Consider the following 59,890-nt stretch of genomic DNA (forward strand, 5'->3'; position numbering starts at 1 on the left):
CCCCCAAAGGAGAGAAAAATAAAATACTTCCAGCTGTTTCATGCGCCCCTCTTGCTTAATACCTTCTTTCCCGCTATTTAGTAACGTACAAAAAGCGCGTTGCCACGTCGGTAATTACGTTTATGCGTTAGCCTGCTGCTAACCTCTTCATTTAATGAGTGAAATGAATAAAAATATCATTCTCACACCTTAAACATATGTCTCCAGTTTTCTCAATAAGTAGGCCTGTTTCTTTTTTTGTTTGTTTCTTTTACGAGTGAACATTATGCGACCAACCTAACAGCAATATGTCCTGGAAGTGAAAAGAAATCCCGAAACGCAGCATTTGATTTGCACTGTGACCTACTTTTGCGTTACTGCCTATTACCTTGTGACTTGATTGGTAGTTTGTTGCCTGCTGGCAGAGTAGTGCATCGGTGAATCGATAAATGAGTTACTGGAATAGAACCTTCAAGTGCAACACAAGATCAAGCTTGCAAACCTGAGACTCCCGTCTTTACTGAACTCCCTGGCCGCAAAAAGGTGAAGCCTAATTCAGAGGGAATTTCAATGCAAGTAGAAGAAAAACGTCTTCATAGGCATGGCTTTCTTGGGGGATCATATGCTAGGGAACAGTTACATCACTCATTCGGTATTGCCAAATATTTTTTGAAGCAGTTGCCATCTCTGCTCCTATAGTGATTGTGCGGGAAGTATTTTCACTCCGTTTTTACTTATTTTGTTTTCTAGCACTTAGCGCGGCAACAAAGCAGGAAACGTCGCTACGATTTGTTACATGTGGAAACGTACACATGCGGACCTACGTACGTTGTGGGAATTCAACATTCCCCTCACTCGCACGACGCGGCGAACACCCTCTCTCTCTGTCTCTTTCTCTTTCACGGGGAGCCCTCATCTTTCCCCAGGACCAATCTCGCAGGAAATTAGCAGGAAGGACACACAAGTAAAACATACATACTGGAACGAAACGTTTCAAGAAAAAATAATAAAATACCGAATACAAAGCCTTGTTAATTATGGCACTTAAATTTGAACAAGAAGATCAAATGATATCAATGACACATATAAACTAAGTACCAACGCCAGGTAACACAGAGTGAGATCAATGCAAAAATTTTAAGCTATTAGACAGGGCAAGACGCAATACAGGGTTTAATTTATAAAGGGTTAAAGACTGCATTTAGAACAAAGTAAAGCAAAAGGCAAACGGTTAGCCAACATTGTACACTGAGCACTAGAAACCCTTGTAACTTAAAAAGATGTCGAACGCTTTAATTTCAATACAATACAAAAAATAGAAAATCTCTTGAGTTTTTTTTTTTCATTACAGACGCTACAAAGTAGTCATGACAACTGCGATGCTGGTAATTCATTTTCTACAAGTGTTATGAAGTTGTTCAGTGAATTAGTGCTTGTAATTGAAGGACTGCGTTGGTTTCATTCTCTAGTTACATATGAAAAATATGATTATTCAACACAATCTGTATTGTATGAGTACCGGCAGAGCATGTGCTGGTGCTTAAAATAATTAAACAGCGGTTTAATTTTTCTTCGTGTCATCCACTTCGCGTTTTTTTTTTTTTTTTGTTCACGGCTGCGCAGCAGGGTGTTAGCGCACGAACTATCACGGCACCGCCAGAGTATACCGTTAAGGTACGGCTGCACGGTCTTCTAGCAAAAGAAAAAAAAAAAAACTGGCTGTGGTTGAGCCTCGGGTAAACCTAGTCTGAAGCGATAGCGCCGGCCGAGGCGCGCTTTACAGAAACTTAGCCATGAGCAGTTGGAGGCGAAACTGGCTCACACAGAGCTCCCCCTTCAGTGCCAGCTGATCGCTCAGGCCTGGAGGGTCGTATTTGCCAATGGTTTCCCGGACCTGAGTGAACCACCCGCGTAATTACTTTATATAAATAAAGTTTATTTTTCTCTATCTCCCCTCTCTCTCTCTCTCTCTCTCTCTCTCTCTCTCTCTCTCTCTCTATATATATATATATATATATATATATATATATATATATATATATATATATATATATATATATATATATATATATATATATATATATTGTAAGATGGGTGTTAATTGAGGTACTCGGAGTGGGCAGATCAGCGGCGAACACAGCGACAGCGAACACAGTCAGGTCCAACACGCGCAGCAATCACGACAATGCCACTGACTGGAATGTTCCTCGTGCACTTCTTCCTCTTCACAATTACCCGCGGGATGAAGAGGAGACATCCTGGCGACTTACGGCGCGAGCAAGACGGCAGGGTCGTAATAGTATGTATATTCTATATTTACAGAATATATATACTATTATTACATATACTATATATATATATATATATATATATATATATATATATATATATATATATATATATATATATATATATATATATATATATATATATATATACGAAGGAAAGAAGCCAACAGTCGGCGAGGCCAAGGAAAGCGTTGGGGATGGTACTTTTTTTTTTAATGTTTACTTGGATAAGCACAGAAATTAGTAATGTAATCTGTTTAGGAGAAAGATAATTAGACACAAAGTAGAATAAAAAAAAACGTGCCGATGGTGGGATCCGAACCCACGACCTCCGAATAACGCGTCCGGTGCTCTTCCAACTGAGCTACATCGGCCGCTGTCCCCCCTGCTACTTTCTTGGGTATTTATATTGTCTGTATACGAACCTTGAGAGTGAACAATACAGACAACATAAATACCCAAGAAAGTAGCAGGAGGGACAGCGGCCGATGTAGCTCAGTTGGTAGAGCACCGGACGCGTTATTCGGAGGTCGTGGGTTCGGATCCCACCATCGGCACGTTGTTTTTTCTTCTACTTTGTGTCCAATTATCTTTCTCCTAAACAGATTACATTACTAATTTCTGTGATTATCCAAGTAAACATTAAAAAAAAAAAAGACATAAAAGTACCATCCCCAACGCTTTCCTTGGCCTCGCCGACTGTTGGCTTCTTTCCTTCGGGTATTATAACGAGCACCCTCATTTCCCCTTGATTGATCTGCTTATATATATATATATATATATATATATATATATATATATATATATATATGTGTGTGTGTGTGTATATATGTATATGTATATATGTATATAATAGTATATATATTGATATTCACGTCAACGATCATGTGCATCGCCACGCGGCTGCTCATGCGTGCAGCTAGTTCCACATCAGTTAATTTTTATCCGTTTACCTTGCCCCAGACCTTGACTTTTGCATATACCTTGATTTTTTGGTGGGAACATAGTTACCCAAAGTGGTTGTGGGTAACTATTTTACCAATTCCAATTTCACCTCGAAGCTGCTTGAACGTCATCGGAAGCACACGGTGACCTTGGCTTTACCTTGCGTATTAAAGTTATCGCTTAAAGATTTCGAACAGTCTCCTTTTAAAACCTTGCCACTTCAACAAACGTTTGAATCTCTTCAAGTTGAATACGTTTGCGCTTACTAGCGCTTAGATCTCAATAGCCCTGCAGGATTGCTACATATCGGCTTGATACTAACCGCTACCCTCGTGGCCCCGGTTGGTCTCGGGCGATCAGAAAGGATCGATGATACCATATTTAGACATTAGGGCCCGTATTCCGAGTTTGCGTTGTTATCGAAAGTGTCGTTATCTCCCCGACCTCGAGTCACCTGATTGGTGGGAACGCCGGAACATGATGTTGCTACTTCTTCCGGTTCCGTAGTGGCACCACCCGGTTCCGGTGTTTCGACCAATCAGATGACTCGAGGGCACGTGAGATCGTGACACTTCGATAACGACGCAAATTCGGAATACAGGCCTAGGTCTCCTTTATATATCAAGAGGTGTTAACGTAATGGCCCCACCATGGCTAGGAAGAATTAACTTTATCGCAGTCGGCATGTTAACTGTTGCAATACAATTTAGGGCAAACCACAGTGAGGACCTAATGGTTTGAGCAGTTTTTGCTCGTCTTCTGTCGGTGATGCAGGATTAGACCTCCAGTGCTGCCAGATACCTGCCGGTGAATAAAAAAAATACAGACGGTTTAACTCGGGTAACCACGGCATATTGTGCGACAGCAGGGCGTTTTGACAAGATTGTGTTTGCTGTGTTTCGGTTATTAAACGTTATTTTGCGGTGTCAGTTAGGCGGCTATGCTCAGACTACGCATTCCATGTTTTCTGCAGCACTAAAAGTTCTGCAAGGACTGCAGAATCTGCAATAAAGAAATGCGAAAGCCTGAGCGTTGCTGCTGCTACGGTACATCGCGCGCCCCTTGTCGACCGCAACCAGCGTTCGTTGAACACATCAGATTTCACCGGCGTTCTAGAATTGGTTTACAGGAAAGGAAAGGCGCGATATCTGTCACACTTGTTTCTGTGTACACCTGAAGTTCCTCCGAAAGGTCAAATGTCAAATCGGCTTCAGCCATCGGGTTTGTGCGAGAATGAGGGCAATAGTACTGTAGCACTAAAACAACAAGCTTTTCGTTGGCCTGGTGGCGTAGCAAACTGCTAAACACCTCTGCAAATAAAATGCGTGTAAAATGGATATTTCACCACACCATAAGAAGAGATATAAGCACCATGTGTTATAACCTTCAGTGGCCAAACCTATACTTTTCAACAAACTCTCTTATGATCATCATCGTCATCACTGCACTGCATGTTCACATTTCATTTGAAGCATATGCAAGAGCGAATTAGTCTTTTGCGAGGCTTTATTATATCTAACGGCTTAAACTGCAGCTGTGAGGGAAATAAGCAATTGACGCAACACAGTTATTGCTTTCCCAGACCGTTTCGCGAAGTTTGCTATTAAACCCAGGCACTCTGGCACAGTATAGCCGGACATCTTAACCACGGCGCCACCACGGCGGGCCCCACTTGCAGAAAACAATTTTTATTTTCAATAAGTGCACAGCAGTCGGTTCATCAACCAGCATTTATAACCCAGAGCTTCGATTTTCCAGATTAGTGTTCGAACTTCAATTGCACATTGAGACGAAAGCGATACTCAGTTGGTATAAACTACGGACCAGAATTTGTGTAAACAACCAAATTTATGCGCAGAGTTTTCAGCGTGAACCTGTTGTGACAAAGAAAGTTCTCTAATAACGCCGAAAATTTCGGTAGGTAAATCAGAAAACGTATAGTACAAACCTATGACTACAAAAAAGTAGAATTGAAAACACTACCAATCTACAAAAACTACTACAGAAATGAAAAAAAAAAAAAAACCTGGCTATATAACAAATATTCAATAATTTGTCATATTTTGGCAGATTCCGAAGTTTTTTTTACTTTTTCACTTGGATTCATTTGGTGTAAAGCAAGGATAGCCTTTATTCAAGATTAACTGCGCAGCCACGCAGCTTGTTCAGTTTATTTCTTTCCACTGGAGCAGATCGATGTCACCAAGTTGGGAGCAAGTAGTCAACTCGTTCCTGCACCGGGAAACAGAATAACACAGAAAAAATTACGAGGGACTTTAGCGACTGAAGTAGCGAAAGGTGAAACCCTAAGTACAGCGTTGTACTACGCAACTGACACTAATTAGTAATTAATTATTTACTAATTATTTAATTAGTCTTTAAGCAGGTAAATAATAATTATGTAAATATTAGTTAATGACTAAATTACTTAATTAGTAATTGGCCATTGATTGACATATAGCCATATAAGGCATGCATTCGCGCATACTGTGATGGTGCTCTGTGATTGGTCGAGACCTCTATGACGTCATCTCGCCTCGGCGAATCAGAGCCGCCGCAAAAGCGGAACACATTTTGTCCACGACAGCATGAGCATTACTGGCTTTCGCCTTAAAATACTTTCCGGAGAAGGAGAGGATTGACGACGGTGCGAGCTAACTATAGCTCGGCTTTGGAAACACCAGCACGAACGTTTAGCGCTCGGTGATTTTCCTCCTAACACATTCCGCGGTTTAGCCGGAAAATAGATCATTTGAAATGCCAAATGCACAAAATCGAACCCACCCTCTTCGCTTGTGCCTCCACAGTTGCCTCTATTCACGGCTTTTGCAGAACAGGTGATGCAAATCAAACAGCTTAAAAAGCAGGGAAACCTTTTCAAGACAGTGAACTACGAGGCAAATACTGTGAACATAACAACTGTCATAACGCTCCTAGTATAATATCAATGTTTTTCTTGAGCGATGTACATTCCATTGCTGGGTTGAAGATAAAACTGTTCTGAATAAGCGCGGTTTCATATTCTCAACATTAGTGTCTTGATATACTGGATGCCTTAAAATGCCACAGTACAAAACACGACAGAATTATGTGCACGATAGGCACAAAGAAGTTTAATATTTATTATCGAGTAATTTCCTTCTACTGCTCTCTCTACGGTTGTGTCACACATTGTGTGTTGTGGCGTTGGTTTTTACACTTGAGAATGTGCACTCAGCCTGCGCATGATTACCTCGTAATTAGCAAAAGTGAGGATTTCTTGTCCTTTAGTAAATTTACTCTGCAATGGTTACAGTATACACCGACGCTGGCGAGGTTTCGACCATGCAGCTACTCAACGGTGAATGCACTAAAGTCATATAGTGCTAAAGCTAACCCGTGTAGTTCACCTCCTGCCTATTTTGTTGGATTTCTTGTATTCGCTTGCACTCTTGTTAAAATAGATCATTTATCTCGCACATTATTCAGCCCAATGACTGCTCCGAGGTGCTACACTGCTTTTAGCTACACTGCTTTTAGAAGATACGTTGCTGAGCAACCGGCTGCGCGGCAAAGAATTTGGCAGCCAGTAAAACAATGGCATGAAAACTCATAGCGCTTTGCGTATATTGCTTCGTTGTAATTTTTCTCCTGCCATCCGCATTCATTGTAACGGGTTTCGCAGCTAATCTCTCATTTCATGCCTTGTGTGCGAGCTTACTTACCCATTCCCTGGTAAAAGAAGCACTCTGGGTTGAATGCTGCGAATGATGTCGGTGTTTTTGCACATTATCTGAGCAAGCGATGTCTTCCGTATTGTCTCCAGTTGCTCTGCAAAAGAAAACAAATACCGAGAACTCATTCCAGGAGCGTTTTTTGTAAGAGGCACACTGGAGACGTGAGTTTTTCTGCGTATATGCTCATGCTTCTCCGGAAGTGTACACATAGTTATATCCCAAGAAACTGCACTTAAAATTTCCCGCCACTACCTATATTTAAAGTCCTGGCGTTTACAACGGAGAGCACTTCGTCGGCACAACTTTAAAGACCAAGCCGGAAAAACGTCTGCTGAAGCAAGCCGCTTACTTGCCGTATCGGTGGATGGGGGAGACACCTATATTTTAAATTTTTAACCAATTCTCTCTTATCAAAAAGCACATTTCACTGAATGTAGCGTGCTAATTCTAATTAGAAATCGGTAATCTCTTTAAGCAGGCCAGATTCACGCACAGTCCACTTTAAAGGTACAGCTGGTGATCACCTCCCAAATTGTTTTCTCCAGAAAACACTTTATATAATGACCAGTCTCTCTCACATGTAGACGGTTCTATCGCAGGATCACAGAACTCTGCTGTTCAATACGTCCCAGCAGAGCGTCGAACCACAATTTTTTTTAGGTTCAGTTCAGGTTAAGGCTCATGCCTTTTGAGTACGGGTTCGGTTTCGGCTCAGGAGACCCATCCGCTCGGTTCGAACCGGTTCGACTCTGCCCGAACGGATTCAAAAGGGTTCAAAGGGGTTCAAAAAAAACTTCGCCTCTATTTTCTTTCCACCGCTTTTTTAATACTGAGTTTCTTTTGTTCCTGTATATAATAAAAGCAGAAAATTTATATAGTAGTCCGTCTATTGTTTTTGTCTTAAGATGTGACGGGCTCCACTTCGTTAGACCTCAGAAAAATGTTTAAAGAAATTGAAAGGGAAATAATGTTTTCTGCTGCGCTTTTCAGGCACACAAAATTTTGCATCAGTTGTATTTTAGAACGAAACCTCTACGACTACATGCACAATGTTTCGTCCGACTTCCGCTAAAGAATTTTGAAAGCAGATTAAGGTCAAACGAAGCACACACCAAAAGATTAACGATGTATATATCTTATGTGTGACTATATATCGCACTGCACGAGAACGCCTTTGCAGTGCGCGTTGTAGTTCAGTCGTTCAGTCGTGTCCGACTCTTCGTGACCCTATGGACCATGTCACGCCACGCTTTCCGGTCTCTCACTATCTTCAAAACATCACATAACTTCATCTGTAGCGCCTCGAGGATGCCATCTAACCATCGCGTTCACTGCCTACCCCTTCTCCGGTGACCCTCAACCTTTCCCAACATCATATCTTTCTCGACTCCTCTCTTCTCATCAGATGACCAAAGTAGCTGAGCTTTACCTTTAGAATTATACCCTCCAATGAACAGTCAGGGTTTATGGCCAACAATATCGACTGATTTGATCTTCTGGCCGTCCAAGGAACTCTCAAGAGTTTCCGCGAGCACCACAATTCGAACGAGTCAATTCTTCGGCGGTCAGCCTTCCTCACAGTCCAACTCTCGTGTACATACATCACAACTGAAAAGACCATAGCACGAGTTATACGGATCTTGGTAGGCAGACTAATGTCTCTGCTCTTTACTAGGCGGTCAAGGCTAACCATTGCTCTCTTTCCCAGAAGCAGGCGTCTCCTAATTTCATGGCTGCAGTCTCCTTCCAGTGTAATCTTGGAGCCCAAGAAGAGAAACTCTGTCACAGCTTCCACTTCTTGTCCCTTGATGCTCCAGGACTTGATAGGGTAAGACGCCATGATCTTTGTCTTTTTAATGTTCAGTTTAAGCCCGAACTTCTCACCCCCTTCTTGTATGCGCATCAGAAGTCTCTTGAGTTCCACTTCACTTTCTCCCATTAAAGTGGTATCGTCCGCATATCTGAGGTTGTTGATACGTTTTCCAGCAATCTTCACTCCAGCTGAAGACTCGTCCAGACCGGCCTTCTTCATGATGCACTCAGCATATAGGTTAAATAGGCAGAGCGACTGTATGCAGCCTTGTCTCACTCATTTCTCAATCGGAAACCAATCAGTAAGACCATGCCCAGTACTGACTTTGGCCTCTTGCCCTTCATACAGGTTCCTGAGGAGACAGATGAGATGGATTGGAACTCCCATCTCTTGGCGAGCTTGCCACAATCTGCTGTGATCTACGCAGTCAAACGCTTTCGCATAATCAATAAAGCAGAAGTAGATGGGTTTCAGGAACTCTCTTGCTTTTTCCATGATCCAGCGAAGGTTGGCAATCTGGTCTCTAGTTCCTCTGCCCTTGCGAAACCCAGCTTGCACGTCCGGAAGCTCCCGATCCACATACTGCTGCAGCCTACCTTGGAGTATTTTCAACATCACCTTGCTAGCATGCAAAATAAGCGCGATCGTGCGGTAGTTGGAACAATCTTTGGTACTGCCTTTCTTTGGGATGGGGATGTAAACTGACCTCCTCCAATTCTGTGGCCACTGCAGGGTTGTCCAAATTTGCTGCCATAATGTATACATAACGTTAACAGCGTCTTCATGGTTGAGGTTTTGAAGCAACTCAGCTGGAATGCCATCAATTCCACTAGCTTTGTTCTTAGCAAGGCTGGCTAAGGCCCATTCAACTTCTCTCTTCAGGATGGCCGTCTCGAGATCAGTAATCACAACCGTCTTATATTGGGTTTGCACATCCGGGTCCTTCTTGTACAGTTCTTCTGTGTATTCCTACTACCTCTTCTTTATCTCTGAGGCTTCAGTGAGGTCCCTGCCTCGTTTGTCCTTTATCACGCCCAGCTTAGCACAGAAGCTTCCTTTGATACCTTTGATTGTCTTATACAGAGCTCTTGTGTTCCTCAATTGGCTGTTGTCCTCAACTGTTTGGCACTGTATCTTTCTCTTTCCCCCATAATTTTTGCCATCCTCCTTTCCTCAGCTATTTGCAAAGCCTCTTCAGGTAACCAGTTTGCTTTCTTGCATTTCTTTTGCTTTGGAACTACCTTAGTAGCAACTTCTTGTATTATATCACGAACATCAGTCCACATCTCTTCAGGCTCTCTGTATTCTAGATCTAATTCTTGAAATCGATTCCTTACTTCCACAGCATATTCTGATGGAATTTGATCCAGATTACACCTGAAAGGCTTTCTAGTTTTCTGCGTTCTCCTCAATCGAAGCCTAAATTTGGCAACAAGAAGCTGGTGATCGGTGCCACAATCGGCCCCAGGCCTTGTTTTTACAAGCACTGCTTGTATAGCGCTTCTCCATCTCTGCCGGCAAAGAATATAATCAATCTGATTCCTGTACAGACAGTCCGGTGAAATCCATGTGTACAGACGCTTCTTGTGCTGTTGAAAATGAGTATTCGCTATGGTCAGGTTGTTTTCTTGACAAAACTCTACTAGCCTCTGCCCAGCTTCATTTGGCTCACCAAGACCGAACTTGCCTGTAATTCCGGATATTTCTTTACTCCCCACCTTAGCAGTCCAGTCGTTTATGAGAAAAAGGACGTCTGATGATGGAGTGCGGTCTAAAAAGCATTGCAGGTCAGCATAAAATCTCTCAACGTCAGCTTCTTCAGCACTAGTGGGTGGTGCATAGACTTGGATAACTGTTATGTTGAAAGGGTGACCTTGGATCCGAAGTGAAATCAGTCGGTCGTTTTGGGGTTGTACCCTAGCACTGCTTTGCCCATTCTTTTGTTTGCTATGAAAGCGACCCCGTTCCTTCTCCTGGATTCGTGCTTACAATAAAAGACATAATGGTCGCCGGTATTAAATTCTCCCATTCCGGTCCACTTGAGCTCGTTGATACCCAAGATAACAATGTTCAATCTCTCCATTTCTCGCTTGACGACATCCAGTTTACCTTGCGTCATATATCTTGCATTCCATGCTGCTATGTGATAAATCTCCTTGCAGCATCGGACTTTCCGTTCGCTTCCCGACACATCCAAAACTGAGCGTCCTTTTGGGTTTAGCCCAGCCGCTTCATTCGTCCTGGAGCTACTAGGAATCGCCTTTGTTCATCCCCAGTAACATGTGGGACGCCTTCCAACCTGGGGGGCTCATCTTCCGGCGTCATATCATTAATGGTATTGTGACTGGCCATAGGGTTTTCTTGCAGGAAATACTGGAGTGGGTTGCCATTACCTTCTCCAGTGAATCACATTTTGTCAGAACTCTCTGTCGTGACCTGTCTATCTCGGGTGGCCCTACACAGCAGAGCTCACGACTTCATCGAGTTTCGCAAGCCCCTCCGCCACGACAAGGCAGTGATCCATGAAGGGTGATCAAAGCACACACCAAGCAGTGATCCAAGCAGTGATCCAAGCAGTGATCCAAGCACACACCACAAGATTAACGATGTATATATGTTATGTGTGACTATATATCGCATTGCACGAGGAGGCCTTTGCAGTGCGCGTTACTATGGAGGTAAAATGCAAAGACACCCGTGTGTTGCGGCTCTAAATGTGTGAGAAAAGTCGTCTTCGCCACGTATAAAGGTTGGAGTAATTATCGTATTTGCCGTAGAACCGGATTAATTGCCTCACGCCTGTTGCCGTGACGCGATCCGACCACTGTCTTTTTGCGCGACATGGGTGTCTGCATACGCGCTATATATCTTTTTCGAGAACCACTTTGAAGCTAGACTTTTACGTTTAGTGGCATAATTTACAAGCATGATATGACATAACGGCTGCCCGCAAATATTTTATTGTGTTTATTATGTGCTTAGTAAAGGCTGTACACGTTTTAATATTTCAAAACAGAAAGAGCGAACGAAGAGGACATTGTCGAGGGTTGTTGAAGTCATCCGGGTTCGATGATAAGACAGCATACATTAGTCCAGAAAATGCTCTCTAAACATTGACTTGTGTAGATGGCACAGCAAGCGCTACTATATAGCTAGTGAATACAGTTCTGGGTGCCGCAACGTCTCCCAAATTTCAAAACACTCGAGTATTTGCTTATTCTAAGCATCTTTTCAAATGCATTGGGCAGGCTCTGTACTTCTTTAATTTTGAGATAACTGCCGCTGTCTTCAAGTCCTTGCAGGCAGTCTTCTCTTCCCATTAGGAACGCTTCAAGCTTATCTTCAGCTTTCAATCTCTTAGGGAGAGATTCTGCTGTCGCCTGCAGCGGTACTTAATCGCTGCCGGCGATCCTAAGACGCCGTTTGCATATGGTTATCAAATGCTGTTTTGCTCGACACCTTTCCTCGCTGGTCAACGTAATGTGATACCGAGAATCTCACGCCGCAGCTTGAGGTAACAGCGCGGAACACAGGACGGGAGCACAAGATTAGAGGACGACACAACGAGCGCTGACCTCTAATCTTGTGCTCCCGTCCTGTGTTCCGCGCTGTTACCTCAAGATGCATAAAGAACATGCCCAAGCTGCTATTCTAGCTCACGCCGCAGGTCACCGATTACACAATTACTACTATTCCCGCCTCTGTTTTCTTCGTTAAAGGGAAGCTGAAGCACTTTTCGAAAAAATTGAGTTTTCGGCAGCATTTAGTTGTTTTTGGTCCACTGAACAAGAACATCGCATTAAAAAATGGCTTAAATAAACGCAAACAGCAGTTTTTTAGAAGAAAACGCGCGCCAGCGCCTCAGGGCGCCGAGCGAACGCCACTGTCGCCTGTGAGTGGCCGGGACCGTCGTGACGTCATCTTCGGGTGTCCCGCGGGTCTCCGGCCTGCACCGACGGCGTTGCTGCGTAGTGCGTTGCTAGCGCGTTGCTTCAGTTGGCTGGAAGGCCTAGTCTTGAAAATTATGGATAGTGCGGGCAGTAGTGAACAGTTTGGACTCTCGCCATATATGTTCGAGCCATCAGCGGCTGCAGAAAACGGCGGAACCAACGACGCCGCGGAGTGCGCCGATGGAAAAAGTGACGCCGCGACACTTTCACGGGTTGGAAATCTCCTCTGGTACGTATGTTTTGCGTAGGTGCTTGTTTTTACATATCTTTGCGAGGTAGATGTGCAAGTGGTAATAAAGTAAATCACGTCGAAACGCTCCCAGTCGCAGGTCTCCCCGTTTGGCTTGGCCTGCTTTTGAAGGGTTTTGTCCCGACCTCCCTCGTCACCGCGCAACCCGTAGACCAGGTAACTCATTAGTTAAGTTTACACTCAATAGTGCACTTACAGCTTTCAGTACCACCGTTCTATACTGTCTTAGGTATTCACATCAGTGATGATGGATAAAGCGCTGAAATGCATTCCTTTTTTCGACACCGTAGTTGTACGGGCCGAAACGACAACACACCACATAAAGATTGTGATTGATACTACTACCAGTAATTTCACTCAGTTCCTACCTCCGCACAGCGTTCACATTTGAACCTTGCAGCTTCACACCTGGCATAGTTTAAGTTGCTAAGGGAAATAAAACAAGCAGACATCGCTAGGGACAAAACGGGGAGGAAACAAAGGGAGAAAACGCCCTGTCCTGTCTTTGTTGCTGTTATGTTGTCTCTGTTACGCTTAAACAAGTTTACAAGGGGAAATCGACTTATGAAATATATTTGTGCTATGTTCAGATACAACTTAAGTACAGGCCGCTAAATTGCTCCCCAAGGCGCCTTCCCACCATCAGCTTCGGCTTATCATTCTGAAATGTCGGTTAACCGAATTGCATCTGCTGGTGTCGCATCGCATACGGCTGCTGCTTTGCACGTGCTATGTGACTCATTTATAACGTCGTCGAACGATAAGAAAATGAAACGATTTGCGTGGAATGTTTTTAACAGAGCTGTCATTTCGTTCTTGAATCGTACATAGCTATAATTTGATCTAAATATTTAACTCAAGTTACGAATTATATGTCCTTCTTTCACTTCCTAAGAAGGCTCTCGAATGAGACAACTTTCTCCATGAGCGACGCCATTGCGCAGTGCAGCGGCCACCCCTGTTTGGGATGAAACGATAGACCCACACCATATTGGTGCTATGCATGTGGCAATGACTGTTCCTTCATTCTTTTCATCTTTTTGTAATACGCGATTTTTCAATATGGTTGTGATCTTTGTGGTGTTCAGTGATGCCTAGGAAACTAGCGAGAAGAGCGCTGGATAAGCAGCGGTAAAGGAAAAAATAACAAAGTTGCCAGCGAAAGATGGTCGGTGCCGCACCGCAGTTCGGGTCGAAACGGTTCTTCCGATCTTTTTCCGGTTCGGGTTCAGTTCCAAGATGGCCGAAAAAAAAAAAAAAAAAAAAAAAAACCCGAGGTCGGTTCGTTTCCAGTTCCGGGCGAAAATTCGGGTTTTGTTCCGGTTTCGGTTTCTGTACGACTTCATGCGTTCTAGCGAACTGGACACGTGTGAGCAGTCCAAACTGGTCTATCGCCGGCGCAATTTCTCTAATGTCCGGTAGAAGATCGCGGTCTTATGAGAACCGCTGCACTTGTGTAACTATCAAGCACCTAGATTTCTAAAACCCCTCAGCTGCGTCAGTATGAGATCAGTACTGAGTGTTTGAATACAAATACATACCTTCGTCCAACATTTTTATGCGTCGAAAGCTGTTGCAAGTGAGCATAATCTAAATTTTGAACTGATCATGCGTCTGAAAGTGGTCCTAATAGGAGTATTTTTGCATGAAAACAAATATCTTACAGGGAAAAATTTACGCAAGATTCCCTCCTTAGAGAACAGCGTCCTCTTTGCAGGATGTCTCAGTCATTTTTCTGAAATACATAAATACGAATGACGTACAAGTAGGCAGGAGAGTAGACACATTCAAGGATGCATTATGAGGGCATGGTGTGGAGTCTGCTTCCTCTCATTATGGCTCTAAGGATGGATGGAAAGTTACTAAGCTGCTGCATCATCCGCTGTGTTGGGCTCACGTTGTTAGTACATGATGACGCGAATGTTACGTCACCACTGTCTCATCTATCGCCGAGACAAAATCAGTCGACCTAACTCGGGAAAGCGTACCATCTTTTTGAAAAGTAATGGACATCCGCCGGTGAATGTGAGGAACATGCCAGGTCCCGCATAGGAGGCCGGGTGACTGGCCAAGCTTACTCGGCCAAGACTATGGCAGTCTATGGAACCAACGAGGCATCGTGCTAGTCACATTTGGAGTTTACTTACGAGGTGTGAAAGAGCCTGCTACTCCACCATGCTCGTAGAAGAACCTGTCGCCGAACTTGAGACCTCTGAACATGGGACCAATCATGCAGGCGAAGGTCGGCCCCACCATGGACGAGGGCAGCGTGCGTTCTGCGAGGCCCGCCGAGAAAAGGTCTATGTCCTTGACGTCCCTGGGCGACATGCGTGAGCACATTAGCGTTCAGGACTCTAATGATACTTGGAAGAAAGAGATGGACAGGTTGCTGAAACTAAAAAGAGAAAAACCATTTTGCAAAAAAATAACAAAAAAAGCAACATGTTCAATGTTTCTCTCCACCGTGTACGCCGCAAAAGGGGGCAGCGTTGCAATGCTGATTGCTGAGCTCTTACCCGTCGATATTTCGGTCCAAAAACTAAGAAAACCCAAACAAGCATACGTTGACGCGAGAGCGCACCTTGCAACATTAGAGGAGCAGACAAAACTTTTTAACGAACCGATATCCTTTGAGATGCTGTTATATGCGCGTGTTAGTCAAGTTTAGTTATTTTCGGCTGGTAAAGCGTTTTTGCTAAACTATGTTAAATCTGTCCACGACCAGCGCACGAAAGCATGCGCCGCCGCTGCCGTTTCTGTCCCGTTATCGCAAAACTCAAAGCGATTATAATGCGCTTCACTGCCTTCTCCGAACAAAAGCTTCCTAGCCGCCACCGTATTCATCTCGCCTCTCCCGCAGCCGCGCGCATGACTGCGACCGTCTCCCGAGACTCCAATGCTAACACGGGGGCCAGTTGGTTGATAATAATGGGGAATACTGCGCTACTTGCTAAACAGGGGACAGGTGAATGGCAACACACGAATGAAGCGCTTCATTCATGTGTTGTCCTTCACCTGTCCCCTGTCTAGCAAGTAGCGCAGTATTCCCCATCCCGAGCCTCACCTTGAATGTTTCTAGTGCTTGTCTAGCAAATGACTCGTGAGTGCTTAAACGTAAACATACACAATTTAGTATTTATTGTGTGAGCCCTAATCTTCCGCAAAATGGCGAATGCGCCCTCAGCGTGTTTGTTTACATAGTTTTTGTATACATGTACGCTGGTCGTGTAGCTGCTTGTTTTCCTTTTTCTAACACGTTTAAGCTGCATACAAGCGCAGCTGTTCAGGCCGTTAACGCATCGGGCGTCAAGTTCTCGATCTGACCGAAGCTGATCGGGCGTCCGTCCGCTGAACAGTCCCGTCGGCGTCGCGGGGTCGAAAACTTCACTCTACGGCGATAGGCGACCGTTGGTCGTGCTGGCGTCATCGCCGGTGTAATGCGACAGGTCAGCGCGTCGTTAGGCTAAGGAACCTAACCGCGCGGCCCACTTACCGTGACCATGCCTTAACTAAGCCGAAGAAAACATAACTTACTCGATATAATTTTTGTGCAGTAGCATGAATGTTCATCAAGTGCTTCTGCATGAGGGACGTCCACTGTGTCAATCATCCACGAAAGAAAGAGTCGTGTGCTTTGATATTGCAGCCTGTATTGCAGACGTCGCTTCGCCATCTATTCTCTTGTGAAATCACACGTGCATTTCAAAATGTCTGTCGTTCTCGGTGGGAGGAGTTTCCTGATTTCTATTTCTACCTTTTTTATATGCGGCCGCGCGCTAGGCACTAAAACTTTGCGATTAGAATCACACACTTGTACATTATTCAGTTCAGTTCAGTTCAGTCGTTCAGTCGTGTCCGACTCTTCGTGACCCTATGGACCATGTCACGCCACGCTTTCCGGTCTCTCACTATCTTCCTAACATCACATAACTTCATCTGCAGCGCCTCGAGGATGCCATCTAACCATCGCGCTCGCTGCCTACCCCTTCTCCGGCGACCCTGAACCTTTCCCAACATCAAATCTTTCTCCAGCGACTCCTCTCTTCTCATCAGATGACCAAAGTAGCTGAACTTTAACTTTAGAATTTGACCCTCCAATGAGCAGTAAGGGTTTACGGTCGACAATATCGACTGATTTGATCTTCTGGCCGTCCAAGGAACTCTCAAGATTCAAGTATAAAACCGCAATACATCGATGACCCCATCATCACCCTTTTAAGAGGCCCCACTTACTCGTAAAGAGAGGCGAAAATCTTCACTGCGTCCTCGGGAATGAGTTGTTTAAGGTCATCGAATGTCTCTATCTGCAATCTCGGCATGCAGTGAGTGACGTAGTCGACGTAGGCACGCAGTCCGTTGTCCCGGCCACGCTGTATGTCGAAGGCGAGGAGGTCCAAGCCAAAGGGCTGTGAGCCTCCTGCCAGCCGAAAAGCGTGTCTGGTCAGGTCGTGGGTGATGTATCTGCACGGCCACACAGAGAAATGTGTATTTTTACAATGACTGCAGTATACGTGGCTCTCCTAATAAATGAAGCGGCATGAACCTTCGGATGCTAACTCTTATTCGTTGACCTACCATCCATGTATGTTGGCAGGTCGCCATATTCAATTTTCTTGTTGAAATACATTATTTGCGTGCGCTCAATGCTAAGGGTGTAATTTAATTAGCCTCCACCCAAGAGCGGCGATGCGGCTATATAAAAAAGCCCCAAAGCTTGTACAAAATCTTCGTAATCGAAGAAACATTCGCGTTTAGTGTTTTAACTCAACTTACCGAAGTGGTGCTCGCTTCTGCATGACGTCACACCTCATATCTAGACAGCTACGTACTTTGTAGACTGGCTAACAGGAGGAAATTGACCGAAGAAAAGGGAAAGAAAATATTAATCCGGAAAAAAATATGGGACTCTGCTTAAGTCTGCTTAGAGCGCAAATGGCGAAAGCCACTTTACTGGACTGTTTTCTGTAATGCACCGTCATTCGTCTTAAACCAGCTGAAGAACGCAACACAGAAAAGAAAAGAGCACAATTAGATCAGGCTGGATTAAGTAGTGAAGTTTTATTGAAAGAAAAAAAGCAAACAAAGCCTGGCAGTAAGATGTACGTGCACGAAACCCAAAGCGGTGAAAGGGCAGAATCAACTGAAAATCATGGTCGTATTATCGAGTTATCTAAAAAAGCAAATTCCTTACTATGAAGATTCACCGATAGCTTCCACAGACGCGTCCTTAGCATCAGCGATGTAATATCAAAAAACAGCGCGGCTACTTGGGACAAACAGAGAGGAGAATAACGGACAAGCGCTGACTAACAACTGAAATTTATTCGAAAAAGGCACAGGTAATATACACTTTTTTCTCAAGAACCAGGACGCATGCGCTCCCAAACAAGCATCAGTCTAATCATGGCACTACAGGGACTGCCCTTTAAATAATGATCCGAGATATCCTGATAAAAAACTATGCACACCTCTTTTTAACAACACTAATATGTAATCTACAGGCATAAGGATCAACTAACCAGGGAGTTATCGGAAGCCTATCACATCCATAGAAAAGGGGATAGTTGCGTAAGCACGCCATCGGTGCTTCTGCATGACACTGAGATTGTATATTTGGATTGCCATGATTAGACTGATGCTTGTTTGGGAGCGCATGCGCCCTGGTTCTTGAGAAAAAAGTGTATATTACCTGTGCCTTTTTCGAATAAATTTCAGTTGTGAGTCAGCGCTTGTCCGTTATTCTCCGCTCTGTTTGTCCCAAGTAGCCGCGCTGTTTTTTGATCTTGCAATGCACCAACTAGCTCAGATTTCCGTTCTTCTGCAGCGATGTAATAAGCCTCAACAGTCTCCCGAGAAATTTGTTTACCATTTTCATAAACTATGTCGTACCGTCATTGTGATCGCCTACCATCATAATCACTAACTGCAGCGTCGTTATCAATGCTACAATAATCGTTATCAATATTACAAAATGCATCATCATTATCATAACTCTACCATCCTCCCGCTACACAAGGAGAATTAAGGGCCCGGCGTGGAGTAATGGGATGGGTTGTGGTTCGGTTCGCAGTGAAGGCAGATTGTTTTTTTTTTAAGCTTCAGTTTGTGCCTACCCTTCCTACGGAGATTTCCTGTGGCATTTCAGTCGACTCCACCCGTGAGCTAAGAAATGTTTTGGCCTTAATTATCAATACCAAGGTATAGTCCCTGTGGCTGCAGTGCTGTATATGAAGGTCGTGTGCACACAGAAGGAAATACTGAGGAAAGTACCTGTAACTTATAACTACGCGATGCACGTAGTCGTGGCAAAAGTATATACAATGAAATACGTAGTCGTCTTCATCGCTTGTTTGTTCCAAAAAATCGCAGAAAGCCTCAATTTGTTTTTTTAGATACCAGCAAACTGCTGTTCCTACATCAAATCATCAAAGTGCCTCTGAAGTTTTTTTCTTCTTTTTTTTTTCCTGCCAATCAAGAAGAAGTCGGCGCAAAAATACGGACGAAAGACAAAGAGCAGAAGGACATATAAGACAGTCAGGAGCGCTGCACACCTATCTTACAAAATACATAGCATCGCCTACGTTGACTGCACTACAGAAGTGGTATACTGCCTCCCCCTCTCATGTGGGGCATTTTTATGGCGGCTGTACTGGCCGCTGCATTAATGATCGGCTACGGGAGCATGCCAAAAATGTACAAAATAATGACTATAATGTGAATCTATTCTGACACCTTGCTTCGTTGGCAGCACATGTAGGGCAATGTTTGAGAAGGTAACAATTCTGGGCTATAGTGGTAATATTAAGGCTCCTGCTAGAGGCCGATCATATCAGAACGTTATTCGATCGTGGTGTAAGTGATACGTGTTTACATTTGCATTCTGCTGAGTGTGTTCTTTTTTAGATCGGTTTTCTCAATAACCTGCTGAATTACATCAGTTTTGCATCTGTATTCACTTTGCGCATGTTCTCCAGTCCCTTCTTATTTGCCATGTACACATCTTGGATAAACAGTTCGTAGTAAAGCACTCGTGACTGTCCTATGTGTCCTTCTTGTCTTTCGTCCGTATTTTTGCGCTGACTCCTTCGCATTATGAATCACCACCTAGCCCGGCATCTTACTCTCCTGAACTGCCAATTAGGATTTACTTAGTGGCTTATCGATGAAGGCAAATAAATATGCAGTGGCAAACACCTGCTCATCACTGCGGTTTAAGCTACAGCGCTTCGTGTCTGCCAACTAGAAGATCAGTAGGAAGGGAGAGAAGAATTTGGTAGATGTTTCGGATATTCATTTAAAAACCCCTGGAGCTCTCGCTTCTGTTTGTCCCACGTGCTCGGGATCATTAAAGAATTGCATTTCGACAGACTAGTTTGCGCTGCATCTTTAAGCACAATACATCAACCGCCAGATTTTCTGTGCGAGACAAGACACATCCCAAAGAATTCCTTTGTACTAGTCCACATTCATCTTCTCTTTAGTCTAGTCTTTAGTCTTCGCTTTAGGTTCTCACGCCGGGAAAATTGGTATGAGACCGGAATATGCTAGTTAATAACATCGCGAAAATGCCGTTTTTATTTTTATTTTTTTGCGACCTTTCCATGCTGCAAAACAATAGTCCAGCTACATTCCGTTTATGAACAGATATTGCCTACTGTAAAAATAACTGAAGTCTTCTTTCTCTTTTTAATAAAGTGGGAGCAACTATCACGATATTTCGGTCACTTTCGCCCTATCGCGCTCTATTTATGCATTCGCGAGGCCCCTTCGTGATTGCTATCGCTAAGCAACCAACCTTACGTAACTGCAGCAGAACTAAGACAGAGAAGCCTACCTGTCAGCCTTCTGGGTCGGTTTGGCCAGCCTGTGAGAGGCGATGGCGTCGATGACTTCCGCTTTGTGGAATGAGAATGGTTCGAACCAGTTGTAGCGAAGTGGGTAGCTCAGTTTTTCACCGTTTGATAGGACAAGGCTGAAAAATGTAGTATTGTTGACGTTAGAACAGCAACAATCACAACTACACCTCTCATTAATGCAGTCCGTGAGACTAAAGGCTCAATATTATGGTTTGAGTGTGATCTCCTAAAGGTGTTAGGCGCCCCGCGAACTTCGCTTTCAGAACTGACTCTTAACAAAGAAATCATCCTCTCCTAGGCCGTCTTTCACCGAGTCGCAGCCGTGATCTGGGCATACAACTGGACGCCCGCTTCTCTTTCACCTTCATGCCTTCGTTTGAGATATTTTCAGCTCCTTTATATGTTTGTTTGTTTGTTTTCAGTAACCAACAATTAAAATATACGCGCTTTGGCTATTTCAACTACCTACAATTCGCGATTCAGTTTCACCCATATATATATGCTCTTTCTACCACCCGACACAAGCTTGAGCAATCACTGCACGACTGATAACTTTTTTCTTGTTGCTGCGGAACGAAACGAGTGCGCCAAGAGAAGTTATTTGTGTTTGTAAAAATTCTGAGAACATGTGCGCGTTTATACGTGCCAGTCCATACCGTATATCATGTAATAGTTGCGCTTTGCAACCTCGTCCTTTGGTTTGGCAAGATTGCTTCTCTAATTCACTTATTTTCTAGCTCGGACAGGCACTGCTCGCATTGAATTGCGACGCCATGTACTCTACAGTGAACAGTGGTAGACCAGAACAGATATAATTTAAAAGCAGCGAGGACGTTCTTGCTACCTACTAGAGGCAGTCCACTGTCAGCGCCAAGGGACGAGAACACGAACGAAGGACAGGAGGCACTGTGCTACTGGCTGTTCATGCTTTATAGGACTGCCCCTTGATTTTTTATGTGTATTTACAGCAAGTGTTAACACAAAGAAATGCAACACGCCTATTGGTCGACGGCGTCATTCAGTCTCAGCTGTGTTGCATACAATTTAATTCCTTTTTGTGTGTGTGTGAGCTATATTGAGAGCTATGTGACAAACGTGCTATTGAAACGGTCAATTATGAAGACTATCTGTTATTTCCTTTTCAAGGTGGGGCCTACATTTGTGAAAACTGCCGTGTTTTAGAACGCACATGTGGCCGTTATGGGCTTCGCGATTGTGGTCAACCTAATCATCTGTGGCGACACTTGACTGGACTACCACCACATATCTCCTACCTAGGCCACCTGCGAAATGGATTTGTCTGATTGGAGTATCCCGCTGCGCTTAGTCTCGTTTCTTTCCATCTCAATCTCAAAACATGCGAAAAGTAGCAGGACCCCTGCAAACATTGTCTAGCATTAAAAACGTATTGAATTGCATCGTTTTCGAGACAGCCAGCGAACACAACCTTGAATCTGACACTGATTGTTGCGTAATTCGGAGGAGTAGCACAGGTTATTCGGCGCGTATGCAATAAACGTTGTGGTTCACAACCTTTCTCCGTCTTTCAGGTGCTCAAATAACTCCCTTTAATTAAAAATCAAGGCATGTGCATACTATTACATTTTCAGGTGTCGCCGCAATAAAAAAATACTATTGAATCACACTCTTTTCGGACAAAGCACAGAACACATCTTGAATCTGGCGCTGATTGGTTCAAACCTCCGAGTTAGTAGAGCGACTGATCATAAAGCCATCATCGGATCATACGCAGAAACTAATGAGGGTGTGAGACTACAACGCCACCTGCGGAATTCAAACTGGAAGGGAATAGGATTGGGTGCTTGTCCTGTCTCGTCGTCGTTCCCGTCTTTTTTATTGCGAAAGCAATACTACTCTAGGTTTCGAGCCTCCAGCGTGGCGCGGCCGCACCCACGTGACGCTGTGACGTCACACCCCACGTGACACTAGGGTGAGAGCTGGTCTACCAATTCAAGCGGTCGGCGTGGCGCGCTAGAAGCGCAGCTGGTGCTCACGTGATACGTGACGTCAGGCACGTTCATCACAGCTGGTGCTCACGTGATAGGTGACGTCAGACACGTTCATCGCAGCTGGTGCTCACGTGATACGTGACGTCAGACACGTTCAATCGGCTTGGTTATAGCGGGGCTTTATATGTGGGCTGGCAGGAGCTGCCAACTTGGGTCTCTCGTTTCTAAAGGGAAAGTAATGTCAGAATCAGCCTGCTAGGACCCTGGCATTCACGTTACCCCTATAGGCCACTAAGGCATGTTCATACGGCTTGGTTAAAGCGGGGCTTTATATGTGGGCTGAGGAAGAAGAAAAAGAGAAGAAGAAGAACGCTCCGTCACCCGCAGCTAATGCTTTCGCTCAATATTTGGTTCTGCAGCGTTGAACCCTTGTAATTTTTTTTTCTGCGCTACGCTTTTTTTTTTTCAGTTACGAATTGAAGCCAACTTCTCAGCGCTGCTAGAACACGTTTATAACGGAGACAAAAGTGAGCTGTCGTTATGAGTGATTGATTTCCCAGCTCAAAGAAAGCGTTATGTCTACTAAACCACAGATACTAAATTGCCGCACGTCGTTATTATAAGTGCAAGATGCCGGGCTAGTTGGTACTGCATAATGAACAAGATGTGACTGCATGACTAACAAGTTGTTAGTCAGCGCCTGTGTCTTTGTCTCCCTTCCTTCGTGTTTCGTCCCGTTCCTTGCGCTGTTTTATTTCATTATGTCGTTATCATGGCTAGTGAGGTGTTGCAATTCCGATCTCTTACGTCTCATTGTCCGCATTTATAAGCGAGTGTCCAAGTCGAAATGCAGCCGAAGTGAACTCGTTGACCACAGTAGCGTCAATAGTGGCGTCGTACTTCGTGTAGCCCATACGCAGAGGCCGCAGACTGTAGCGCACCATTTCCTCGGGACCAATAACTTCAGGGAGTAGCTCGTTGTAAGCAGTATGTTGCAGGCGTGCGTCCACAATACGCCTGCGACGTGCGTAACAAAGTAATCAGAGATTGATTGGATATTAGCTATGGTGAAATTGTTTCAGCTAGCATAATCCATACCAGTTTTAAGTACTGTCGTCGAACATGCAGCGTATTTGACGTGAACTTAAGGAGGAGTAATTCGAGCTGGGAGATAGCTCGGCTGTCTTTGTAAGTTATGATGTTGATGATGCTGACGGCGAACGTCGGCAGCGACAAGGCCAGGCCTACTGCAGAACGAACGGTCTTTAATTGCGCCTATCTAGCGGCAACCATCATCTCCCTCTCATTCTGAACCCATGCCAGTCTTGTATCAACAGCAGGGCCTCTGAAACCGTGCTGATCGCAGGCCGGTAAGACACCAGATAATTGTAAAATGCTTGCTTTACTCTTGCATGTCTTGCGCATAAATGTGTTCAGTAACTAATATACAGGCTGGTAAGGGTCAATAGGATAGGTCGCAACATTTTAGTTGCGAAGGAATCCCTCAAGCGCCTTGCAGCTGCATGCATTCTAACTTCCTGTCCAGACGTTTTTTTTACATAAAATCGTCGAAACCTTCACACTTAGTAGGAGATGCTGTTCTTACTCAGGGTTTCATTGAATTCGAATTCACGTTGACAGTCGTCTTACTTGGAAACCTGGAAGAGGCGCTCGTCGCTCCAGTGAGGGTTGATCTGCGCCAACTTCCTGGCAATCCTGTTGTGCTCTCGGAACCAAATTGTGTGCATGAGTAGAAGCCCCATGTTCTGGTTGAGCCTGCGGTCACCTGGTAACATGCAAGTAGAATACAAATTGCGTAATGAAATAAAAACAAAAAACGACGTACGCACCTTGTTCACCTAACACATTTGCCATCTCAAAAACAATTTCTTTGTCGTTTTATCTAATGTTACCAGCGTCGTACCATCTGTTCTTGATACAAACCTGCTGTAACTAGGATTTCGCTTACCACCTTCAAAGCAAAGACGACCTTCTCCCTTTTTACTACACTGGTCTATGTCAGGCCTTGAGCTTGTGGGTAACAGCCTTGAGCCGTTGGCAACCTGTTCCTTCAAGAGCCCTGGAAAATAACAGTAACATAATGAGCAATTCCGAGGCAAGAACAGAAGGAAGACAGAGAGAGCAAGTTTTATCTGCTAGGTATCTCCATTTCCGCTCATATGTCAAGAAAAACATAGTTATATACTCCGGTGATAAAACAAAATGCGAACAGCGTGGCGCTGAGGCTTTTCGAGCTTAGAATATTTTGTCGCAGTTCAACCTGAGTGGTAACAATAAACTATACTCTTCCATAATGGGGCTATGGATGACTCTGGCTTGTTTTTGTTATCATATGCGATCAAAAGAAATTTAAACAGCACAGAGCAAGGCGCCACGCTATTGTCATTTTTAACACCCTGCACGTGTAGGGTAGCCACGTGGGCATCGCCTAATTAATCTCCCTGCCTTTCTATTTTTGCTCTCTCTCTCTCTCTCTCTCTCTCTCTCTCTCTCTCTCTCTCTCTCTCTCTCTCGCTTATGACCCTGCAAACTACCTTTCCGTGCATATAAAGGTCGTCGCCTTCATAGCTAGGACTCATGGTGAGTCCTCTAAGCTCTGAGGCCGGTCGAGGTGACAGTTCTTAGCTTCCCAAAAATTGGAACGGTATAGGTGAGGAATAAACATCACAGTCAGACTGCAAGCTTTTGTTAGGGACCTATTTTTTGCGTGGGTTGCGCATTCTGTTGACATTGCGTAAACATAATTAGAATTCTTTGTACCTTTTTCAAAATTTCGAATGCTTCTCGTTTGGTCTTCGCTCACTCCGTAGATTAGTGAGCCGTCAATAAACGACGTCACGAAATTGGACTGGTTCCGGGGACCTGCAACAGAAGGATGATGGTCAGCCAAATATGAGTCAAATTTTAACCCAAGTTTAATTTTTTTTCTTTTCAATCTCAACCTACAAAGACGAAGAAATTTCGTTCAAGCCAGTCCCCATCCAACCTTAAGCCCGAATACGTACCACACTAGTGATACGATATGGGACATGCAATTTTCGCTCAAGGTGACAATTGACTTTTACGCATATATGCGCTCTGAAAATTAAAAATTGAATGACGCATCTTTAAGAAACGTGATCAGAAAATGTATGTGTGTAATCACGACTGCGAAGTGATCTTTGACAGAATGTTATTGTTGTTGTAGTGGTTTTATTATATATACAAGAGGAAGGAAAATATGTTTGCCAGCCCCGGTATCTGCTATCTGGAGCACCTGAACTGGGGCGGCGTAAATAAAGGGATAGAGAGGAAGGGGTAGAGGAACTCAAAGGGGTGAGCGATAGGGAGAAAGGACAGGGTAGGACTGATATTGCAGCCACCTCAAAACGCATTGATACCTAGAGGAGGAAACAAACACAACGTTAGACCTTTCAATAGCGCTTTGCTAATCTTCCTCTCTCAATCTCGTTGTTTTTCAAGCGCGTTGAAGCTTGCGTTGTTGTATTTCAAGATATAACGTCCTGTCCCTTCCAGTGACGTCACAACGTGGTACTAGAAATAAAGATTCAAAATTGTGAGAATGTTTAGTCACCTACAGAATGAAATTCGACAGCCTTAGAAGCAATGTTGCTGCTGTAGGTTTCCTCCATAGCAGCCCGACGTATTCTTTATCGTTATTTATTGTTTAGTTTTTATTTTTAGCACTCATAATTTTGCGCAGTCTTAAACCGCTGTCACACACTGCATCTACAATCTCCGCCATACCACGTGGTCTCATGACACCATACATCCCGACGAACAGTCAGCCCAAGGCCATGACGCCAACTGCCTCATATCTGTGACATTACCAATTAGGTGATGTAAATGGGTATTCACACTCCAAACATAACACAAAAATCGATCCCCGTTCAGTCATACCACCTCCCATCTGCCGGAGATCCTGTCAGATCGGCCAACCGCTCCTGATTGATCGAGATGGAGATCGCCAATCAACAAGCTCTCGGGCGTGTGTTAATGTCACATACTCGTCACGACCCTCTTGACCTGGTATAGCACATGCCAGTTGAGGTACGTCACGTGACCTCGTAACTTCACACATCCTCGCCAACAAATAAGATGACTGTAATCTCAACTGCCAATTCTGGTACAAAATTCTCCGATTCGTCGACAGACTGAGGGCCTCTCGTTGTCCCGTTACGCCATTCACTCAGTTGATCACCAACCAAGCAACGCTCAGCGATCAGACACATGACCATCTAACGTAGTTTATGACAGTTGATTGGCCGAGATGTTAGCTGACGATGTCACACTGTCACTTGACCCCTCTTCAATCGGGATACATTCCGGCTTACCCCGGATTGCGGTCTTCCAATAATATCGTAGCTGGAAGGACTGTGCTTTAAGTGGCGTCGAAGAGTTAGTGAAGTGTACATCTGCGTTAGTTAATCTATTGTTGAACACGAAGCGCGTAGGAAACGCAAAGGCAAATGGTCGCTCTTACAAGCTTTGCATGCATTGCTATTTGCCTGGCAGATTAGTGTGAGCTTAGTTCTGACATCACACTATATAGAAATAACTGAGCTATTCATGGCATTAGCGCCTACTTAAATTAGAATTATACACATGCTTTGAAGCCCAAACTATGGCTACTATCCCAATGCTAAGAATTGAGAAACAAGGTTGTTTTTGTTTGAAAACACTGAATAAAACTGCGTCAAGTTATTGTTTTGAGTATAATGTTTGCTTTAGTATCGGTTTAGAGCTTTAAAGTCTCAAAGCGACTCTGTCTATTGAGGCGCCGTCGAGGAAGGCTCCGGAAATTTCCACCACCTGGGTTTTTTTTAGCATGCACTGAAGTCGCACAGGACATGGGTGACTTGCTTTTCGCCTCCACCGAAAAACGGCTGCCGCAGCCGGGATTCGATCCCGCCTCCTTGGTCACCGCATGCGAGCACCTTAAGCACTCGTCCTCGGGGTGGCATTGAGTAGGAAGTGTTCTGTGGATTTTTTTTAGTGACCAATTTATTCCGAGAAGCTTTCAGTTGACATTATACCGCCAGGCAACTGACGCATCTGATGCCCTTACCGAAAAAGTCCAGTTGCACATCATCATCAGATAAAAGGCGGCGAAGCATAAACTTTTCGATGTGATCAAACGTCGCTTAGACGCGTATATTTTGTTCTCTGAACTGGGTGCCGTGGGCGACACCTGTAGTTCACTTTTCTGTCTTTCCCAGCTGATAAAAGTCCACTGTTCGCTACATTGGGAAGCGATTCTGTATCCGCCCATGGTCCGCTTCCAATTAGCGCTCATCACTACCCTTCATCAAAGGCTTTTCTTTCTTAGACGTTATAACTGCATTTAGATTCGCCCTTCTCAAGTTCAATTAAATGCTTTAATAAACCTTCAGCCACCCGGCGCATATTTGGCATGCATCTCACCTAGCCGACAACTCAGGCACGGAGCCGATCGTCTGAACTTCATGCAGCGGAACTTGTATTTCGAGTAGAACGGGTCTTCAGCGGGAACGTCGATCGGGAGGCACTCTGGGTCCGAGAGTAGGTCCGCTTGAGTACAGCAGTTGTACGTGTCGCGGCCTGCAGGAAACGAGGCTGTGTTATACCTGCAACGCGATGACGTTCATAGTTATTCAGTAGTCGCCCCCCCCCCCCCCCTCCAACCCCCCTCACGAAAAAAAAAAATATCGTTAATGTAAATTTCACCGCTAACACGTTCCTTTCGGTTCATATTATTTACCGCAGTTGCAGTCGCCTTTTGCCTTTTGCGTGGTCAGCAAATTATACCGTTGAAAGTCGAGCTAGTTGGTCAGCATTGTCCTTGTTTTTGTGTATGTGTGTATTGTGTGCTTCTCCTGTGTGTCGTCGCCTACTCTGCTGCGTGGTGCAGCAAATTATGTCCAGCCTTTTCGTTACCCTCCAAACTGGCTACCCATAGCTGAATGTTAGGCAAATATACCCAGGTAAATTTAACCAAGCTTTAATAAAGGCCGCATCGCCATAGCCCAGTGAACCTAACTCGTGGCTGTTGAGAGTAGTGTGGCCTAGTCTACAGTATTTTTTTGCTGCTAAATGTTAGCTGCTCAATAGCTAAATCTAACTATTGTCTTCTGGAACGAAGAGTCAGTTCAAATGCTGTAGACCCTCTCGAACAGCCTGATTTAAATATTTCTACCGCTCGCGCAAATTTATTTATCGGACCTAATAAAATGCAACATTACCAGAAAGCCCTTTCATATCTCTCGCCCAGTGCACACGCTAAGCCCCATCGGGAAAAGGGCTGTATAGAATAGCAAATTTTATTCTCTAAAACCCGTTTCGGGACGCTGAATCTGCATTACTTTTTGATGTGGATGTTTTTATTGCGCGGGTTATTGTTTCAATCCGGCAAAACAAATCCTTTTAGCGGAACAGTGCATCGATGCAAACATTTGAGTAAGCTGATTTTCAAGGGGATCTTTAACCTCTGCATTAACTTTCATTTCATTTTATTACCTTAAAGACCCCTCGCGGGGTATTACATAAGAGGTGGGATGAGCAGAAAAGGTGCAAGACAATGCAATATGTGATCATGTACAAAAAATGTTGTTTAGATTGCTAGCAAACGATAAAGGGCAGGTGATGTCGACGATATGCTGGGGAAGGCCGTTCCAATCTTTAGCTGCACGTGGGAAGGAGGAGGCTTAAAAAGTAACAGTTCGGGCACGTGGGCGAAACACTTGAAGCGTGGGGCAAGTGCGGTGGGAAATGTAAGATGCTGGCGTGATGTAGGGGGCACGGTTAAGTGATGAATGAAAGAACTTGTGGTACAGTGATAGCATTCCTATGCGACGACGAATGGAAAGAGGCGATAGTGCTGATCTAGCTTTTAGGGCTGAAACACTGACGTCGTACGAGTAAGAAGAATGAATGAACCTTGTAGCGAGGTTTTGAACGGCTTCTAGATCGTTTATGAGGTTAATATGATGCGGGTACCATATGGCTGATGCATATTCAAGTTTAGGTCTAATGAGTAACTTTTAGGCGAGCAATTTCACGTGATGCGAGGTGAGGCGAAGGTGACGTTTAATAAATCCCAGAGTTTTGTTAGCAGATGATATCACGTTAGCAACATGTGCATTCCATGTTAGGTCATTAGAATGTGACGCCTAAGTACTTAAAAGATGATACAGATTACGCAATTTTTATTCCTGAAGCGATAAGAATGATAAATGATTAGTTTTAACAAATTATCCATGCATCTATCTATCTACCCTTGAAATATATAACTCTTATTATCTTGACTCCAATCCCCCATCCATCGTTTTATACTATGTTTGCCTTTATGTGTCTATGTGTTTCTACCGTCTACTGTGTGCACCATGTACCAAGGTTCTGGGCAAAGTCTGGGCCAGCCGGGTCGACGATGAACAAGCCGCTGATGTCGTGAGCCACGAACTGCGCAAAGTGGGCCAGCATCTCGGACCAGCGGGTGTCGTAGGCGACCTTGTCCGGGTGTGCCGCGTAAGAGATACGCCGGGCGCTGGGCAGCGGACGGCCGCTCCTCTTCGACGCCCTCACGGCGCTAACACCTGCGGAGAGAGGTATGCAGTCGCACACATGCTTACACAATTTCCCCCTGGGGGCACTGGTCCTTGGAGGAAAGAACTAGGAGACTAACTAGTAAGTATGTTAGTCACAAGGACGGAGAAATAAAGAGCATTAAGCAACAGGTGAAAAACACAGAAGGTAAAAATTGGATAAATTCGATGGAAAATAAACAGTGTGTAATTATACTGAAAGTGGAAAATGCAGAACAGGAAGGAAGATTTCTTTGATAACTCGAGAGGCAGTGCCCTACTTTTTAAACCTAGATCAGGGTGCCTTAGAACACGCAGCTACAAAAAGAAATTTAACAATGGAGATAACGCATGTGCTGTATGTGGTAACTCCAGTGAAACAATTGACCATATTATACTCGAATGTAATGGTATCCATCCGGAAGTTGATGCAGGCGCAATCACTGTTCCTGAAGCTCTGGGGTTTAGAGATAACAGTGGCCGGGTGAATAAACCGGCGGTGGAAACTAGCAAAAAACGACTGGAAGATTGGTGGCTTAAAAGCAGAGAAGTGACATAATGTTAGTAATGTAGGAACAAAATTTTAATAAATAGAATGATGGTTTAGTTAAGCATTCTAAATCAATAATTGAGACATAGGGAGAGGAATGAGCATGATAGCTACTGCTACCACCCCGTTTCAAAGGGGACGCTCCTATATTCCATCCATCCATCCATTAGGAACACATGGCAAATAGTGATGTGAGCAGTGCGGAGCTACACGATCAAAAAAGAAAAGGAGAAATTAGGAATGACTGCAGTGACTTTCGCCTGTTAGTCTTAAATATAGAATCTAGGGTAAACCATCAGTCAGTCGCTGCAGGATGAAGTTACATCGAAAATTATACAGTAAAACTAAAGCTGGACGTCTTCACAAATGCTGACACGAGAACCGCCGGAGGAGCGCTGGTGTAATACACAGTTTGCACATCTCGAAAATAGCTCTACAGCGAGTGCGCTCGGAATCGTCGGTCACACTTTTCACAACCAATTTCAGGCAACTATTGTTGGGCAGGTTGCTCATAAAATGCAGTCATTAGCATCCGTAAGCCAGCTGTGGACAAGGTGTGCTTATTTTTCTTTTGTTTACACCAACGCAACGACATCCCTTTAGTTGATTGTGCGATCGAAGTAGCCTTCGGTGGAGGTCACTGCTGTTTTTGGAAGGAACATGCTATCCTGCTTCAATGCGAAAGCCTTGCATCATTATGAGTGTTTTTTGCCGCATACACCGCTCCCACTAGCAACTGGCAGAGGAAATCCGTCAGCTACATCATGTCAGTGAAGATCACGAAATTGTTTACCAATGTCTACCTGGGCACAGCATTACTAGAGGCAAACATCGCGCAGACTAGGCCACGTGATATTTGCCTGCGATGCCGCTGTGGCAAGGAAGTGTGTGTGCCACATCTCTGGTAGTGGAGAAACCATTTCGCATATGCTTTGAGAGTTCCCCGAATACAGTGCCGAAAGACGATGATGTCCGATGATGTTTTATAAAACATCATCGGATAGTAGCAGCGGCGATGCTCTGCGGTGAAGGCCTGCAAGGCGCTCCTCCGTTTTCTAGAATATTAGGCCTGCATGGCAGGCTGGGACATAAAAGCGCGAGTTTTACCAAGTGACTTCTTTTACCCTTTTGCTCCCTTTCTCCTCTTTTATATCCCTTCATCCCTTTTCACTAGTACAGAGTAGCAAACCGATTTATTTTGCTTATGAACCTCGCCCTTCCTCCTTTTTCATTCTGTCTTCTCTCAAGTTATGAGAAAAAATGTTTCCTTACGTCCTCAAACGCCGAAAATGATCCCAGATGCCGGCGTTTGGGGTCACACTAGAAAGTCTGACAGGTTGTGATTAGTCAGTCATGTGATGTGTCAAAACTAAAATTTTTCATATAAGCGCATACCAAGTGAAATGAGAGTGCCGCTATTTAAAAAAGAAGCAAACCTCAAATTTCAGAAACAGTAATGTCGGCTTCATAAAAATGTTTGACGTCACACAACGTTATGCCTCGTAACCACTCGCTCGAAACGACTCAACGCCACACGAAGCCACTCAGAAGCGATCATGAGACGTCATGTGGTACAAGCACCTATATAATATAGCGCATGACGAGTAGTGATTTCATTTAACAGAAAACTTTGCGATGATACTTGCTGATTCACTACGTTTATAAACTAAACCAAAATCAGCGCCCTGTCAAATCCTGCTTGATACTTTGGTTGTTTAAAGTCAATGGTTGTCCTGATCCTATTCGTGATTATTACCTTAGTAAATACCTTGTACTTCATGGATAGTAATCTGATTAGCCTGTAATTTTTTTCAAGTCCTTAGCGTCCCCTTTCTTATGAATTATGAAGGAGGTGACGTCACTGGTCGGCAATTCCACTCTTAAAACGACCTCCCCAGTGCAAGTGATTCGGTCTGTCACTGCTAAGTACGTAGCTCCAAAGACGACCGACCTACCATCCTCGTATGCTGCTGGTAGCAGCCGTCTCATGCAGGCGCCCGCCGCGCCCCACTCTGGGTGTTTGAGGTTGTTACACGTGCCGTCAGCGCTCCGGTAGGGTCTAGTGGCGTCGCATGGCTTCAACTCAAGCCGCCGGCAGAACTCTGAAGAGCAGGCGAGCTGGGACGCTTCCTCCTTCGTGGTCGCGATGTGCTCTTTGGAGACATTTCGCGAATGAAGCGAAGTGCTAACAGGAGGAAAGTTAAAACCATACATCAATCGGTCAGTCAAACAGTGAGTCAATGAATCAACGAGCAGCTTCCTTATGGTTTCACTATGAAAAATCACGCAAAAAGCTGCTAATAATAATGTCTCATAATTGGAGAGTGAGTCAGGACAAGCTATTTACAAATTGCACTCAGAATAAATATCACGGTGATAACTACAGGCTCACCCTACTAGGATCTAATAATTTTGCAGACTTCATTTCAGCAAGACTTCAAACAATGCAATAAATGTGCCTGACTCTTCAGTTCCTCAATTCCTCGCAACCAATTCCTTCCGAGGATTAAGAGAATGTCGCGTCAGGAAGCATTTATAACCTTAGCCGTGTGACAGAATTTAGAAAACCTTCATATTGATACTGACCGATTCTTTGACAGGTGAATTCCAAACTACGCAAAACAAGTAAAATGGGATAAAATAACAGTCTAAAATACTTACATCCACTATGAACAATGTGGATCAAACCATTTATGAAATCAGGGAATTGTGAATTACTTCGCATTTTCTTCCGTACATAGACTGAACAGGCCGACCTTGGCGTGCTGCGTCCGGAAACGGTCCCTGACTTTCGTTCCGTCCGACGGAATAGCCATCTAACAATACGAGGTGGTTTCTACTCATTGAACATATATTAGAGCGCGCTTTTTCTGACACATGTGTGCACTTTTTACCGTATGTCTATAAAAGATTATTCTGTGGAAGAGATAAATCCAGATTTTTTGAACATCACTTGTAACTGTGAGGCAACAGCTGAACATTGAAATACACTCTCATATTGTCCACTGTGCAGCAAAATCTTCCTTTCGAATTTGACCAAGTAGTTAAGACTGCCTTAGAAAACAATTGGGTGCGCTTTCGAAAATAAGTACCTAGTGAAACGTGCTAAGCAATACAAGGGAAGTTGTACGGACATACTGATTGTTAGGCTCCATTCTCACGACATTAAAAAAAATGAGTTTATAAACAGTTTATCTTTGAACAACATGCGCTCGTCCTGATATGTCTGAGAATGCTCAATTTATTTGCATTCGGAGTACATTCTTAGAGTTAAGGGCATAATTTTCGTGATAATTTGTCCGCGCGTGCCAATTTTAGGATACGTGCAAATACAACTAAACTTGTTTTTCAAATAATATGGTCTGGGGGAATGTTTTATTGCGGATATGTACCTACATGCAACGCGAAGGTGACATGCTTCTCTTCCTTGTTTTGTGTGTGTGTGTGTATGTGTGTGTGTGTGTGTGTGTGTGTGTGTTTTTTTTTTTTTTTGAAGTCCGCCGTGAACCCAGACACGATATTTGTAGCGGGAAGGCTATTTTAAATCAAATAGTTAATGATGAATTGGTTGGATACAGCAGCGCACTATTTCAATTTATTCACATTAAAAAATAACCTAATAAAACATATTAATACATTCCGATAAAATCAGGATGACTAAATAAATACGTAAAATGAAACCTAACCGTCCAGCAAACATGATGTGAACGTTACGAATGACATAGGAAAAACTGACTCATTCAAGTGCTTCTACCATGAGGCCGTGAAGCATTGCCGGGCTGAAAAACAGTAAGTCAGGGTAACGCTGAGGATGACTGCCTTTTATTTTTGCTCGTAGTGCAATAATCTATTGCTCAGTCCTATCCCTATGCCCTGCTAGGATATAAGCAAACGACGCTTGTACTGCTCAGTAATGGCCGCTTTTGGGCGAGTTGGTTCAACACGTTGATAGTGAAAGCGCGAAGAAAGACAAGGAATAAGACGTGTGCCTGTTTTTTACCTTAGTTCTTGTCTGTCTTTGAGCTTTCACGATCAACTTGTATTGCTCGCATGCGACCTTCAAATGACATGTTTTCTTTCCGTCGCGCGCAGTATGCTTGTGGGGACGCCTGCTGGCATAGGTGTGTATGTTTCATTTTTTGATCCTTTCTCCGGCATGAAAGCTTCGCGCTCGTGACAGTGGCATGTTTTTTTTTGTTTTTTTTTTTGTTTTTTACAGCTTTCATTCGTGTTTGGTGTCCCTTTGAGACTGATCTGAATAACTCCTGTCGGATTAAAAAAGAAAGGAAAGGATGCTTGACGTGCGACCGCACTGTGAAAATAAATTATATACACTAGTACATGCAAATATGCAAGCTCATATCAAAGAGTATTATACCCACTTCTACTGGATTCATGTGTGGCCCACCCCCTCTATGTGCTATTATCTAAGGGTGCAACAACAACAACCGCACTGTGATCTCAAATTATTACTCCGCACTTCCTTACCTGGACAGGAGCATCCGGCTGAGATCTTCAAAGCGTAGTGCCAGATTGGCCTTCTGCCTGCCTTTCCAGGAGAGGTCGACCCTTTGTTTTACAGCGAAGGGGCATCCGCTCGAAGCTCTAGCAGATGCGTCTGAGAGAGTGTGAAAAAAGTGGCAGGATGCTGGAGAATGTGTTGGAAAAAATTTCATGCCCAGCTTTCCCGGACGTTCGGCAACTAGCGTCATATGTTGGCCTTCAGTAGAGAACGCAGTGTAACTCAGTGAACACAACGTAAACCTGTCATTTTGGTAAAATATTAGAATGCCGAGTGCTTTCGTCCGCACGTGATGGTTATAATGTCTGACTCTTTGACCTCGTTGCAAAATCTTCGTTTATAATGTACTTCCTCTGCTCGGAGTAACTATTTCTGACACGCATAAACATCAATAGAATGTAACAAACGCCAAGGAGCCCCACAGTGATTTGGTGATTTTTTGGAACGCTGGAAGCTTCTTTTATCGCCGAGAGGCACATTGTGGAAGCTGTAGCAACTAGGAACGTTTCTTTGGGCTTCTTCGTCACACCTTTCGCCTGTCTTCACAGGTGAGCAAATCTTTAAATTGTCATGTCAACGTGGCATGACAATTTAAAGATCTGGCGTTTACCTGTAACTCGCAACAGGAGGAACATCCATTACACTTACCGCGTTCTATGTGGTGCACATCGCCGGGAGGAGCCATTGCTAAATGAGGCGGGAGGGTGGGCTTGTGGCGGATGTGCGGAGACGTCGAGTCCAAGCTGCTCTCCACATCGGGTTTGCGGACAGATGCACGCGCTACCGCGACGAAGTAGCAGAGTGCAAGCAGAAGCAATCTGTTGGTGGATTTTGCTCGTTACTAAAAAAACGCGCGTAAAAGCCACCAAAAGCGATTCGAAGAGAAAGAGGTGCTTCTCGCACTCTCGCAAATGAAATAGTCCTCGCCGTCCTGATCCCGTGAGATACCGGAGCTCCCCAGCCATGCTGCGGTGCTCTTGCTCCTGATTAGTAAGTTGGAATTATTAGCTCAAAACCAAGGTCTTGCTATAACTAATAGTGAGACTGCGATTTTCGGCGCCGCAAGGAGTCTAAACGCGCACTAATTTAAAACAAACTGAGCAAGCCACTTCGCTGCCTGTATTTAAACGCACTATCGAATAGAACTACGATTATTCGACTAGTAGCTTGTATGTTGTTTTCAGCGCGCTATGACAGCGCTATAGCACATGAAAGAACGTAGAACAGACAGGGCGAACAGAGCGGTTGTGATTCTGAGCCTATGCTATCTCAAGTAAAATTTGTCGGGCTAGTTCGTTCATAGTTCAATGCAATAAAAAGCTACGCTAATAAGACACGGACGAAAGAAAGGTAGGACGCACACAACGCGTCCTACCTTTCCTTCGTCCGTGTCTTATTAGCGCAGCTTTTTATTGCATTGAGCTATCTCAAAACGCGAGCTTTGACAGTGCGCCTAGCTCGTATAGCGGCAGTGGCTATTTCCTATCGCAGTGCACAGTTTGCGACCTACATTCAAGCAGGCAGCTCTGGTTCTCAGCGCGGTCGTGTTGCAACTAAGTTCAGTTCAGTTCAGGCGTTCAGTCGTGTTCGACTCTTCGTGACCCTATGGACAATGTCACGCCACGCTTTCCGGTCTCTCACTATCTTCCTAACATCCCATAACTTCATCTGCAGTGCCTCGAGGATGCCATCTAACCATCGCGTTCGCTGCCTACCCCTTCACCGGCGACCCTCAACCTTTCCCAACATCAAATCTTTCTTCAGCGACTCCTCTCTTCTCATCAGATGACCAAAGTAGCTGAGCTTTAACTTTAGAATTTGACCCTCCAATGAGCAGTCAGGGTTTATGGTCGACAATATCGACTGATTTGATCTTCTGGCAGTCCAAGGAACTCTCAAAAGTCTTCGTCAGCACCACAATTCAACCGCGTCAATTCTTCGGGGGTCAGCCTTTTTCACAGTCCAACTCTCGCATCCATACATCACAACTGGAAAGACCATAGCACGAGTTATACGGATCTTGGTTGGCAGACTAATGTCTCTGCTCTTTACTAGGCGGTCAAGGCTAACCATTGCTCTCTTTCCCGGAAGGCAACTACGTACCGATAGGCAAAAACTAAGTTACAAAGCTCGCGTGCATTGGGCGCTGTTGTGTGTAATTGTCTTTAAAGATTGATCGTGATGAAAACGCGCTGAGTGGACATTGCAGTTGGTTCACTATGCCGGTAGGTTGCAGCGTTCACATCAGGAAACTTACCTATACTCTCAGTAGAACAAAACTTTAATAAGCCGAGAAGGCAAAAAAAATAAATAAAAAACAAAAACAAATGTAGACATCGTCACAACCGTTCTCGCCTACACACTGCTATGCGCGCTCAAAACCTGCTAAGCGCATCAGAAGCTATGCATGAACCACCATCATGATGCCCGTGACCTCGTATCTAATTATGCGCAGAAAATTGGACTGTTATTGTTTCCGGATCGCCGAAGCGCCATCAAACTTTAAGAAGCAATAACAGTTATTTGTACATTGACACAAAAGGAGCCGGTGCGCTGTGCGACGTCACAGCGCTTTAACTTCCCTCGGGTGGTGAAAATTATTCCGGAGCAGCACTCTACGGCATCTTTCATGGGCATGCATTGCTTCCGGAAGTTACCTCCCACAAACTTATATTCCGACATCTCTTTAAAAAAGTTTGTGCAGTACATTGACACATATATTCTCTCCGTGATATTTAGTGCGATTTTGCGGCCAGGCGCAGTTTAGCCTGCTCTATGATTCTTGATCGAGTAGAGTTCCTGTGACAGACATTATACTTTAGTAATCTCACACTTGCACACTATCGTGCAGCGATAATAACGCAGCAGGGCAGGCAAAACGTCTTGGTACGCACTTGAATTCATTTCAAAAAACTACTGAGAGGCGACATTACAGCCCGACGCTCCACAGCAGCTATTGTTCTTTGAAAACTTAAACTATCCATCACAACAAAAGCATTGTAGATAACAAAAGCGAAACGCCTACAAAAAGTCTTGAATGAATATAGCTGATTTGCAGATCAATCACCTCATAAAGCGAAGGTGAAAAGCGCATGCCAGTAAGGGAACACCCTAACTAAAATTACAGACAAATATAGAAGGCCTTCGTAATGACGGCAACTGTACTCCATATGCGAACCTTCCGCTCTTCACCTAAAGTGAATATGTGTGGTCACTGAATCAGTCACTGCGAACGTTTCTCATACTAGCATATAGAAATGTACAAGCTCGTATTCAGGTATATCGTCCACCTCTCAAGTACACATGAAGCGCGGCAGTTTGGCTTTAGACCAGCGCAAAATCTGAGACAAGCATCATCGCTAAATACTGCTCACACAAGAGCGCATCAGCCTTTCCTAATGCCGCGAGAGGAAGCTTACCGTTCTAGATGCATGACGGTAACTCTCCAATGCCAAAGTTGAGGCTGAGTTAACCTGGCTGAACACACTGTGCCGACGGAGAACATGACGAAAATGATACATGCAAGCCGCGTAAATAGTTCCATATGGTGCCACCTGTTGCCACCCGTGTCTGTAGCGCCCCCCCCCCCCCCCTCCAAATATATATACTACCTCTATAGTGTTATAGACCCTTTCACACTAGTTAATTTCATCTTTTTCAAATCCTATAGGATGACCTTTCAAAATCTTCTTCCTATGGCTATCGAAATGTTATAGACGGGAAGGTTCTAATGAAACTAATGTGCAACGCTTCTTTCAAGGACAGGGGACTTATTTTACGAATGAAACAGACCACCACACGTGAAACACTGCTTACCGTAGACGTCGCAGGTGGTGGAGCAACGTTCCACACCAGCGTTCGCGTTTTTAACGGTTGGTTGCACGCATCAGGGCGAAGCCCACAAGAGGTCGGTGACCGACGGCTTTAGTCACTCACCCTTTAAACACCGATCACGTCGGAACTATAATCTGCGAATGCGTTGTGGGCAAAGGTTCTGTAAAGCGCTAAGGGCAAATTGGTTCGAAGTCTGCGGTAAACCTGATTTTTCTCCAGTCCCCCGCAATGGGTGCACGTCATTTTAACAGAGCCAAACAAGAAATGATGTTCAGATGTAACTGACAGTCATAAGGGACTTTACGAAGGCAGGAACAAGCTGTTCCTAGTAGTTCAAAAACCAGGTTGTGATACCCAAACTAAAATCAAGAAAAGAAATATGCTTACGATAGAAAATCACATGAATAACTTGCCCTGCAATATTTCAGATATATACACTAACACATCTGATATGGTAATGTTCTGCTTCACATCCCTTATAAAATACCTTATCGGGAAAAAAATAAAGAGAAATGAGTGGCTCATTGATGTAAAAAGGGAGCCAGAAGCCTTTGACAGCAAGGAAAGAAGAACAAAAATGAGATTTTTGGTTGTATTCGATTACTGGGAAAGAGAGATAAACTTTTATGAAGAGCATGCTTCATATTCGCCTCAGATGGGCATCCTCCTCAGTGCATGAAGCCGCGGACCCGAGCCATGTTCCTGATCCGGTTGATGAGACTACGCAGGTTATTCAGGCTGGGGCTTGGCAGATGGTTTTCCCACTGCTATGCCTTTAGGTCCCTGGCAGTTATCGTACCCTGTAGTCACTTGCATCCCCACGCCCTATTTTATAGGGCGTTTGTTGTTGTGGCCGTAGAAAGAAGGAAAAGAAAATGCACAGGCCTACCACTGGCTCTGTAGCTGAGCCACATCTGCTACCTCTTGCGGAAAAAAGAAGCGGGAGAGAAAGACGCGCGCCGCAACAACAGCCGTCGCCCACCACCACCGAAATGGTGGCGGATGCAATGACGGCCTACAGCAGATAAACATTCAGTGGCAGGCTAGCCCCCGCCGCAAGCGGCGATGGCCCGCCTGTCCCAGCCCCATCAGGGCAGGATCAATTACCGCCGCAAGCGGCGTTGACCTACCGTCCCAGCCCCGAAGGTGGTGGGCGATATTCACTGTAGTAAGTTGCTGTGGATGTGACTGTATTATATTACAATAATCAGCGCCAAAACAGTCGCCTACTTTTTTCTTGGAGTCAGTAGCTATTGGATTCCTTTGCTTGTTTCCCTGAATATATGTATTTAATGAAATGCAACATTTTCATTACGTTGATGGCGCATGATGCACAAAGAAGCCGATAGCATGTAAATAAGACAGAAGAGATACCGTGAGAACGATAGCCTATCTGAAAACAGAAGAAGCTCAGGGGCTGTCATGAGGTTAGGAAAACATAATAAACTTCGTAGTTTTTTCTTTGTTCTGCTGTCGGACTTAAATTTAAGACTTTAAGCTTCTTCTCGGACATTCCAGTATGTTCATTGTCTCACCTCGCTAAAGTGCGCCTGCAGCTTAGGATGTGAAATGCCGCAAGCCCTGTCGGGCATCGCTGTTTAAATACGGGCCTTCAGACAAATAGTTGCAGCAAATTTCCATAAGTCGTAAATCCACTTCAATTGAATGAAGAGGAGGAAATTGCTTTCGCTGCACGCGTTTGCAGGCGCTGCGAGAGGTTCGCGTGCCAGCTCGCCCTGTCGCCATTGAGATACTTGGTCCTCCTCCTTCCAGGATCTGCCGAACTCGAACGATGGCGAAAAGCAAGGCGCCTTTTCCTCCCAAGTTCACTGGAGGAAAAGTTAATAGAGGGCAGCCCGGGAACGAGGCGCGTCCGCAGTCCACCCACCAACGCCAGGCCGTGGAAGACGCTCATCACTGCGTTCACGGGTCCAAGCGCCACTGCCGTCGCCACTGCCGTAGACATGGGTGGCCTGTGCCACCATCCACTGCTGTGGGCTCCGACGAATTTGACATCCCCTACCCGCCGGTACTGGATAACCACGGACTTCAAAGGCAAGACTCGTTGCGTGCATTCACGCCCTTTGTGGGAGGTTCTCGGATGTGGTTCTAGGATCCGCAGCGCTCTGATGGGCGCTGTGGAGCGTGTGGCCGCAATCTAGCGTCTAGGAACATTTGTGCGCTAACTTATAGGTGTCTTATTGACTCTTCGCTGGTATTTAACTTTGCGAGAGAGCGTCTTCAGTTGGGTATCACGAAATTTTTTCAAATACCATTAGAATGCGCAATTCACTTCAGTCTGCGATAGTTAGCACGCTACAATCTACTTGTGTAACTGGATTTACATTTTTGTGTTCAGGGTTCGCTTTATTAATGCGGAAGGTGGTTAAAACATTTATTAACAGTAATGGTTATAGAGAGGTGTTTGGGTTAGAGACGTATCGGTCTCCTCCCCTTACAATACTAGGTGGAGCCCCTATTCTGGGTCCCCATTGGCAAGCAACGCCGCCCGCGTCCGTTGAACTAAGGCCTTTTGAGCCTTGAGGTATTGACAGCCGAGCAGGGCCGCCTCCCAGTCCTCTCTAGTTGGATTGGGGTTGGGGGGAATGGATAGGTTTGACTGGCACGCCCAGACCACGTGGAAGGTGTCAGCCACCTCCCCACAGTACTGGCACGCACCATCAAAGGATGGGTTGAAATGTTTAAGCACCGCCGGGCACAGTACAGTATTGGTAAAAAAAATTGATGATTAGGCGCTCGTCAGCGCGATCCAGTCCCTTACAAGGGACCGGGTAGCGCCTGTGCTACTCCTTGTAGTAATCGGTGATGCCTTTAATACGTAATAGTAACAGTCAAACGAACAAAAAAAAATAGGAGGACTCTCAAGCTTCGTTTTGAGAGTGGACGTGATATCACCATTAACACCGCCTTTTTATTCTATGTTATTTCTATAGATTTGGGGAAGGAAGGCGCTGCATCTGCTCTTTTTCTCGGTGGATACCTACATTAACGACTAATGGCATACAATTTGAGGTACAGTGTGGTGCGCTCTTAATGTGAACACTCGAGCACTTGGCCGCAATGAAGTTAATTTGTAGGCCACGTGAAGCACCACCTCCAGCTCTCTCAATTTCGACTCCACTTCGATATGCGGCCGTACAGGACGCAACAGCGCTTAGAAGAGAGCAATTACTTATTCGCGTGTTCACCCAAAGAGGGGACAACCCTGTACATATGTCGTCGGTTCTTATCGCTATTACAAACTACCCTTCAACTTGACTTGCAGACTGACTGTAAATAGGGAGTGGAATGTCATGGCATTAACCTGAACGCTGCGCAAAGAATGGGGAGAAGGGTTAGGTGTTTAAGGGTGGCTGTTCCTGGTTCTACGGGGCTGGGACGGTAGGTCTACACCGCTTGCGGCGGGGGATAGCCAGCCACTAAATTTTTATCTGTTGTAGGCCGTCATTGCACCCGCAACCGCTTAGATGGTGGACGACGGCTGTTGCGGCGCGCGTCTTTCTCTCTCTCTTCCTTTTCTTTCCTTCTCTACTTTATCTCTTCTGTCCGCACGAGGCTACGGAGGTTGTTGTTGTTGTGGCTGTAGGAAGGAGGAAAAGAAAATGCACGGGCCTGCTACTGGCTCTGTAGCTGAGCCACCTCCACTGCCCGATTTATTTATAAAACTGATTTATTTATAGGAAGGGAAAGGCATGGTAACTGTCTCACTTGTTTTCTGTGGACACCGCAACCGCGCCGTAAGGGAAGGAAGGGAGGTGGGAGTGAAAGTGGAAAGGGAGAAAAAGGAGCCGTAGTGGAGGGCTACGGAGTAATTTCGACCACCTGGGGATCTTTAACGTGCGCTGACACTGCCTCGTGCAGACAGAAGAGAAAATAGAAAAGAAAAAAAAAAGGAAGAGGGAGAGAGAGACGCGCGCCGCAACAACAGCCGTCGTCCACCACCGAAACGGTGGCGGATGCAATGACGGCCTACAACAGATAAAAATTCTGTGGCAGGCTAGCCCCCGCCGCGAGCGGCGGTGACCTACCTGTCCCAGCCCCATCAGGGAAGCACTCAGTTGGTGGCTCAGATACAGAGCCAGTAGCAGGCCCATGTGTTTTCGTTTCTTTCTTCTTACAGCCACAACAACAACGACAACAAAAAATGATGGCTTCATCATTTTGATGCGAAAATACGTGCGTATTTTTTCCGGCACGTTCGGAACGATACCAAGTTGTTCATGGGCAATTCTGGAGTACGAAGACGGCTTTTCAGCAGAACGAACCCAGTACGCTATGGCGTAAAATACATTACGAGTGGGGCATATTTGAACCAACGTATATTTCTTGGCAAGCGAGTACGAAACCTAGTAACTATCGCCGCTTTGTTTTATTGACCTCGCAGCTATCGTCATACTCAGTCCATCACACAATGTGCTTTACTGCCTCTCTAGCGCTCTACACTGCATGTCATCGTATTCATCAAAGGCGAAACAACAGCTGACCGGGACACCCCACAAAAAAATTGGCAGTGGTTTAAATCAACTCAGCCAGAGTATACAAAGCGAAAGCAGTAGTAGTTGTGGATGAGACCCAATCATTTGTTTGTTCTCGTCGCACCCTCTTCTCCGCCGCCTTGCGTCGTCGCTTTGCAAGTCTCTTTTCACACTCTTCGGGGGTTTCCATCACTTGTTTAGCTTTCTCAGCTTCATTTTTCCTATGTGCCGCTTGTTCACTGCGAGCGATATCGGCAGGATGAGTAGATTCCACTTTTAGGCGAGCCCCCGTATCGAGCGCTCGCACTAAGCGTTGTTGCCTCATCTATGGCGTAGCACAGACCCGTCGAAATTCTCGGCGTATATATACGTCTTCGCAAGCGAGCGGCTGCTCCATGGCGTATATTCCTCGCTGTGGAGCAGTAGTTGGAGCACCGCGCATGCGCAGTGAGGCGCATACCTAAGTGATGACGTCAAGCGAAGCCCCCCGTGTAGACCGACGATATATACTGATACGAATGAAGTTTGCCAGGTGTGCGAGCACGTGTGCGATGTAGAATCTAAGCACCAGCAGAAGAAAGGAGCTCCGCCAGCTCCGTGCACCACACGTGCGAAGAAGCGGGCGGCAAGCAGGCTGCGCACCGCTAGGCACGTGTCTGAAGGTCGGCTGAAGGTCAGACTCCGGCTTACGTGAACTGCACCGCAGCTAGCCCAGTGAAGCTTTCGCTTCAAAAGAACACGACCCGAGGCTACCTAGTGTCGAGTTCTCTCTTTGTGGTGTTTTTCTTTCAGCTGTATTGCCTTTGACATGAGCCAACTAGCTCAGTTCTAGTGTCCCAAGTGGTTTCTTCAGTGTGCAACGTATAGAAAACACACTGCTAACCCGTTGTCCTCGCTAAAGATGACATACGGTATGACTATGAAAATTGGCCTACCCCTCAAAATGAGATCCTTATGACGGAGCATTTCAAGAAATTTAAATCGGAAATTGGGTTTTCCCGAGTTCGAAACCGACTTGGCCCACATCAATGTTTCAGTGGCCCACCCCCTAAATTCAGGACGAAAAGTCGTAAAATATGCGCGAACACTGAGAACTGAACCGTTTTGCACCACTCTACTCTGGGTGGCGTTGCGAAACCAAACACTGCTCACAGCCGGCCACATTCATTCACATGGTGTGGACATGTATACGACACAACGCAGACAATTCAGCTACAGTGGATGCGTGGGAGTCCCTCCTGCGTACCACCGAGCTCGCCCAACAGCGCCAGCTCATATTGCGTGCACTGGAGGCCGCAGAGTCCCAAGGGATCCCTGCTGACCTTCTCTAAGCAGTGCAACCAGTCTTTTGGCTGGTTCCCCTTCTTTGGGAGTAAATAGAAAGTTTATCATCATCATCATCATCATCATCATCATCATCATCATCATTTTTAATAGCTAAGCCTTTCTTGCCACGTCAGTTGCGTGGACATATGCCCTCACGAGCTGTCAGTCACCCTTCAAATAATTGAAAATCACTAGGAAAGTGCGAAAGTATAAATAACTGTTCAACAGAATAATTTCAAGTATGGTTAAAGAGAAGCAATTTTCGTTGATTGTTTATATTAAATAATCAATCTACAAAATTTGGAATACCTTTATAGTACGTTAATGAAATAGGATGTATTATTCGAAAAAGGTATTTAGGTTAAAATGAATTACACTATTGATTTACCTTAGAGGTTAGCTACTTAGTTGATTGCGGCAATCAAAAATTAAAGTTGAGGTAATTAAACATTTTAATTACAAAATAAACAATTTTATTTTACCTATATCAAAATAAATACAAGTAAATGCTCTATTTTACTTTACGTAATATCAAGAGTTTAGTTAATCTAAATTTATAAAAGAATAAAACTAAATAAACCTTCCAGCATAAGTTAGCATAAAAGTTATAATTCAACTAAATAATTTTTTGATTAATTCATTGGTGATTCTGCTAGCTAGCCCACAGACACGTCTCTAGTCACGTGATACGCGGCATGTCTAGACAAAACTAGAACGTCGTATAGCAACTGAAACGGTTTGCCATCTCCACACGTAAGGAAACTTAAGTGCACCCTTTGAATTTTTGTTTTCGCATTAGGTGCGATGACCCCCTCCTCCACTCCGTTTTTCCTCCGGTATTCCAAGCGCTTTCACAAATTCTTTCGGGCTTTGCCATGGCGGCATGATCGTCTGTTTATAGGTCAACCTCATAAAAAGTCACAATACGGTTAGAATATTGACTGTTATCTGGTGCAGGGGAAGGGTGACACTTCAGAGAACACAGGTATAGTTCGGCAATAGTTATTTAGCGTAACAAAAGCGACCTTTTGTTCTCTATAACGTGTTCTGTATCTATAACCGACACAGGTATTTCGGTATATCGTTTAGCTTTTTCGGCGGCCCGTATAGGGAATCTCTTCCGCGGCAACTGCTGCAGGAACCGACAAGGCGTAGGCCTTGCCGCTGACAGAGTACGCTTTAAAAATGCATAACTACACTGAACGATGTAAAAAAATTTGAGGACATTTTTGCGACTAAAGTGATGAAAGGCGAAAGCCTGAGTGTTGCATTCTACTACGCGACTGTTGCGCATGTAGCGATGAATGCTGCTACGAGTAAAGCGAGCGACTACTCTTTCACATTCTGCGAGTGCATTTTGTTCTGTGAATTCTACTTGGCAGCGACGAGATCGCGCTCCTTGTATATTTGCATATGTTCAACGTTTACTGCTATGTGGTTGATTTTACCGTGTGCGGCACTAACTAGTGATTAAATTATTACGCAGTTAGCACTCATTAGTAGTTAATAATTGCCTGGTCATTAATTCGAAGGTGTCAATTAGCAATATGTGACATTGATTAGAATAGTTATTTTTGTAATTATACAACTGTCCTTAATCATTAACTCCTAATTAATTAGTCAGTAATTGGTAAGCAGTAATCATTTAATAATTAGTAGTCACAGATCAATTAGTAATTAGAAATTACTACTTATTCATTAGTAATTAGCAAATATTTAGTCATTAATTAGTAATTGATCATTGATTGCCATATGGCCATATAAAACACACATTCGCGCATACTGTGGTGGGGCTCTATGATTGGTCGAGACCTCCATGACGTCATCCCTTATCGACCAATCAGAGCCGCCGCAAAAGCGTGACACTTTTGCTGACGACAGCGATGAGGCAATAAAGGCTTTCGCCTTAAAATTAAATCAATAATATGACACACTGAACCTTGCAGGATGGATGTCCCCGGAGAGTTCGAGTGTGCTGAGCAGCGACCGGGGGCCGACCGGCCGCCATTGGAAAGTATAGCACCAACGATTTCTGCCGGGATCCCGCGGACAGATACAGCATTGGAAAGCAGAGCGCCAATGGCGTCTGCCATGGCCCCTCGGACAGGTGCAGTCATACACGCGGACTTACCCGACACCAGTGGATCCTCCTATGGCGACTTGCCGGCTAAGTCTAAGTCAACGACGTTGGTTCACGTGTGCCGCCGTTGTCGCTACTGCCGCCCTCAAGCCAGCGTAACGCCAAAGAAGGTGAGCTGACATGCCCTCCTCTCCAGTTATTGTGTCGTCACAAAGCGAGAAACAGTGATGCACTTTCGAGAATTCATCAAATATTGAATTGGGAAGACAAGTACACCAGTGTTCTCAGCTGTTTTATTTCACAATCTGAGCAAATCAGTCGGAAGAAGGATCGAAGAGAGCCTTCAGAGCTCACTTCTTCACACCAAGATAAAACCCTCCACCAGCAGCTGACACAGGTTCTATAACAGCTATCTAAATTGATAGCTCGAATAAGCCTAGAACAGCCTAAAATTGAAGAGGTATACTCGCGCTTCGCGAGAAAGCGCGATGTAATGACCTCCTCATAAGAAGTTCGGAGCCCAGCTGCTGTAACCCAATTTCTTTGACATTAGTTGACGCTAGACGTACTCCCTAAAATCGACGGAGTTGGAAAGAAACTGATGATTGATGGAAACACTCTCTACCCGACTCCGGAAATCGGCAATCGTTCATGCCACTTGCTGCAAATATTCGTCGTACGATGCAGGGACACCGCGGCGGAAAGCAACGCCGCCGAGGCCGTCGCGGCCACGATGAGCCTCGAGACGCCATTTCGGCTACCACCTCCCACGTGATTCAAACGGATGGCCTCGATGGTCCCCAAGACGGCTTATCTGCTCAACCTAAGGCTGCATCGTACAATGTGAGCGTGGTACGTACGTATTAATGCTTATTTGTGAACGCTGGCATGTTTTTGCATTCTGTTGGTTTCTGAAAAAATGATCTATAATGAAATTTAGACGTACATGAAATAAGTGAGCACCTTCGGAAAAACAATACTGCACTCTGTTCCTCATTCTCATCTTATATTTTGCAGTGCGCTGCTCCCAAAGAGGGCACGGGCATGGTTAATCATTGTCATACTCCACTTGAACGAGTGCAGGGGCATAATTGAGCATAGCATCTTTCTCTATGAAAAGAACGATTACCTTGCGGCACTTTCCGATTTCACTCTAACGGGGCCAGATAGGGAATCGAATTATAGAGCTGTAGTGGGGATTTCACTCTTTTGCGCCATATGCTTCAGTGCGCGGCCACTTCATCTATTGCAAGAACTTAAGAGTAAATTCCACGATCAGACGGTCAACCACGCGGTTAATATCTGTCACTCGTCGTTTGTGGCATTATAGCGCAGGTTTTCAAATACCCTATCGTCATGCCAACAAATTTCCTGATTGGTCAACACAGTAATGACGTCTCAGGTTATCACGTCATTCGACCCTCGTTGCGAATTGCCTTCTAAGAACGAAAAACATTCCGGGAGAAAAAAGAAAGGCGGCTGAGGGAATCCAACCACTACTCTGATGCCGGACACTCAACCTCTGCACTTCCGAGAAGCGTTCATCTGTACGATAAATTACAGGTCATATGCGACCACCTCATACCGTAGTATAGATACCAAATGTATATTACAAAACAGCAAATTAGAGATTAAAATCGCTAATTAACTCTACTAATAAGGACTATATAATATAATGCCAGTACTACCTCACTCTATTCAAAGTATACTACTTACTGCTTATCCCTACTACATAGCGCTACCAATTAGCGCTACTAATAAAGGCTATGACTTAGAAACAGCTCATAGTACATAGGGCAATTATATTGCATCAACCCTTACAGATTTTTTCTATGCTCTCTGGCCAACCATCCAACACAAAGCTATGATACTAATAAAGTCATCTGCACTCCTGGAAAAAGATCACAATAGCATTGATTTGTCATTTAGATCCTTTTGAATTCGTAATCAATAAGTTTGATACATTTTGCTGAGTCTTGCCTAAAAACGCACGAGTGTGTGTTCTAATGTTGTATGAAGTGAGCCTAAACGGAGTGAAGATCAGTGTACAGAGGAGTTAAGCCGAGCAGAATGGAACAGAGTAGACGGTCGTCATATGCCGTTAGCTCTATGTGGTGTTATGTTCAGTGCTGTAAACGTTTCTTAGCCCTGTTCCTGTTCGTTTCTTAGCATGAACGTGACCAAGACACAGAAGGGACATTCCCGCGACCAAACGTTCCTTTGACTCCTTTTATTTTACTTGTTGAATCAATCCTCTATCTTCGTGAGACGTTCTAGCCAGCTATCTAATCCTTTTTTTATTCGCATCTCTGTTCTCAAAACTATGACGCTGTAGGTTTCTCCTGGCGTGTCTGCGGTGAAAGGCGAGGCAATCACTTTCCCCGAAGTGGACAACTTTGCTAAACTGCTCTCTACTACTCCGACGCCGATGGAGGCTTCACCTCGAACGCCTTCAAGTGCCCATGCTGCGGCCACATTACCCGAAAGTCAGGCCGCGAGGGCTGACAACGTGCGTTCTATGAACGGAGAGCCACAGACTTCTTTGGGCTACGACGTCAATCAGCCGATGTCTTCAATCGGACCGAAAGGACGCAAGAAGGCAAGCTTCGCCAGCAACATCAGTGAATCACGTGGCCGTCTCGACGATCAAGGGCATCGCAAACTTTCACAGTCGTCCATTGTAAAGTAAGGGCGCGCCGTGAGACCAGTATGGCTAACTCGATTTATACATCGATTCCGAGTGCTCAGATCTATGAATTACCGGGAATCCCAAGTGCGAGAAATATCATTCAGTAACGTTAGGGCATGATGCGTGCTGTGCACAGTCATGTGTCCGTATTCCGGATTTGTGTAGTTTTCAGCAGTGTCTTCGCCGTTTTTGTCACCACTCCCCTGATGGGGCTGGGACAGGTCGGTAAGCGCCGCTTGCGTCGGGGGCTAGCCTGCCATCGAATTTTTATCTGTTGTAGGCCGTCATTGCACCCGCCGCCACTTTGGTGGTGGACGACGGCAGTTGTTGCGGCGCGCGTCTTTCTCCCCCTCTTCCTTTTTTTCTTCTCTATTTTCTCTTCTGCCTGCATGAGGCAGCGAAGGTGACTGAGCCAGTAGCAGGCCCGTGCATTTTCTTTTCCTTCTTCCTACAGCCACAATCGCAACATCTGATTGCTGAAAACGCCGGCACCAGATGTCAGTTCGGTTGCCACCACTTCCGGCTCCGGCGTTTCCGCCAATCAGCTAGATGCATATAGATGCATATTTCCAAGTGATCAAAAATCCAAAGGATCGGAAACAAGAGCTGGCCTCACCCTCTAAGTCGGAATTATCGGTTATTTGGAGGCACGACGCGTTCGTGCCTAAATATAGTTCCAGTAGTAGTAGTAAGTAATTGGTTCACAGGCAGGAAAAGGCGCAGTATCTGTCACACTTGTTTCTTTGAACACCTGAACCGTGCCGTAAGGGAAGGGAGGAAGGTGGGAATGAAAGTGGATAGAGAGAAAGAGAAGCCGTAGTCGAAGGCTGCGGAGTAATTTGACCACTTGGTGATCTTTAACGTGCGCTGGCATCGTACACGGAACACTCCGACGTGAGGGCAAGACACCTCTCACATTCCACAAGGTCTCGGGACATATATCTATATTGCCAGAGCGCTCAGCTCCCCTGACTGCTCTTGGCCATGAGTTTCAACCGCATTCAGTTTATGATCCCACACATGCGCTCAGGATAAATGCTGCGCGCCGTCTGCTTTAAGGCGAAACCCTTTAATGGCTCATGGCTCACCAGCATGTCCGTCCGTGCATGCACGAGAAGTGTCTAACTTTGCGAGATTCCGCAGGATACCGTGGGACTCCACTTGTCAGTTATCCTGATGACGTCATCAGCAAAAAATCCTCTCTCCACTGAGAACCTAGTGTGCACATTATAGGGAATCAAATCTCCATCCCTCGAATCCCCAGCCGAGCGCTTTAACCAACTCCGCCACGACAGGGATCGTGAAATGTACATCATAATGCTCCTTGCCTACCGTGAGTATGATAGTAGCCAGATTCTGCGAGCGACTGATACTGCGCCTTTCCTTTCCTGTAAAGTAATTATAGAACGCCGGTGAACTTTTATGCGTTAAACGTAACGCTGGTTTTGCTGGACAAGGCAGGCGCGACGTATAGTGTGCAACAACACTCAGGCTTTCCCAGTCCTCCATAGCAGATTTGGCAGTGCTCTCGGAATTTTTCGCATCCTCGTAGACCTGATTCTTGCAAGCATGTAACGTATACCTTACTCGTGCGTTAATTCTACATCTCGCTGCGTCCCAACCACCGCAGAAAGCCGCAGGTGAGAAAAGACCAGCGCTCAAGATGTCCACCAAGAGGCGTGGACTACAGCGACTCGCTTCCCATGATGTCGCCAGGCGCTGCAACGCTGCTCAACATCGACAAGGCGTTGGCGCCCAAGGGGCCCTCGCCTCTGCCCGGGGACGTGTTTCTTGGCTACGGCCGCTTCCAGCTCATGATACTCGCCTGCGCCCAGCTCTCGGTAGCCGTGGACGCCTACCAGAGGCTGAGCGCGCGCCTTCTGTCTCCATCCGTCGACCACTGGTGCCGGCCGCCCGGGGAGTTCGCGAAATTGTCGCCCCATATGTGGAGGAACGTCGGCCTGCCCTTGGGCAGCGACGGTCGCTACAATCAGTGCGCCGTCTATGAACCGGTACTGGACTACAGTGCAGTGTCGTGTTAGTCTATAGTACAGCGCACCAGCATAGTAGTTCTAGTTCTATGCAGGTTTTCCTACTGAATTTATCCAACTGCCAACGAAAATAAGTTAGGCAACCGAATAATCGGTATGCAGTTCTATTTAATCCTAGAGTAAAATATTTAATCTAAAGGCCAGCGTATTTAATCTAATCGCTAACTTGAATCATACGAGCGCCTGCCATTTTAATCCCGATGCCAACGCCAATAATTAAAGCCCCAGCTGCTTTAATCTGAACGTCAACCAATTTAATCCTCACGCTGAAACTCAACACAGGAGTTACTTCAGGGCACAAAGGCTGAGATTGAGATTAAAGCGAAGTGGAGATAGTGTTTATGACCATGCGCCGCCTGAACGGCATGTACTATTTCACTTTCGTCAGATTGTTATCTATTTCCTGTAGCAAGAAAGAGTCGCGGAAAAATGTAAAACGGCCGTATTTTGCCGATCACTTGCGGCTTACAGCTAACATGCAGAACCAGTTAATAAATATGCCGCGTTCTGATTTGTTTATTTTACCTTCAGGGTACACGGTGCATTAGAGAAGGGAAGGGTTATTCACAACAATGATGCTTATCTGGTTAGGCAAGGCTGATCCTCAATAGTTAGATGCTTAGAATCCCATGATGATGTCACGCACGTACGGCTCTCATAGAACAGCTGGCTGTTCTAACCAAACCATAACCGGTACAAAACGTAAGTGACCGTCAATCATAACTGAATACCACACAGAAAATAGAAGTATAGTGTAGTGTGATACGAAGCAGAACAAGGCGACAAGACACGGAGCCAGAGAACTTTTTCAAATATAATACTTCCGCTGGCGTAGGCATTCGGAAAGCAGCCACTGAGCGAATGTTTTGCGGCTGCATCTGTCTATGTTGCTGTCGACGGGCCTGTGAGTCACTAATTTCATAGATTAGCCGTAGCGTCCAGTAGGTGATTATATTTACTTATGCCTAATTGCCATTCTGGGCTATTGTTCCATTGTTTTGTTGGCTTCACCATGTATGTTCTTGTCGATAGCACTTTTTAGAGCAGCTACAACATTATTTCCAAATATCTTCGAGCTGCCGCCTTTCTTGAACGTTCTCTGCCGTTCACTGCAATAGATTTTGCCGTCTTTATATTAATACTGAACGTGTTTGTCATATAATTCACATCTACTCCGTGCTTGGACACATCGAACATCCTAGCCCTGTTGTGTGCAGAGACTTTGCTGTTTATTCTTCTTTGCCTATTTGGTGGCTTGAACGGGGTCCCCGTTTTCCGTGTTAGATTAAACTATCAGAGCGCGCGTCGCCTTCCGTGGAACAAAAGACGATAGGTTAATAGTGCAAGAAAAGTGAACGAAAAGGCAAGCACTTTTTTCTTCGGCGAGTGCGCACCACAACGGTCCAGCTCTACTCAGTCGTCCGACATTAACTCAACGCAGGCGCAAAACGGGCCGTCTGCTTTAAAACTTTCTTGTCTGCTACACCAGTTTTTTTTTTTTTTTTTGAATTTGCGTAGGACTATATCCCGATAATATTTTACGTGCCAGACAAAGCAGTTGTATTTAATATAGAAGATTTTTTTACTGATATCTAAAAAAGAACGTGGACATCTGTGCCACCCTCTGTTCACTGTGCTCTTCATTGTGTGCCCTGAAATGACTCTCGTGGTCATTTTTACTCCATGAATTACACTTTTTGGCACTCAGACTAAAGTAGCTGGCGCTTTAATTTGTTGCGTTGTCAATGGGTTTGAACTGACTGGCGCTCATAGATTCGAGTTAACACTTGGATGAAATATCCTGGCACTTAGATATTATTCACTAGGATTAAATGAAATGGCGTGTATATTAAACGGTTGCGTTCTAAATTATTTTTGTTCGCACTTGGCTTAAATTTAGTAGGAAAACCTGGCTACAGTTTAGCGGCAATGTGCATGTTTGGGCTTATGGGCGCAGTTTTGAGATATGATCGGACGCAGGCCGCACAATTTCAGTACCTCTGTGTGGCGTGCATACTCTTGTGGCTTGAATCAAAGTTTCGTTTTTATAATGATGTCGATGTAAAAATGCACTAGTAGCTGCAGTAGCAGTGGCACAAGAGTGTCATCGGCAGTAGAAAAAAAAAACGGTAGTAGCAGCCGTAAGAGGAGAAAGAGAAAATATATCAACCGCGGAACCACATCACCTTGTCTGTGCATGCTGGAAAAGCAGATTTGTTATTGGCAACGGAAATCAAAACATTCGAATGGGGAGCGAAGGTCGGTAAAACTGCACCGCTGTTTTTGTCATCTGTAAGTAGTAACAAATTTCCAAATGCGTTGTATTCTTCTAGCTACCGATTACTTTGAAGACGGCCATGCCTCTCTTTCTCTTGACAGAAACGGTCTATATACCCATTCGTGCACACTACAGCTCGCCAGCTTCCTCCATCGTATTTGAGATAGCGCTAATAAATGTCGGAAATGGTATTGCGCTGATATACTCGGTTAACTGTCAGCCTAGAACTTCCCAAAAGTGCTCAGACGAAGCCCACAACAGGAAGTAATCTTCCTTGAAGTATATCGAGGCACATATTTAGGGCACCAAATGTTTTTGCTCATTTCGTAGCATTCGACCATTTCCTTCTCTCAGCTCTTAGGAGACACGCAACCTCTGCATGGGCATGACTCTCAGCGTGCTGTTGTGCTATGCGAGGAGTGGGACTACGACTTGCCACCTGGCGTACAGACCATGGTCAGCCGCTGGAACCTAGTCTGCGGAAAAGCCTGGCAGGTGACGCTCGTGGCAGTCTACAACATCCTCAGCGGCTCCATCATGCTGCCTCTCGCGGGCCAGCTGAGCGACAAGGTGGGCCGACGGAACGTCATCAACCTGTGCGTCGTCTTAGCCGTGTGCGCTGGGCTGGCGGTCAGCCACGCCTCCTCACTATTCGCCTTCGTCGTGTCCCGCCTGTTCGTCGGAGCGTCCCTGAGCACGCTGCACGTCAACACAGTGGTGCTGCTCTTCGAAGTGGCCGCACCCTCTCACCGCGACCTCTACTGCAGCATCGCGCATTTGGGATTCGTCGTGGGCAGTGTCGTGGCATCCGCGCTCGAAGGCCTCGTACTCGACGTTCAAATAGTCGAGGCGGTGGCCATCATGCCAGCGTCGCTGCTTGTCGTCTGCTTCTACGCTGTCGAAGACTCTCCCATGTGGCTACTGGCCACATGGAACTTCGCCCGCGCCAAGAAGACCCTGCTGTGGATGTCTCGCGTGAACGGCGTCTCTAGCGTTTCCATCGATATGCCCGGCCTCGAGCAGCAGTATAAGCTGAAGCAAGCCGAAGAGCTTCGGCCGTTGCACCGGGTCAGCGTCCTGGACATGCTCATCAACGAATGTCTGCGGAAGCGCGTCTGCCTGATGATGTGCGTCTGGTTCTGCCTGCTGTTCGCGATGCAGGGTGTGTGGCAATACACGCCCAAGCACACCGACTTCTGGCTCGTGCTAACCGCCGTGGTTCCCCGCACCGCGGCGCTGCCAGCGGCTTACACCCTACTGCGCACCTCCAGCCGCAAGGCGGCGCTCGGAATGTGTGTCGCGCTGTCCTGTTGCCTTTCCTTCGCCCTGGCGTTCCTCACCCTACTGGCGCCGCCTAGGAACAAGAACGTGGTGGTGCTGCTCTGCGAGCTGACCTTGTCGTCGCTGGTGATGACCTACACGGTGGTGATCCTGCACAGCCTGGAGATGTTCCCCACGGTACTCCGAACCATGACAATCTGTACAGTGCTCTCCGTAGGCCGCATCGGGGCTGCACTGTCCGCCGGCATCGAAGTTGCTGCTGAGCGCTTGCACCGCAGCGTGCCTCTGTTTTTGGGCGCACTATCGCTGGTCATCGCACAGGTGGTACTGGTCTCTCTTCCGGAGACCAAGTACAGCCAGCTACCTAACACCCTGTACGATCTCGAAGCCGACGTTGTTAAGCACGTGGTGCTCGACATACTGCAGACCTCCACTCACAACACCGCGGTGGAGGCGACCAAGAACAACACAGCCGAGAGAAAATAGGAAAAGGGCAGCGGTATTCCCGTTTTTATTTTAAGAGTAATGAACAGAAATATTTCGCTCCATTGTATACGACACTATAATGCCCGTTTCCAAACATACAATTAGTATCATATCTTTATTTCACTTGTCGCAATTAGTCCCACTTCATAACACGTGATTCAACCCTATGATGTGTAGATCTTGTTTACAGTTCTTATACTTTCGAAAGTAGGTTAAATTTGAGCTCCATACCCAATTACCATGCGTCTTTCACTGCAGCCTAACCGCTTGCATGATGGAGGATATTTTAAGATCTGTTTAGAACATTGTATGCTGCGCAAGTAACATGACTTATAACGTAAATTTTCTCTGATATGCAATGTACGGTAGCCTGTGCCAACTTGCAAATTGCAAGACTACGCTGAGATGCTGGTTCTTGAAACCGGTCGGTATGAAGCTACTCTCCACTATCTTCGCTCTTCAGTGTTCACAAGGACACTATTATACCGCACCGTCTGGAGCTATGTGGAAAGTGGACTTGCCAGGTATTCCTTGTAAGCTGCTGATATAGTTTTCGGGTGCAATGTCTTGTGCCGTGTCTAAAACATAAAACAATTAGGATTTTTTGCATTGGACCAATGGCAACCAAGAAAATGGTCTTCGTGGACATTTTTATACCCGCTTAGCACGAACAATGCATTCACGTCCACTGCCGCTGGACTTTTTGTCTGGTTTATGTCGTTTCGTTTTCATATCTGTACAAACGTGGAGCGCCGTTGATTGAGCCCCACTTTGGCGGTCACTAGTACTGCCCACTGTAACATACCAGCTTGCGTGTCAGCGGAAGCATATTTTGGAGTGTGGTGATGCTCGCAGCGTTTTGTTTTTCTGCTCTATGGCATTCAGCAAGCATTGCTCGCGTTTATACCCATGCCAAGTCCTAGAAATCTAGAGAAATGAATTCTTGTTTCCACGGCTCCCATCATTTGCCGTGTGACGCGCTGCTTTCGAAATCTCCGCAGGAATCCTTTTCACAGGATTCGCGCCTCTCCTCCTTGGGCTCCACTGGTTGAAAACCGCCAGCCCTAAGTGCTCGCTAGCAGTTCATTTGGGGCACATGCGACAGAAGGTGGGCTGTCAAGCACACACGCTTTACAATGCACCTGTTAACTGGTCAGGAATGAGTCTCTCCAAGAGTGTTTCTGCGGCATATAAATTTCAGCCAGTCTTCAGAGAAGGAAGATGCCGAATGTTCATTATATCACTTTGAATTTGTAGTAGATAAGGTAAACAGTTTGAGCGCAAGAGTCATAAGAATCATTTTATCATGGCAAGGAAGATGTCGGTACTGATTGAAGAATTTAACTGAAACATGGGGGTTAGGGGTAGTGGGTTAGAATTGGTGAGGGAGCAATGGTCGGCAATTCTTTTTCAAGGAGTCCGTTTGCCTCAGCTGCGTCTCTGGCTCAGTGTAACAGCGTGAACTGATGCTGCGCGTCCGAGTCGGCGAGAAAGTCCTGACATTGTTGAGGACTGGGGCTGAACTAGCCCTGCATACCATTGTGGTATAATGCAGTGATATCTCTGCACCATTCCGTTATGATAAACACTTTTGTTCACAATGGAAAAAATATTTAGTTAAGCGGCTTTCGCTACTGGCGGTCAACAGGTGGATCTACTGGCTGAACGTGTGAGTAAGCTGTGGCTTTTGTCTGCTTTTTGTTTGTTTTTCGTTACAAGCGTGGCAGCTAACCACCAAGCTCGTCGGCAATCGCAGTAGAAACTAAATTGTTTGAGGCGCGCTGAATTAAATTCCCGGGTTCCGCTTGTTTAGAAACACCGTCCAGTCCTAGTACGCTGACGCATTGAACGAGCAGCGATCAATACAGTTCACGGCGTGTAAGATTGGGTGTTACACTCCTTCCAGCTTCTCTGCGAAGCATACTGTCGGTTTTGAGCCAAAACGCCGTTGCCGTACCCCGATTTGAGAAAGCTTTTAAGGACAATTCAAATTCCTGCCGGGGCAAACATCTGAATGGCGCCGTCGTGCGGAGCCACCGTGTTCACCAGGTAGATGGTGCACCAGCCTTTTATTGAACGGGTAGAATCCTCAAAGTGCACATCGAGATGCCGAGAAAAAAAAGTTGACGCCTTGTATAGGGTGAATATGACATACGTAGTGCTGGTTTATCGAATAGGGGTGGCTGATAGTGCGATTGGCTGACTGACGGGTGAGTGAGTAGCGATTGGGATCCCTCATCACTCCCCTCACATGATCACCCCTAGGCCCTTACTACATATCGCGAGTTACTCCAACACGTCCGCTCAGCGAGACAAACATTCCCAGCACCTGCTAAAGGACTCGATAAATCGGAGGATTTCACCTCAGGCCTATACAAACATTCTTACAACAGCCAGGCTAGACTGCACAATATTACTCCGGGTACTTTCTCAGCTCGATGCACATTTTGCGGCGAGTTACTCCAACACGTCCGCTCAGCGAGACAAACATTCCCAGCACCTGCTAAAGGACTCGATAAATCGGAGGATTTCACCTCAGGCCTATACAAACATTCTTACAACAGCCAGGCTAGACTGCACAAAATTACTCCGGGTACTTTCTCAGCTCGATGCACATTTTGCGGCCAGAAAGTAGACCTTTACCATATGGTATGGGCTTGCCAAGAAAACCAAAACCATAGTTGGGTGATTTGGTTTCGTATATCCATAACAGCGCACTTGACAATACAAACGAGTAGAGGAGAGGACACAATAGCGCTGACTGTCAACTAAATTTTATTTGGAAGCCAGCAGGCTTTTATACCCGCTGGTAACCAGGAAACAAAGTACACAAAAACCAATAAACATACACGGAAAAGGTCAATCGCCAGCAGCACGTGTCAAATTTGCAAATCGAGGTACATCATCTCTTTTGGGGTTAATGCCACTGAGGGTGCACTATGCAGTCCTCCTGCAATCTTGAAATCATATGAGCCTCTATTATCTCCCTCGTTAGAGCGCCACGGTTTTTACCGATAACTGTGCAATCAGAGTACATAGCTATGCACAACACCCATGCACCCATGCACCAGAGAACAGCTATGCACCAACCTGTCCCGCTAAGTGTCTTACTAGAGTACATAGGCTCACAAGTTTCGCTGTCACTTCCGTCTCATTTGCAGATAGCGACCAGTTTGACCGATGTACTCCTCGTAAGAGATAGGTAGGGAGCATATTACGTCTTCCTGACATGCAACAAAGTTATTCCCGTGTCTAATTGAACACCTGTGCAGTTCGCGGATTTCTCCATTGACCTTGCACGTGCTAGCAAGTTTTTAGGCGCTGAAAAGACAATGTCAACACCCACCCGGTTTCTGATTTTTCTGAAGTTTTGCGGCAGTTTAATAATTAAAGTATTGGCATAACAACAACCTTCCTTTCTTCTGCTTGTCTATCAGAATTGCAAGCGTTCAGGCATTTTAGGTGGTTATTTAGGCTTACGGCTACAGAAGTGAGAACTTCAGACGGGTAACCCGCTTTCGTAAGACGATCGACTTGTTTTTCAAATCTTCGTTCAGTAGCATGTTCACGACACTCCTTTTAAACATTGTTAGCAGAATGAACGATAGCTCTTTTGAGAAGTTTCGAATGAGCTGATGGATAAGGCAGGATGGTTTTGTGAACCCTGGGCTCGTATCACCAACACGCGTGAAGTGCAGCGACAGATCCAAGAACCTAACTGAGTCATTAATAGGGGTTTCATGAGTTAAAACTAAATGCTCAAGGCACTCTGAGAATAATGAAAGAACATTTAAGAACTGCTGCTCAAAATAAAGCTTGTCACTCAAGCCATCCCTCATAAAGAAAACCCAACGTAGGACGATTGGCAGGTGGCCCTGTCCAGCTCTAACATTGCGGCACAAAGGGCCTTACTTGCGAGAGCTCGGGCAGCGGCATCAGCCAACGGAGTT

The 59,890-nt window shown here is 45.3% G+C and overlaps 3 protein-coding genes across 3 annotated transcripts; 1 reads left to right on the top strand and 2 right to left on the bottom strand.

Moving 5' to 3' along the window:
• Positions 1-5,377: 5,377 nt before the first annotated feature.
• Positions 5,378-17,737, bottom strand: LOC146178317 (immunomodulatory peroxidase-like). Its single transcript, XM_084579671.1, has 5 exons — positions 17,715-17,737; positions 17,175-17,402; positions 15,089-15,258; positions 6,917-7,022; positions 5,378-5,444 (listed from the first exon to the last, which is right to left on the bottom strand). The coding sequence occupies exons 1-5, from the start codon at positions 17,735-17,737 to the stop codon at positions 5,378-5,380; spliced, it is 594 nt and encodes a 197-aa protein (XP_084435797.1).
• A 3,034-nt stretch (positions 17,738-20,771) lies between these two features.
• On the bottom strand, positions 20,772-32,886 carry LOC146178318 (chorion peroxidase-like). Its single transcript, XM_084579673.1, has 8 exons — positions 32,853-32,886; positions 30,156-30,359; positions 28,213-28,368; positions 25,549-25,650; positions 24,737-24,847; positions 24,418-24,553; positions 23,575-23,784; positions 20,772-20,913 (listed from the first exon to the last, which is right to left on the bottom strand). The coding sequence occupies exons 1-8, from the start codon at positions 32,884-32,886 to the stop codon at positions 20,772-20,774; spliced, it is 1,095 nt and encodes a 364-aa protein (XP_084435799.1).
• Positions 32,887-51,550: 18,664 nt separating this feature from the next.
• LOC146178319 (solute carrier family 22 member 7-like) lies at positions 51,551-55,940 on the top strand. The gene is made up of 2 exons (XM_084579674.1): positions 51,551-51,856; positions 54,570-55,940. Exons 1-2 carry the CDS (start codon positions 51,551-51,553, stop codon positions 55,938-55,940), a joined length of 1,677 nt encoding a protein of 558 aa, XP_084435800.1.
• The last annotated feature ends 3,950 nt before the right edge of the window (positions 55,941-59,890 follow it).

This window comes from Amblyomma maculatum, chromosome 9 (assembly GCF_055883805.1).
Source record: "Amblyomma maculatum isolate TAMU_Amacu chromosome 9, ASM5588380v1, whole genome shotgun sequence".
NCBI lineage: Eukaryota > Metazoa > Arthropoda > Arachnida > Ixodida > Ixodidae > Amblyomma > Amblyomma maculatum.

Excerpts from the sequence above, each read along its gene's own strand:
- LOC146178317 (XM_084579671.1), bottom strand. The coding sequence starts at position 17,737 with ATGCAGAAGCGAGCACCACTTCG. Across the intron at positions 17,403-17,714 it reads CAGAAGCGAGCACCACTTCG|ATACATCACCCACGACCTGA; the intron begins GTAAGTTGAGTT and ends GTGGCCGTGCAG. Across the intron at positions 15,259-17,174 it reads ATTTTCGCCTCTCTTTACGA|GGACGTCAAGGACATAGACC; the intron begins GTAAGTGGGGCC and ends CATGTCGCCCAG.
- LOC146178319 (XM_084579674.1), top strand. The coding sequence starts at position 51,551 with ATGTCGCCAGGCGCTGCAACGCTGCTCAACATCGACAAGGCGTTGGCG. Across the intron at positions 51,857-54,569 it reads AGTGCGCCGTCTATGAACCG|CGTGCTGTTGTGCTATGCGA; the intron begins GTACTGGACTAC and ends CATGACTCTCAG.
- LOC146178318 (XM_084579673.1), bottom strand. The coding sequence starts at position 32,886 with ATGAGACGGCTGCTACCAGCAGCATACGAGGATG. Across the intron at positions 24,848-25,548 it reads CATTCGAAATTTTGAAAAAG|GGCTCTTGAAGGAACAGGTT; the intron begins GTACAAAGAATT and ends GTTATTTTCCAG. Across the intron at positions 24,554-24,736 it reads TCGTCTTTGCTTTGAAGGTG|GTGACCGCAGGCTCAACCAG; the intron begins GTAAGCGAAATC and ends GCATGTTACCAG.